This window comes from Pectinophora gossypiella, chromosome 2 (assembly GCF_024362695.1).
Source record: "Pectinophora gossypiella chromosome 2, ilPecGoss1.1, whole genome shotgun sequence".
NCBI classification, from domain to species: Eukaryota; Metazoa; Arthropoda; class Insecta; order Lepidoptera; family Gelechiidae; genus Pectinophora; species Pectinophora gossypiella.
Window position 1 is genome coordinate 7,871,103 of NC_065405.1, and position 72,089 is coordinate 7,943,191.

Consider the following 72,089-nt stretch of genomic DNA (forward strand, 5'->3'; position numbering starts at 1 on the left):
GATCTCATAAGAAAATAAATATTAAGAGACTAGGCGCAGGGGGTCTAAAAAGGCCACATTAAAGCAATTCATATAAAAAGCAATACTTATATTGCAATTTGACACTTCGCATATAAAAAGTTTGCAAATGCAATTTATTTGTATGTTCGTCTCTTTACTACAACACTTATTTACATCTTAAAAACAAAATAATATACAACTTGTCAAATAATAATAATAAAAACAGAAAACACCTAATCAAATAAACATTGTAGCAGGGGCCTCTGCTTAGTCAAGTCTGCAATGTAAAAAATGTCATTGACGTGTTGGTTTTTTAAATAAATTGCTTTAATATGACCTTTTTACCCCCAGTAGCTCCTAATATTGTCCCTATTCCACGCATAACAACAGTTAATATGCAGGATTCAACGTCATACTTATATAAATGCACTATTTTCTAGTCTCAATTAAAAAAAAATATATTTTGCTTTTTTTTTTACCGACTTCAAAAAAGGAGGAGGTTCTCAATTCGACCGTATATTTTTTTTTTTTTTTTTTTTTTTTTTATGTTTGTTCGGGCATATCTTCGTCGTATATGAACCGATTTTGATAATTCTTTTTTTGTTTGAAAGGAGATATACCCAAGGGGGTCCCATGTCAAGGAAGTCAGGATCTGATGATGGAAGACCAGAGAAATCGAGGGGAATTTTCAAAAATCGTAGGAGCGACTAGTGCGTTTGTAAAGTCATATTGATCGGATCAATCTTTAGGCTTCGGGAAAACTTCCCGACCTTCGAAAACTGGTCAGCATCAGGGAGATACCCTATGGCCTGGCAAAACTATACAACCTGGAGCAATTTTTCTTTCACGAAACGTATTTAAATCTTGATCAAATTCAATCGCCGGTGCAAAAAAACAAAATGGCGGAAAAAAAAGATGGCCGCCATACAAAATTTTGTCGATTTTGGAAGAAGCCCGTTTGGGTAAAATAATGTATGGGGCGCTTACTCAAAACGTCATGTAGAGTACGGAAATACTTTCTGGTCACCAAAAACTGCTCCGCATCAGAGAGATACTCTACGGCCTGGCAAAACTATCGCACGTGAACCAATATTTCTTTCAGAGCACTTATTTAAATCTTGGTCAAATTCCATAGCGCGTAAAAAAAAAACAAAATGGAAAAACAAGATGGCCGCCATACACAATTTTGTTTTTTCAGAAAATGTCTCGGGATATAAAATATATATCGGGGTTGTGATCGGATCGTCATGTTAAGTATGGAAATACTTCCCGATTTTCGAAAACTGCTCCGCATCAGGGTGACACCCTACGGCCTGGCGAAACTATCACACCTGAACCAATTTTTCTTTCACGAAACCTATTTAAATCTTGGTCGAATTTAATGGCCGGTGAAAAAAATACAAAATGGCGAAAAAACAAGATGGCCGCCATACAAAATTTTGTTTTTCCAGAAAATGTCTTGGGGGTAAAAATGATGTATAGGGGTGTGATCGGAACGTCATCTTTGAAAACTGCTCCCAATCAGGGAGACATCCTACGGTCTGGCAAACCTATTGCACCTGGATTTTGTTTGTTTCTACGACACCCATTTAAATCTTGGTCAAATTCTGTCGCCGGTGAAAAAAAACAAAATGGCTGAAAAACAAGATGGCCGCCATACGAAGAGGGACAGTTTCGAATAAACAGGACACGCGAGCTGCTTTAGCAGCGAGCGAACCACGCGAAATCTACTGTATCTATATGTATGCGTGAGTGTGTATGATAGCAGCTTCCACTGACAACCACATGTGTGTATGTACACATACACATGTGTGTGTGTGTGTGTGTGCGTGTGTGTGCGCGCGCGCGCGCGTGTGTGTGTGTGTGTGTGTGTGTGCGTGTGTCTGTGTGTGTGCGTGTATCTGTGTGTGTGCGTGTGTACGTGCGCGTGTGCTCGTGTGTGTGTGTAAACATGTTCATCAATAATAATTGTGATCACTACTAATAATATATTATATTATTATATATGAATATAAAACAGAAAATCTGTCTGTCTGCATCCTTGCTCGGTCTAACCATCACTTAAAATCGTAAAATAAAATAAAATTTTTAACAAAAAAAAAACCGACTTCAAACGCAAAACTAAAAAGCAATAAATAAATTTACTTCGCACAAAGTAATTAGTACGTATTTTCAATTAGTTAATTAATTTATAATTCTGAAGTCGGTGCCAAGTAAATGCTACAACAACCCTACTACAATATCAAATTACTATGTACACACAATATTGTTTAATACCTATATCAAAGCAATTACAAAACAATGTCAAACAAAAAATTACAAAACAATCAGTATTGAAAAATATATGAATCGGTACTTCGTTGTAGCATTTCCTTGGCACCGGCTTCAGAATTATAAATTAATTAACTAATTGAAAATACGTACTAATTACTTTGTGCGAAGTAAATTTATTTATTGCTTTTTAGTTTTGCGTTTGAAGTCGGTTTTTTTTTTATTTTATATATTTTTTTTACCTAATGTTACTAACATAGTTCTTAAGTTATTTACTAACAACTATGGATGTAAAAAAAAAGTTTTGAATTTGAATTTTGAATTTTAAAATCTGATTCACGTATACCACTACGCCGCATCTCACTGAATCCTTTAAAAATAAACAATTCAAAAGCAAACAGAAAAATATAAGAACTGTGTTTGTTTTCTTTATCAGTTTCGGTTGCCGCTCAACAAGTGTGCGGGCAAACAAAACCCGCGTGTTTCACTAGTATGTTTATGTTAATGACTGGCCGCGTAGATATAAACATTAACATGTTCAGATATAATGAAGTGTTGACGCATTCTGAGAAAGGGTTGGGAATGGTCCTTTCAACGTATTATGGAATTAATAAGGGCAAAACTCGGATTTATGTCATACTTATGCATTTGTCGTCTTCATTTTATTCCGATTTTACGAATGGCAGATACTTTTAACACGTTGTTGAGTTCCCGTAAATTTCTTCACATACAAACATATACAAACTCATTTCCGTAATCTTAAAGAGGTGAACAGGCTCATAATGAATAATTCATCATCTCCCTAGTATTATCCCGTTTTGCACAGGCTCCGCTTACCTAACCTGAATATTTGACAGTTCCTGTTTTTTACAGAAACGACTGCCTGTCTGACCTTTCAACCCGCGAACGGAAAACCAGCCCAATACAGATTAGATCACACACCTCCGAAAATGCATTTCATAATGAATAATTAATATGTATTTAGTTTGAGGAAAACTAACTAAATACATTTCCTAATATATTTAGCAGACTTAAGGGCTACTAAGAGCTTTGCACCTCTTTCTCTTGTGTCTGCTTAATAGTGGCTAGTTTACAGTCATAAAATAATAATTTTAAAAAGTACTTAACTTAATAAATTATAAATATTTAACGCTCCCAAACTAGGGCTTATAAAGTCACTTGTGTCACAAAGAATGTTTTCGCAATTTTTTGTCGCATTTAAACTTTAGAACAAAACAGGTCTAACACTTAATTATGCCAGATAATTCACACGTATCTACATTTCACATGTGTGGTTTACGTAAAGTGTTTTTATATGCTCAAGAGCAAATAAATACAAAAGGATTAGATATCCTGCGCATACTTACCGCATTGAATTCTACAAACTTTTTATCCTCTGATTACAGTGAAAAATCTACAGGTTCTTATATAAGATTATCTCCTTATTAATTAACTGATATTGAATGTCTTCTTTACTAAGTAATACACTTACGATGTATTTTACCGGAAGACCATTTGCCGAATGAAATGTGCAATCTTAAATAAAACCGACTCCAAATTACATTAAACCAAAATAAAGGTACTAACGGAATTGGATAAAACCGCCAGGGAGCGCACCGTAGCGGTCTTTAGCAAAACCAAAGAGACAATTTCTTTAAAAGCCCTTAATATCTTTTTAAGAGTTCTTATCGCGAAAGGGGTACTAAACAAGCCGCGTCGCGAACATTATTTAGAAAAAAAAGGAAGCCACAAGGAGTTTACTTGTTTCAAAAAGGCGGGTCGTTGTGGCATCTGATAACGCCAGATTTGCGGCCACTCCATTAACAAATTACCTCTTTAAAGCTACAAATGTATGGGTTACTTTATTTACCTACTTACACAAGATAATAGAGTTTTATTTTCATGTACGCGGTCGCGTGACGCGGAGATATTTAACCTAGGACCAGACAACTTTACGTCGTCAGTGCATGGTTTTAAAAGGCCAGACGAATTTAAAGGCACCTGAGCCCATAACGATTGAAGATAATCTGTTCTGACGGTAACGGATAAAGTTGAATACTAAACGACTGAATACAGTTTATATAAGTTGCCTGTATCGTTGCAATGAGCAATACTTAAAAGATAAACTAACTAACTAAATAAAATAATAATGATTATAATGTTATAATTGATTATGTGGTATCCAGGATTTGTCCCTGGTTGATGGCAATAGGCTCGCCCCCTATTACATAGGACTAAAACTTAGCTGGCGAGGAGTGCGTACTATACACCTCTAGTCCTCTACCCTATCGGGGACACTTCGGGGATATGTGTTATCTTATAATGTTTTATGTTCAACTAGCATTTATATTATTTCATTCTACTTCATCTCTCGCATGTGTTATGAGGGTAATGACATCACCATTAACCCTGGTGGTAGTCAGATTCACTAGTGCCACCAAAGGCCCATGACATGCTTTATGTAACGACTACATACCTACTAGCCGGGATCGCACCGGGATCCGAACCTCCGGATTGTGAGCCCAACGCTTAACCACTGGACCACAGATGCCGTTCGTTATCTATGTCTTTTAAAATATAAGACATACTTACTCCTGTGGGCTCCGAAATAAATATTTTGAATTTGAATTAATGTATTTATTAAAATACAATGCCGCTTAATATTTGGATCTTTCATGAACAAGGGAAAAATATATCTTAGAATAAAAAAAAAACATCTGCGGGTAACGTCTTTTTCTCAATAATAATATATATTATTATTTAATTTTCCGTCTGAGACCAGATTATTATTCATAATTTATGAGTACGAAGCGAAAACATGGCTGCATGAAGTAATTTACTGTCTTGTGATAAACATCTCTTAATTTCTAAGGATTTTGTGGTAAGTACAAATCCCTTTATATTGAGATAGAATTACGAAGATTAGCAAGTTACAAATTTCTAGTGCATTTTCGTTTAATATTTATTTATAAACCACTTTATCTAAACCTTTTAATATTTTCTAGTGAATTTCAAAATTATTTGCGACTACACCTACGAATATTTACAAGGTCGTATCATTGACCTTAACTTTAGGGTGGGTAGACACAGTTTAGTGTAGACTGAAAATTCGCATGGACATATGTGTAGTCAACACGCTCGTCTCGGCTTCACAAGAGCTATGGGTTTATGTTTTATGTTATTACCATCAACTCTTGGGTTATTCCTTAATAGTTGAACCTAACCTGAAGATTTGACAGGTCCGATTTTTTTGTCTGAACTTTCAACCTGAAGAACACCTAAACTAGCCCAATTGAGGTTAGGTCACTCACTTACCTATAGCTCCGAAACACATTTCTCGGGAATATGGATTTTCTCCTAATGTTTTTTCCGCGCTGAATACATTCATAACTTCGAAAACCATAGGTTTAGGCTCGTGCTGAATTTGAAGCTCATAATGAGAGTTAGGCGTTCTTCCAACTAGACGAAGGTGAGACAGGCTTATAGGTTATGGTTTATGGTTATGTATGACGTGTGTTGCAAAAATTGTAAACTCACTATCAAATAGGTAACTGGGGGGTTAAAATGGCCACATCGAAGCAATTCATCTAAGAAAGCAATATTGCTATTTGACAGTTGTTTGCATTGCGTGCTTAGTTTTATATGCGCAAATGTCAAATTGCAATATTGCTTTCTCGGATGAATTGCTTCGATATGGCCATTTTAATCCCTCTGATATAGATTTGATTTGTGATACTTACTTGTAAGTATGTCGATTATTTCGCCTACGCGTAACATTGTCTACTCAACAACAAACAAAATGTTTTAAAAAATCGTGTTTACTATGACCCTAAAACATGTTTGCGGTCGTAAATAAATGAGTAGTAAGTTTGCGAGCCGTGGTTGTGCAATATTCATATTTTTAAGCGAACATCCGTTTGGATTGGAGTGGCAGGCAGGCCGCGGGTTGCGGCCGGAAAGGAAGAGGTCTAAGTTTTACAAAACCACCTAATTTCGTATCTGAATGTTTAACGCTCAGGGGTCTGTAGTGTAGAATGAGTATTTTAATTGTTTTATTTTTTTGACGTGATTTATTGTAGATTGGCCGCTAAGTGGTGAGTCGAGACTGGCAACGGTTTCAGAAACAGGCTGATTTTTTCTTTGAATACTTATACTATAATTATTTATTTATTTTGTACTAAATATAGGTTATTATAATGTATACTTGATAAAAAAGAAACTGAACCTTTTATTCCAAATTTTAAATAGCGCGTAGTATTGCGAGCGGAAATGACGTGGTGTGACGTCACGGGTGGCGAGCGCGCAGGCGCAGGGTGGCCGGAAGCCGGAAGTTGTGGTGTTGCGGCTTACAATCTGGAGTTGGATGGCGGGAAACAGTGAATCAAGTGCAGCTTGGGATAGCTGGCAACTCGCTGGTGGAACCTCTCTGTATTATGTACGGCACAGTAAAAGATAAATGGAACGTTTTCATTTAATATTAGCTGCGCACAAACCTGATTCCGGTCGGAATTAATTGTGCGTGCATGCGTAAGTTATCTAAGTCCCGGTCTAGACGTTGTATTTATGACACCATTCGAAGGCATACGTCATTGTCTGGTTCAGGTGTACCAGAATGTAGCACTATTTTATATCTATTCCATGCTCATCTTTACCTTTCATATAAGTAAGTACTAAGTACTATATTGTAGGTTGTAATTTTTTAATCGACAAAAGTTTCTTTATTTAAAAGCCCATTTGCAATGGCTCACTTGAGTACCAGCAACGAAGGTTTGCTATGAAGTAGGATATGTATGACGAATTGTATTGACTGTGGTGAATACATTATATAATATAATCAGGATGAATTTTACTTCTGGTAATAGAGAATATTTACTTACCTACTTATTTTATGAGCAGGCGTCATTGCAAGCTACCGCCGTGCATATACCTAACATAAACCATTCAGTAAGCTAGGTAAGTCCGAACGAGGGTCTGTTGTCCGAAAAAAAAGATGTGCTTCGGAGGGCTCTTTAAGCAGTTGGTCCCGGCTATTAGCCGTAAAAAACACGTCCACCAACCCGCAGTGGAGTATGCTGCATTCCTACTCCGGTTCATCGAGGGGACGCCTGTGCCCAGCAGTGGGACGTATATAGGTTGTTTATGTTAAGCAAGGTAAGTAAGAGGCGTTGAAGAACCCAACTACAGGGCTGATTATAGTAGCTATCAAAACGGGATATCACCTTGTTTTTAGAGCTCAGTAGTGGGACGTATAAAGGTTATTTATGTTTACTATGTTCCTCATCTCACTAACTTAGCTTCAAGTTTGTTATTAACCATCTGTGAACTAAAATTTGATCTAAAACAAATATATTGAATTTGAATATTCAGATTGTAAGGCTAAGTGAATAAAGGCTACGTGTATTGAAGTGTCTTGTCTAAGTCATAATTACGTTATCCGTTTAATGTAAATAATTTAATTTTCATTTACAGAAATCCATTACAATGATTAAATCCAATTGTTATTCATATCTAAATTACGTGCCTTAATATATTAACGATGTAATTGTATTAAGAACAAATTATACTTTTTACTTATATCTTAAGAATGTGATGTACGAAGAGAAAGACTGCCTAGTGAGACATGTGTCGAAACTTCCTCTGCGAACTCGTTTCCAAAGAGAAAAGCTCTGTTCGCCTTGTCTATACAAGTACATACGATCTACAGATTTATTTCTTCATAATTTCATAATACATGATACATTAAAGGGTATTTATGTAATATTTAATGAGAGACTTTCCAGGGTACGTTCCTTAAAATCAATATAGATGGCGCTGTAGAGTTTGTTCTTCGTTTAAACTTCTAATTTCATGGATAACAGACATGTTTTTGGGTACCTACAAATGATGACCATTTTCATTACACCCAGGCACAATTACAACTTCCACCCATTATTATTCTGATCAAAATAAAGAGAAGCAATATAGGTAGCTACATAATTCTTTACATAATGTGATCCAAATATCAAGCAACAATTATTCAAATATGCTTCTGCCATTACATTGTATTTTGGAATTATTATGTACCCGGGTAATGCGAAAATATGAAATTATCACGTTTAAACTGAACAGAGTCATCTATATTGTTTTTGGTGAACGTAGCCTTGAAAGTCTCTCATTAAACAATATATTTTCGTCAGTCCTTTTTGGGAGAAAGTACCCGAACAAAAACAAATGAAAGTCATGTTTGTGTGTCTAAAATTGATTCTTATGAAATTAATCGCTACAAATTAGCTAAGGGCTTTTTACTCCCGTAAAAATATTTATATAATTTGAGTGCGATTCCTTGGTTACTTTATCCTAAATGAACCTGTTTCGTAGTAGAGTTTATTATGTACTTAACTTACACTGGAAGAATAAAGTATTTACGTCATAATTAATCAATGTAGTAAAACTCATAGCTAAGACAAGTAAAATAATTTCCACCCGAACAAAATGTCAGTACTTTGCTTGTTATTTTACAAGACGAGTAATTTCCAAGCTCTTGCAATAATTAACTTTATTATTAGAATTTCAAAGTAGCTTATCACGTGAAGTGTGTTTGGGTAAAGGATTCTGAAGTAAGTTGGTGTCGTGCGTAACAAACTCTATTATGAAAATTTACTTTTAATATTTAATTACATATATCCTTGTTTTACACATTTCCCTTTGTACCTATGAATTGATAAGCATAACATGACACAGCATCACGTCTGTATTCACAAAGGGGTAGGCAGGGGTAAGTAGTACACCCACTTCTCGACAGCCATGTTTAATTGTTTAAGTCCCAAGTAATAGGGGGCGAGCTTATTGCCCTTCATCATCAGCCTTACGACGCCCACTGCTGGGCATAGGCCTCCCCCATTGCCCTTAACCTATCATAAATCCCAGAGCAAGTTACCTATATCAATTAATAATTATTATTTAATCTATGTACTAATATTCTCCTTCTTCTTCTTTGCGAGTCGATGGCGATCGAAACTAAATTTTTGCTGACCAATAATTGGCCACGCTTACGGCATTGTCAGTGGCTTCGTACAGGTCTTTAATATTAACGCATATATTTTATGGAACACGATGTTCGTGCCTCACCCAGCAGGGTCCACATAATACCAGCGTCGTGGTCCACACCGCGACTTGTGCTGAGTTAGGCCCTTTCATCTCAGCGGGCCTAGCACCGTAAGAACACGATTCTTTCTCGCCGCGACAGAGATCGTCTGTCTCTTTCTGTGCAGTACTGTGAGAGAGTGACGGGTGACGTATGTCGAGGCGAGAAAGAGTCGCGCGCTTACGGCGCTAAGCCCGCAGGACGTCCACCACCACGTTATGATCATTCTTATGAACATTCTTTATGCTTTTTGTACCTAATTGTGTACCTAGTTGTGAATTTTTTTAAGTGACGATATTGTCTTGTCTTTGTGTGTGGCGTCCTTTTATAATAAACGTAGAATAAACCATTTCTATTCTATTATCTATGATCGAATCTTGAATTCAAACACATGGAGTCTAATTCAGTGGTTTTGAGCCCAAGCCGGGATTTGAACCCGTGACAATATGATGTAAGTCATGCGTTCTCCGCCAATAAAAATAGACCTGATGCTGTCCAGCCTCTAAGAGAACAGGTACAGGAAGAAGAGGATTTACTACATAGGTATTAATTTCCAATATTGTGTGAGGAGCTCGGTGGCGCAGCGGTAAACGCGCTCGGTCTGTGATTGTTGAAGTTAAGCAACTTTCGCAAAGGCCGGTCATAGGATGGGTAACAACAAAAAAACAAAAAAAAAATTCATCTCGAGCTCCTCCTTGCTTCGGAAGGCACGTTAAGCCATTGGTCCCGGCTGCATTAGCAGTCGTTAATAACCACCAATCCGCACTGGGCCCGCGTGGTGGTTTAAGGCCCGATCCATCCATCCATAGAGAAGGCCCGTGCCCCAGCAGTGGGGACGTTTATGAGCTGGTGATAATGATGATTGTGTGATATGAGGATATGTGAGGATATATGCATTCTTCCCATTCTCACCTACGGCGCTCAAACTTGGTCTTTGAGTGACATCCAAAAGTAAAACTCAAGGTTTGGCATAGAGGTATGGAACGCATCATTTGTGTTAAATTGATAGATCGGACCTGAAACACCACGCTGAGTTCCAAAACTAAAGTAGCAGACGTAGCAAAAAAGGCTGCCTGCTTGAAATGGGACTGGGCTGGATATGTTGCCCGAATGCCCGATGACCTCTGGACCAAAAAAACTACAGAGTGGGTTCCTACAAATGCTGCCAGACTTAGGGGAAGGCTACGAAAAAGATGGCGCGACGAGCTAAGCCGCTTTTCGAAACGGTGGCACGAACAAGCTGGGCACAGGGAGGAGTGAAAGAAGGGAAGAGAGGCCTTTGCCCTGCAGTGGGACATTGAGGGCTATTAATAATAATAATTGTGTGATAAGTAAATTGTCTTGTATGTGATACAATTAGTAATCCTACGCTCGAGGCCCGCGTCGCTCTGTAATTGAAATGTTAGAATTCATAATATTTTGTTTGCACTAAAACCTTATTCTTTCAACCTTATTTGATAGTTATGTAAAAGTTGAAGCCATCTAAAATAAAAATATAATATTCTGACAGTTTCATTTTGTCTCGAAATTTCCTCCGTTAAAAAAATCCTTTAATATAATAAAAAGTAAATAAATTATCGAAAATGTTTGTTCTATCAGTTACTAGGAATACTATCGCGAATAGCCTAAAGAGTAAACTTCATATGAGGAATAATATACGGCTACTCAGCAAGGAAATAGAAAATCCGTTTCAAACGCCAAATAAAAGCTCTCCCAATTTGGACCCAGCATCGGAGGTAACAACCAGCGAAGAAAACGAATTCAACTCTGTTGACTCCGATCAAAAATTTAATCCTGTGAAAAATTATATGTTTGACGATGTTCCTGAACCGTCTCCTCTGAATCGGGTTGACGAATTCGCGTCTCCCCTGGATAGATTTGAAGAATTCGCTCCTCGTCTATATAAACCTGACGAACTCCAATTTGAGACCGAACTGGAGAAGAATCAAATCCTCCTGTTTATGAACGAGTTCGGAAATAGACGTATGAACTTGTTCCCCGGTACACCCATGCCGGACTTAGATTCTGCCTTTGACGAATTTCATTATGAAGAAGAAGAACCCGAAACCGATGAATATGAGGAAGATGAAGAAATAATCCCCTTGGAAGAACCGTAGCGCGTAAAATCTATTAACATTATGTTAATTCTGTTACTTGATGTTTGTGAACAACAACATGTTTGTGACCTATTAATGGCATTTCATACTTTTAATTAAATGTAAAATAATAAGTACGTTAATTTTGAAATTTCAAAAAAAGCTATGCATTTAATTTTGATTCATATCGCTTGACGGGTAATGTAAAACGGGCTCTAAATTCTTATTCGGAAAACTGCCTAGTCTTTGGAACCAATAGTCCTAAGGGAAAATTTGTAGTATCTGTAGCAATCTTGTTTTAAAGGGAGAAGTTTGCAGTCAAAAGTCAAACACATTAAAGTTAAAAGCCTGACTTTACAATTTGAAGCTTATACCGGTGGGGTGCTCTTACCTAGATTCGAAGATGAAGTTAATGAGCTAACGAGCCTTTGTCGCGACACAATAGAAGGAAGTCATTTAGCAAGCTCACATAGATCCTCGTCTCTGGCAGTCCAGATGACGGCCCTTTCTAACGCCTCAATTAATAACTTTGGAAATTAGCAAGAACTGACTAATTATTCTGTCTTCATTTCCTTAAGTTAGTTGCTTCATAAGTAGCTCGCCGTCAACGGAATTGGATTTCAATTCGTTATTATGCAGCGAAAGTTCTTTGGGTAAAGGTCGGTGCACATCAATAGGGAGTTAGGCTACTGCTGAATCTTTATAGCGCAAATTCAAGAAAAAGAGCCAGAGAGAGTGTAACTACGTATGAATTTACTGGGTTAGCAACTTTCATCATCACGTAAACATGATTAATGTCAACCACGAACCTATTGATTCAAAATTCACTCGGGTACTCGGGTGATGGGGTCGAACTAACAATCAAAATAACAGATGATGGAAACTGGACGGAATCAAACGGGAAAAGTAAAAGATCCTTTTTTGGAGTTCGTTACTGTAACCTATTCTTGTTACGAACACTGAAATCATCAAATAAAGTCAAAAATGCGCTATATGGCATTAATCGGAAGCTTCACATCATGTTTCATATTTTGCACCTTATTAACAATCACTTTTGAAACTAGGTGTAGATAGGATGGATTGATAAATTGATGACAACTATAAAACGTTGTTACAGGAGATATCAGCACGACTGTGTTGTTCTAATGAAATTAAAAAAGGTATCTAATGAATATAACATCAAACAAATACTTTAACGAGGCCTTTAACCTATTACAAACGCATTGTTAACTTCTAGGATTTTTTTAAATTACTGAATAAAAACAACGACCACTTCAAAGGATGCATTTTCTTTGACATTTGTTTCATTGCTTGGTTCCTAGGTTTCTTGGCTTCATTAGGTAATATTGTATCTAAGGATTATTTAATAGCAGCTAGAGTTAGTTCGTGATTCGCTCCATTATACGAAACGAAACTCTGTAATAAACTGGAGTGTTTATTAAGTAGAAAAATGGGGTTATTCTCGCAAAATTCCGCGGTTCATATCTGCGTCCGTGATACATCTGCGTAAGAATAACGACAGAATGGAGGGCTGAATGAACAATCGGCTCAGTGTGTGTCGTTCGAGCCAGACGTCCGCTCGCCGCGTCGAGCGCTCCCGCGGGGCCGCAAACTTCTCACGCGACACAAAACTTCTAGAATACCTGTTCTACCAAGGACACATATTTTAATTAAATGAAAAAATGGCCGCCGTGTTTTGGTGATAACAATCGTCCAACTATTACTAAGGTAAACCTCTATTTTTTTTGTTTAATGATACAATAAACAGCCTGAAGTTTGATTTTCGTTAAACGCAAATCAAAAGTACCTATAATTATACTATGTTCAGTAGATACTTTTTGAGTTTATTTATGTTTTTAGTTTGTTTATGCACGGTATAAATCATTTTTTCCAATAAGTAGATCTAGTCGTTTTTGGTTTAGAATTTTACTTTATTGACGTGTGTATAAAAATGCGACCGAGTTTTAGTCAAAAACTGGCTTGTAATATCAGTCTTTAGTTTTTCATAGCCTTTCATAGCGTAATCTACACACACTGAAATATATTTCAAAACATTTTAAAATATATTTTGTATTTCTCTATTAACAATAAAATTTTACTTACTTATATTTAATTTACTTATGGTCGCTTTAACTTCATTAAGTGGAAGATACCAGGGACCCAACAGTTTAACACATTACGTTAAGTACTATAACTACGTAATATACACGAATAAACACCAATAAACAGTTTAAAAGAAGTAAAAATACAGGTTATTTTCTCTTTTCAAGAAAAAAGTAAAAAAAACTGTCCTACTTCATCTGCAATACAGGCCGCGTGAAGTACAAAATATACATGAACGCCAGAGGGGTTTTAAAATTTTTCTTCTAGCAACACTCGACGCAAAAATACAGATATCCAACTAAAGTTCCCAACTAAGTTTGCCTTGTTAGTTGATGTAAAGGAGTTATATAGCTATGCCCGTGTTCAACGTAGCGATGCAAATTATAAGAATCTATGCTCGCTCTCGTTGGCTTGTTTTGTTGGTTTTTTTCCGAGTATGAATGTACAAAGTCCATCGTTTAAACAATATTTACAATTGTGAACTTGTATATAATGTTTCGTTATCCAACTGTACCAACCTCATCAACACTGGTGTCAGGGTTATTATTGGACCTCCAAAGGCTCATGTAACGATTATTCATTTACGCCAGTAACTAGTCACCGGGACCAACAGCTTAACGTGCCTTCTGAAGCACGGATCATTTAACTTTCGGACAATCAGGTGATCAGCCTAACCAAACTAGGGATCACAAAGTATTTTTTTTTTTGATATTTCCCCACCGGAATGAAAGTCTGTAGTAGGCATAAGTGCGGCCAAGTAGTAAATTCTCTTCTTTCGTTCAGTCTACACATAGTCTACGTATTACCACCAATCCGCAGTGGATCAATGTTGTGGAATATGCTCCGTACACGCATTTGATGAAAGGAGACGTAGGTATGTAGGATTTTTATATCATGAAATATAAATAAAAAGCACTCAACCTCAATATAATAACTACTTTGCAAAATAAATGTTATTTCAGACTGAATATCATCGAATTCCAATTTCAGGTTTTCATTTGCGCAATTGAATATTCACGATAGCAGTTATTTCAAGTATTATGTTATTACATATTTTATAATACACTTCGGTTTAATGGATCTCTATTAGGCGAAACATTAGTTTGAATAGATATAAAAACTCAGCCATGAACTTTATTGTTGTGCTCGGCTCAACTGTCACTCGGGTAGCACGCAAGAGGTAGATACGTATAACATATTATCTATGTGCCGTCTCGCAATCGGGGGTACCGTTAACTTAGACTTAGGGTGGTATTAATAAACGAATCTCAGCTGACACTGCCCTCAAGATCATGCTCAAGTCTCTATTTTATATATGAGAACTGTCACAATGACATGATTTTGAGGACAGTCTCGAAGCTCTGTGAGATTCTTTAATTTATAATATTTCATGTCCAGCACAGCCTCCGTGATCTAGTGGTTAGAGCATTAGCCTCACGAGGTGGAGGTACGGGTTTGATTCCGATTAGGGTCATTCTCGAAATCACTTTATGAGACTGTCCTTTGTTTGTTAAGGACTTTGTAGGGTTGAATCACCTGATTGTCCGGAAAAGGAAGATGATTTCGTGCTTCGGAGGACACGTTAAACCCTTGGTACCGATTATTAGCCATTAAACCACCACCAACACGCAGGGGAGCATACCCCCTCTGGTTGATTGAGGAGAGACCTGTGCCCAGCAGTGGGACGAATATAAGCTGTTTATATTATGTATACGCTACTTTAGGAAATATTGATTATTTCGATTTTTTTCTTTTTATAAATACTTTTTCTCATTTCAAACTTACAAACGAGCGTAATAGACCAGCCATGTAGTACAAGAGTCGTGATAAGACCACATACCAGGCAACGTTGTTTGATAGCTCAACAAATATTTATTTCCTGAGAAGTTAGCGCCTCGACCTCGGTGATTATTGGGGAACATTCTTCACATAAATTTTATCAGATTTATGCCTTTGTACATTTTACTGTAGTCAGTAAAGGTAGTCAGGTAGTCAGTCTATGGCAGGCTTTGATCATGGCTGCTTCGCAACTTATTATTACAAGTTATTTTTGTTCCCAACCCTGAGCTGGGAAGTATACTAAGTATATTATATCGATAAAAACAAACGTGAACAGTCTTATACGTCCCACTGTTTAGACCTCTTCTCAAAAGATCGCGACTACAGTCCCAATTGGGCTAGTCACAGGTACATTAATCGCAAGATGAATTGTACCCACGCTTCACCAAGTTTTCTGTTAGCCCAGAAACAAAGCTTAGCTTACCTTGAAAAGTCACAATACACAGAACAACCTCCGTGGTTAGTGCATTGGGCTCACGATCCGGAGGTCCGGACATAGTCGAAATCACTCTGTGGACTGTCCTTTGTTTGGTAACGACATTGCAGGCTTGCGTCACTTGATTGTCCGAAACATAAGATGATTGAAAGATGGTTGGTCTAGGGCACCCACCTCCAGCAACCCGCAGTGGAGCAGCGTGGCAGAGTATGCGCCATACCCTCTCCGGTTGATTGAGGAGAGGCCTGTGCCCGGCAATAGGATATGTATAGGCTGTTTATGTACGTTATGTTACCTTGAAAAATCACAATACAGGCTTCTAAATACAGATCTAGTTCTACAAATCTAGTCGGTCGTAGGCCTGGTCGCAGTTTGCCGGGCCGGTATGAAATTTCCGACGGCAAAGTAACTAAGTTTCCAACAAGTTAGCCCGGGAAAGGACAGGTCTCTCCAAGACAATGGACATCAAATGCAATGGAAAATGTCGTTACCACCCTCTCGCACTAGGCTAAGGCAGGAAGTTAGGACTTGTGATACATTCAGAAGATGTCTATCTTTTAGAATAGATCGGTCAACAAACATTATATTGATTCTCGTAACGTACGTAGAAATATAAACAAAAACATACTTATATAATAAACAGTTAAAAAAGGATTCTTATTCATAGCTTCAAGTTATCAATGTATTCAGAATTTGATAGTCAAGTCTTGTTTGTTCACAGAAATACAATTAACTCACGCCTATTTCCCACCGGGGTAAGCAGAGACTATGGAATTCCATTTAAAAAGCATTAAAATATAAAAATAAAATAAAACATAAAATATTTTTTTTGAAACATACATACATAAACTCACGCCCGTAATCCCTAATGGGGTGGGCAGAGCCACAAGTAATCAAAGACAACTTGCAGCCACTGTTGATACGAATTCCAAAGATGGATATGATGAACCACATCAATGTCATCATTTTTAATGTGTTTTTTTGAAACACATTAAAAAATATAACAAAACAGCTAATTATTAAATAAAGACGAAAACGAAATGATTGAAATTGAATTTTTCTTTTTTTAGAACTTCTTACTTATCTCTTAATTTATTTTTATATAAACCCACGCAGACAGTGTCACGGGTGGAAAGCTGATTATAATTTATGTAGGCTTATTAGATTTAAATGAATGTTAAATGGTTCGTTCATTTTTGCAGCTTCACTGAAAATTTCACCGTAAATACACGAATTCTGTGTACAGAGTAAAGTTTCCAAATAATCCATACCAATATGTGGTTTAAGGGATTTACTATCTGTCTGGCTGTCAATTTCACATACTTAACACATTTGGGTAACATTTTTTTCAGATTGTAAGTAGGTACAAGTACCTACAAATGTAATTTGAGTTGCAATCTAAGTGCGTTTACAGAAGAGGGACGATGGTGTGGTGGTCCATACAAAATTCCACCCCCCATTTAGGGAAGTGGGGGTTAGAAAGAGACAAAAAGTACCCTGTCACTTTCCATCACTTCAACTACTCCGTTTTGACGTTAAAAACGGACAAACAAACAGACACATACACACACTTTCCCATTTATAATAATAGTATGGATTGTAGGTTTGTTTAAAAAATATTATGTAATTATCACGTATTTTGTTGTACTTGAAAACCTGTTGCCAACAGACACAACAGCAAAAGCAACAATTCTTCTCCAAAAAAAATATATAAATAGGTACCCAGTAACTGTTTAACCAAAGCAAGAACACGTCTTATCTCCGTAACTATATGACAACTACCACCTACGTCACAACTGAGCGGTTGCCATCGGCATGTTGACGCTCCATGTCGACGACGCAGTCGCCCCATGTCTACGACGCGGTCGCCCTGTGTCGACGACGTCGTCTACACCATCGTCGTTGGTCTGTAACCGCCCTAATACATGCATAGTCCTATCTGCCCGGGTTACCCTCTGTGGGATAGATAGTGTGTCAATCGCAAAACCTTTAGAGCAGGCGTTCATTGTTTTCTTGTACGAAAATAATGATTGTTGAATGATAAAGAAAGAAGTTTGGGTCGTATAAAACGAAAACTTTTTAGTGGGTATCTACGTAAATAACTACTTAGAAATGTAGATATTAGGATATTCTGACGGTTACACCACTAAGGGTAACACATATCCCTTACTTGCAGTACTCCCGAAACGGCTACAAGTCGCAATATGTCGGAGTATAGAGTGTTATGGCCGAGCGAGTATGTGCGAATTCTGTAGCATTATCGTTCAAGTGCGGAAAAGTAGTTACCGGTGCGCGATCGCATCCGTTCGCCACTCTGCCGACGCTTCCCTTATCGCTATTCTAAACATTAGAATCGATGTCATTGCTATGTCCATACGTGTCTTGGTAAAAAGGAGCTTTGGAGCTTATGACGAGTATCAGTATTTTATTTTAAATTCGTAATCGGGACATGACGCGTTCCTTGCAGACTGCAAATAGTTGTATTACTTATATGATAAGAAATCGTTCTTAGAATTCATGTTTAGATCATAAATGATTATCACATGCTCACCGGTGAAGGAAAACATCGTGAGATACCCAAGAAATGCGTTTCTGAGGTATGTGACCTAATCTGTACCTACTGGGCTGGTTTTACGTTCGCGGTTAGATAGTCAAACAGGCAGTCGCTTCTGTAAAAAACCGGACCTATCTAATCTTCATGCTAGGTAAGCGGACCCTGTGAAAAACGGGATAAATAGGGAAATGATTGGTTTATATAAGAATTTCAAAAAATGTAATTATAATATAAATTAGTATCTTGAATATAGAACAAAAGGGTTTTTTCACCTTAATAACTTTAATAAAAGAGAAAATGTTGAAAACTTATAAGTAATCGAACAACATTTGATTTAGATCTTGTCATAGTTAACAAAGGCCTGCCCGTGTAAACATAATAGAAAATACACTCTTCCTTTTCAAAAGAGGAAAGACCCCAGAAGGAAATAAATGTTAGAAAATTGACATATAAGTATGTCTATGCTTGACAGAACGAGCAGCGGTCGATATCCCGAGTAGTCATGCACTGACGATGACGCGATAAAAACGTGTAGATAAAGGTTCTCGTAACATGGAATCATTATTGTCAGATCAAATCGCGAAAATGTCTTGCGGAAGGGACCGAATAGCTTTCCAATGTGTTGTGTCACACATGCACTCACGCCTCCTAATAAAACACGTTGTAATAGAGGGGTGATACAGTTTCAATGTTTGTGTTGCTGTACTTAACATTATTTAGTTTGTTTATGGCGTATTACAATGCTCTTAAAATATTGTGTCAGTAATCATGTAATCTCTAAACTTATCCAGCTTATTTGAACCCATAGCTGGGCAAAGGCCTTCCTTTGATTTCTCCATTCTTCTCGAAGCATAGAAAATATAATAATATTAAACAAGTAAATTATTAAAAATGCTTAAAGCATAGTCATAAAAAAAACCTATAAGTAATCGAAGTTATCACACATGATAAAGTTCTGAATCCGAGGCTATCTCTCTAAATTCGTCTTGATCGCATTCTACTTGAAGAATGATTTATATTTTGAAGGTAACAAATATGCAACAAAAATATACCTATTACTTGAACATATTACTTTTTTAATCTATAGTATCTGTATTGGAAAGAGAGGAAGGGGAAGACCAAGAAGAGCTTACATGGAACAGATTAAAGAAAAGGTTAACGTCATGTCTTATAGGGAAGTCAAGGAATTGGCCTTTGATAGACTGGAATGGAAAATGCTACACCGACAAGAGCGTGGCTCTTAAATTGATGATGAGTATCTGTATTAAAAATACTCCAAAAGTAAAGGAAGCGCAGTTCCTGTACTTTTACGTACCTACCACATTATATTAAGTAGCTAGTAGATATTACGTGAACAACCACCTTAGCAAACCACAATCCTGTTGTTTACTACCTACTAACTGACATAATCCCAGTACAATAAATCTTCCCCATGCATATTGCTGTATGTAGCATCTACTGCTTGGGTACGATAAGTCTGATAGATACACTTAAGGTTTATCCAGACTGGTAGAACAAGATTTGAGATTCCAAATACTGTAAGTTTCAAATACAGCGGAGGGACTTTGTTTTACAGTAAATATAAGCAGAGTCCCCCTGCTGCGTCTGTTTTTTTGTTTGCGATGGACTCAATAAGTATTGAACGTATTTTCATACGGTTTACACCAATTAATATAGGAAATTAAGACGAAGGTTTTAGTATATAATTTATTTTAAAGTTTATATTTAAATTCGTATCTGCAGTCTTAGTTCAGATAGTTTTCTGGCATAAGAGCCTTCATCGTATCTTGTTCATCCGGTTAAGAAGCAAACGCCATCCGAAGCGAATCTACAATAACCTCAAATTACTAAAAAAAAAATGGATCTGGCAGTAATATTATCAAATTGCACGATTAACGCTGTTTCGTCACTCCTATTTGCATTTTTATTGCTTATTATGTAACAAAACAGAACATATGGCTTGACATGGCTTTAAGATGGTATCTCGTTGTGGAACATTTTATACTTATACTTAGGTAACTGTTTTCTTTTCATATTAATAAAATAAAAGCATAAAATATTAAATATTTACTTATTCCTACTGTCCTACTACGATTGGTACGACACTGCATAGCGCTTGTTGTTAATTATTATAAATACAATTTAACCTGCACAACTAAAATTAAAATACACTATATTAATATTATTAATAATTTATTATAAATTATTAGTTTATGTTTATTTACAATTTATAGTATAATTGTGTCTAAAACCCAAATACTTTTTCAGATTTTCATGAACGTCTCAAGGATAGCGTAAAATCAGCACATTATGCAGCCTTGTTGGTCAATATACTTACTTGCCATATTCATGTTAGGTCTAGATTCCAAGCTAGCCGGTAAGTGTGTACAAAATATAATTCTATATCACACCAAGTATGATTTTTTTAAACTATAACAGTCTAATATTACCTAATTCTTGCAGGTCAAGCGTTTCAACCAGAATTCGCCGAGCCTATAGCAAACTTGACAGTACCAATTGGTAGAGACGCAACTTTTAGATGTTTTGTCCAGAATCTAGGCGGATACAGGGTAAGTTTTAAATGTAGCGATTCACGCAGACTCACCCTGAGAAAAACTTGCTAGTTTAGTGGGTTTTGGTTTATGGTCTGTTTTCACATGTCGCTTATCGTAGACCGCTTAGTTATATATTTTACATTATTTACTGTGTCTTAGTATGCCTGACAAAATATGAAAACAAACAGAGCATCAATTCTTATGGACATTTACTAAAATGTGTATGTAACAAAACAAATACAAAATTTTGACCACATTTTTCAATTCACAGGTGGGCTGGGTGAAAGCTGATACTAAAGCGATCCAAGCAATTCATGTCCATGTAATTACCAATAACCACAGAGTTGGGGTATCTCATAATGGACAGACCGTATGGAATTTACACATTAGAAACGTTCAGGAAGAGGACCGGGGACAGTACATGTGTCAGATCAATACCGACCCGATGAAAAGTCAGGTAAGTCTCTATTCATAGACTGAAATAAGGGATGTCTGGAGTTTGCTAAGGATCCACTTTCGACCTGATTTATTTATCTCCATTAACTACTGGGGATCGGGTACAGATAATTGACGACTAGATTTCGCTAAGGTCCATTTTCGCTCCAATTCATCTATTAGAGCTCAAGATTGAGGACAATGTGTCAAATCCATACGAAATCAATGGATAGTTAGGTAAGTACGTATAGTCCACTCCAGCAGAGTCATGTACTATTTGTGGCTAATTCGCGTAAAAAATTATAAATCTAAGTACTGCCAAAAAGCAGAGCTCTATCAGTAAGTCACCTTTGATGGAAATAAATACTAGGTATGTATGTTGTCATTATGGATAATCTATTTATACTATTTGCTCGGGGAGATAAGAAAATAGTAGTGTAATTTTATAGGTAAATAAACATTTTCCTTTACATGACTTGCCATGCAAAGAAAGTAATGCCTAACTTATTATTTAATCCATATTCCAGTTCCCGGAAATATAGGAAAAGTACTGTCTACAATATAAATCATTTTCTACGCGGTATGCTGTGTAATACGTAACTGTGAATAGACGCCGGAGTAATTGCAAATATATACAAACTAATCTACACACAATACAGACTGTGTTATTATACAACAGATTTTTCATCCAACATACATGGTTGAAGTATTATTTTTTGTTTCGCGTAAGGATTCGCCCAGTAATTTGTTGCTGACTCTCTCATTATATATTTTACCTATAGCGAAGCAATTAGTACATTTACAATAATGGATCGCCAACGATATACCATCAAGGTCTTTACCAAATGAACCGCAATAAATTGTTTTCTATAAAGCAACTGCATACTAACACCAACAACAGAACGAGCAAACCAAACAATTCGTGACATGTATCAACTGAAGCTATCAACGAAAATTAAATTGCGATTACAGTAAACATTGGGCAGATAAAGTGAATTAAACTGCAACGGGGAAACGGGAGGGACGCAGCGGGTAATGATTCGTGCATGGTGCTCCTAAATTATTGCGCCGCGTTGTAATTTATACCCTGGCCTGATAACGGCATAAATCGCCACCGGCGACAGACCACCGTTTTCGACGGCCGTCCGCGCCCCATGACTCCACTTCACGAAATGCAACAAAAATTGAATCGCGTCACACTTTCAACGAACGCCAATTGGTCGTAATTGAATGTGTCGATATGAGACATGGTGTGGTCAAACTTATATACTTACAGTGAAAAGTGATGTTTATAAATAAAACATTCAATTCAAATACTAAGCTAGCTTAGGGCTTTTTAAGTCAAAACAGTAAAAAAGCTGTAGAGAGAAAAAAAATTGAGTCGTAATAATCCAAACGGACACGTAAATTATTATTTAAAAGTCACATTAATTCCTAAATATTTTAATGCCTTTTCCCAAACAGATGGGCTATCTTGACGTGGTGATCCCACCAGACTTCATAATGGAGGAGACGTCAGGAGACGTGATGGTGCCTGAAGGTGGCACAGCAAGGGTCGTCTGCAGGGCTCGTGGGATGCCTGTGCCAAGAGTCATGTGGCGGAGGGAAGACGGAGCTGATATCGTTATCAGAAATTCTAATGGCGATAAAAGTAAAGGTCAGCTAATATCAGCTAAACATCGACTTCTTGCGGATCAACTATATATTCCATTGATATTGTACCCTGACCTGAATATTAGGTATTTTAATTTGAGGCTTTCATTATTTTTCCTCATTATCATCAATATCATACTCTCCTTCTCCCTTTTATCTGAGTCCTTCTCTCGTATGGGTTGTGAGGTCCTCATCAACCCTGGTGTGAGAGTTATTACTGAGGCGCCAATGGCCCCTGACGTGGCTCATGTAACGACTACGTACTTACATTATAATGCAAAGTTCAGCAAAAGTTTTGCAATGAACTGCTGCTGATGGCATAGCACTATCTTTGGACTCTGATATTGATGGGCCATCAGTCAATCACCAGAGCATCATCGGTTATTGCAGGGTACAATACACGGGTTTGATTTTTTCTGAATTTTTTCATAAGTTTTTAATGAATTTAATGTATTGTTCGTAGTTGCCATGTATGAAGAGGAAGTACTGACTCTCACGAAGATATCACGGTCAGACATGGGCGCGTACCTCTGCATCGCCAGTAACGGAGTTCCCCCTTCTATAAGCAAGAGGATCTTGATTAAAGTTCATTGTAAGTAATATTTTGTATTTACTAGTTTATTTTTACTACTTTCTGAAGAAATTTCGGTTTCGGTTCGATTTTCCTGTTAATTCAATTGTTTTACTAAGTTTCAGTAATTGATATTCGGTTTTAAAGATACAGGTTGAATACTCAATATTATAATTGTGGAATTATAATGAATAATTTTACAACCTGATATTGTAAAATGATCTTCATAGACTATTTTTGTTAAAGTCGCCTATTTTTCTTTCATTACAGTTTGTTGGTTCAATATCTAGTGGTTCCACATACAAACGAGCAAAACATTGAGCTAAATCTTTTGGCATGCCTAGCAATAATACGGAGACTCGTACTACATAAAATACAACACCAAAACGTTTACCAAAGTGTATATTTGGTTAGCTAACGTGAACTAAATCAACGAATTCAAATTAGCAGACAAGAAGCCTCGCCGTTCTGTGTTTCTGGCGTTATTTGTAGAATCAATCACACAACCAGTTGTTTGCTCTCATACTTAGTTGGGATAGCGTCAAGTTATCACGCGTTTTTAGAAGGGTAACACCGGGGCACTATGAATAATGATAAGAGTGGCATATTTGACGTACTTATGGCTTTGATGTAAAGTATTTTTATAAAGGATTATCATGTGAATGAAAAATACACCAAATTTTAATATTTGAAATCGCAGTTAAAGTAAGTAAATCTATACTTATAATAAATCTGTAGAGAGGTCAATTCTGTACATTAAATATTTTTTCAAAATAACTATCAGGGGGTGATAAGTGATCGATACTGATGCCAAAAATGCAATCAGTAAAATTTTTGTCTGTCTGTCTGTCTGTCTGTCTGTCTGTCTGTCTGTCTGTATGTTCCTTATAGAAACAAAAACTACTGGACGGATTTTAATGAAACTTGGTACAATTATTCTTCACACTCCTGGACAGGTCATAGTATACTTTTCATCACGCTACAATCAATAGGAGCAGAGTAGTGAAGGGAAATCCTTTTGTATGAAAAATCTAAACCACTCAAGTTAGACGTTTGAAATTTGGCATGCAGGTACCTTAGATACCGTAGAGGTGCACTAAGAAAGGAATTCCCGAAATTCCTACGGGAACGGGAATTAGCGGGAAAATCCTTTTGTATGAAAAATCTAAACCACTTAAGTTAGACTTTTGAAATTTGGCATGCAGGTACCTTAGATAACGTAGAGGTGCACTAAGAAAGGAATTCCCGAAATTCCTACGGGAACGGGAATTAGCGGAAAAATATTTTTGTATGAAAAATCTAAACCATTCAAGTTAGATGTTTGAAATTTGTCATGCAGGTACCTTAGATACCGTAGAGGTGTACTAAGAAAGGAATTCCCGAAATTCCCACGGGAACGGGAATTAGCGGGAAAATCCTTTTGTATGAAAAATCTAAACCACTCAAGTTAGACGTTTGAAATTTGGCATGCAGGTACCATAGGTACCGTAGAGGTGCACTAAGAAAGGAATTCCCAAAATTCTCACGGGAACGGGAATTAGCGGGAAATACCTTTTGTATGAAAAATCTAAACCACTCAAGTTAGACATTTGAAATTTAGCATGCAGATACCTTAGGTACCGTGGAGGTGCACTAAGAAAGGAATTCCCGAAATTCTCACGAGAACGGGAATTAGCGGGAAAATCCTTTTGTATGAAAAATCTAAACCATTCAAGTTAGACGTTTGAAATTTGTCATGCAGGTACCTTAGGTACCGTGGAGGTGCACTAAGAAAGGAATTCCCGAAATTCCCACGGGAACGGGAATTAACGGGAAAATCCTTTTGTATGAAAAATCTAAACCATTCAAGTAAGATGTTTAAAATTTGGCAAGCAGGTACCTTAGACACCGTAGAGGTGTACTAAGAAAGGAATTCCCGAAATTCCCACGGGAACGGGAATTAGCGGGAAAATCCTTTTGTATGAAAAATCTAAACCACTCAAGTTAGACGTTTGAAATTTGGCATGCAGGTACTTTAGTAAACTTAAAGCTTAGTTGCAACAGGATATTACAAAATTCCCACGGGAACGGTAGTTAGCGGGAAAAAACATTTGTATGAAAAAATCAAATCTAAATAAAAGGAGAAACTGACTGACTCAGTGACTGACATATCAACGCATAGCCTGAACGGCTAAATGTAGGCATTTGAAATTTGGAAGGGACATAGCTTAGGTACCGTAGAGGTGCACTAAGAAAGGAATTCCCGGAATTCCCACGGGAACGGAAATTAGCGGGAAAATCCTTTTGTATGAAAAATCTAAACCGCTTAAGTTAGACGCTTGAAATTTGGCATGCAGGTACCTTAGTTAACTTAAGCCTTAGTTGCAACAGGATATTGCAAAATTCCCACGGAAACGGGAGTTAGCGGGAAAAAAACATTTGTATGAAAAAATCGAAACCGCGTAAGATAGATGTTTTCAATTCAATTCAATTAAATTATTTATTGCATTCCATGTAGTACAATGGGGTGTTACATAGGCATAGGAACTAAAACATGGACCCTGTAGGGCACAGCAACGTTGAAGGGAAGAGAGGAAGTGTGTATTAAAATTAAAACTCAATGAACAATCAATTAAAAAAAAATCAATTCAATCAATTGATTCAATCTAGCATGCATGCATACCTTAGTAAATATAAAGTTTATTTTTGGCTGTATTTTGAAAAATGGGAGTTATTGGGAAAAAAATTGTATGAAAAAATCTAAACTGCATAAGTTAGATGCTTGAAATTTGATATGCACTCCCGCACACACAAAGATCTCTCTCTTATATAACACGCCACGCGGACGAAGTCGCGGGCAAAAGCTAGTGTATAATATAACGCGATGAAAAACAATATAATCCCGCAGTAACCAACGATTTGTTTATGTGTAAGAACAAATTTATAGGAATACAAAGTTCAGTCTAACTAGATCAAAGTTCGTGTACACATTTCTTCCGCGGAATCTTTTCTTTTTTGTTGAGAACCAACTCATTTAGAAGGCGAAGTGGGTCTCGCCAAATTCGTGGTAATTGTTGTTTATCTCGGCAACTTTCAGAGGTTTCTTGTTATTAATGGTGTTATTTAATGTCAGTGAGTAGTAGCTTTTAATTATTTTCGGGACAGAAATTGTTTGTGTCTGCGCGTCAACCCAAACAAACGTTTTGCCGGTTTAATGTCAGACTAAAAAATTAGCAGGCCTTTAGGGGTTTTTTTATTTATATACACAACCGACAGAACTGAAAATATTATACTGGACTTTGTAGATATATAGTCAGGATTTAAAACGGTCACTTGATGGCATGGACGAACAAAACAATGTCCAGTCTAGGCAGTGAGAAATTAAATAAAACGTTCATCAACTCCCTCTTGTATAAAGTCGGTTAAAACAACAAACTCGTCCTGGATTATCTGTCCGCGTTAGCTATACGTAGTTATCCAGTGTCCCGAAACGCCAGCTAAAGCTCATTACAGCTTTTGGTTCACAAATATTTTCCTAATTTACGTATGTTTGGTTTGTTCAAACTAATGTAACAATTTGTAGGTAGCAGGTATAGCAACTCATGAAATTAGTTCGTAAGCTTTTAATTACAAATCATACAAAATGAATAGGCAAGTAGGTACTACTATGAATTACCTTATTGTGACTCTACTCATAGTGATATCACAGTAAATACCTACCTCTGTGATATCAGATACACGGTGGCTATACTGTGATAACCCACGCAGATAACGAAACCAATCACCACGAAATCAATGATGACAATATGTATGATAAAGAAGAATACTAAGGGCTATTATTTACTTACATAATAGTTTGGATGCAGTAACTGTTAGGTTGATATAACTGCAACAAAACTACAAACCGACTGTCGATAGAACTGTATGTCAACTGCAAACGAACTGCACGGTTTGTAATTTTGATGCAGTTATACCAACCGCACAAAAACTGTATCTGATCTGTAATTTTGCTGATGGCTGGTAGTTCAAATGCAGATCGTTTCTAATAGCCCTTAAATAATGATATTTTGGTGTGTGCAGTCCACCCAGTGATCCAAGTGCCGAACCAGCTGGTGGGAGCGCCGCTGGGCACCGACGTCACCCTCGAGTGCTATGTCGAGTCCTCGCCCAAGTCCATCAACTACTGGGTGAGAGATTCCAGTGAGTATGCTTCACCATTAACTATCTCTCTAGTTTCGTTTCGTTTCGATTGATTGGTCCGATTTTTACAGAACTGAGACTATCACACACTAAAACACACACAAACATAACATAAATAGCCTGTTACGTCCTACTGCTGGGCAATCGCCCCCTCTCAATCAAGTGGAGGGGGTATGGAACGTAACTCCACCACGCTCTATTCCACTCCACCGTGTGCAGGTGTTGTTTGTTTGGGGTTAAAAAACAAAATTACTGCAAAAATTACAAGGTTTTTTTATAGGTTCACTCTTACAGAAAAATATGACCCCACTCCCTAAGACATTCATATCTTAGATGTTGTACAATAATTCTGTCGCCTATACAGGGTGTTACTGACATCGTAACGAAAACTTTGAGGGATGATTCAGAGTTAAGATCAAGTGTAATTTTCCATCGCAAAAGAATAGAATTGAAAATAATTAAAAAAACTAAAAAGAAATCATGAATTTTGCGACGGAAAATTCCACTAGATATTAACTCAGAATCATGGTCTGAATCATCCCCCTCAGTTTTCGTTACGATGTCACTAACACCCTGTATAGCTGTTCTAATTTTGTCCAGCACTTTGGAGTGTCACTTAAGAGCTCGTGTCCATCGTTAAGTCACGCTAGTTCCAGTTCCCATGGGAGCCTCTAGCCAGTTGCCATGACAACGGGAGAATGAGCCCGAGCCTTAATCGCAACTGTAAAGCAATTTGGACTAGAATTACTTGAAACTGTACCTCGGCAATCACGGTATTTTCTGATTAAGAAATTTTATATTTATACATAGATCCTCAAAACGGAATATCGGATTAAAATTATAATATTTTTAGTGGGCAGTAAATTGGATTGTTGTTAACTCACTTTTGTTGTTGATTAAATATATCTACTTACCTACTTAGAATTTGGTGTTAAGTATGATCACTTCTATCAACATCAACACCACTGCGTCTTTTCGCTGGCATTTTTCTACCAATTTGAGATTTGACATTTGTATGTGCAGTTTATCCAACACAGACATTTAAATTCCAGTTCCCGTTTGTTACCATACCATTAAACGTAAGAAGGCGTAACCGCATAAATAATAGAGTCAAGACTCAAGACTTTCATTTCATGAATTTTTAGTTCAAATTTTCCAGTGAAACAAATTCTGGCGGCAGCGCTGTTTGAAATTGGCATAGTTTTTTGGCTCCGAGAACTGTGGGCGGAGAGCTTGCAAGTAATGAGATATTAAGTTTTAATTTACGAGTGCGTCGGGTTATTCTTAAGGAAAGTGACCTATTGTAGTGAAAGACAATGCGTGTTAGTTCCATCTGAGTGGACGTGGCGTGGCGTGGTGTGGCGCTAGGGAAGCCGACAATGCTTTTGTAATTTATATCCTTGAATGTACGATATTGCCGCCTCAGCTACTAACGAAAGGTGATTTTCCTTATATTTTTTCTAGTAATTGTAACTTTTATCTTATTGTTACTGCCGAAGAGATAAATATTTGATATCTTACCAAATTTATATGTACTTAAATTAAATGAGGTTATTACCTCATATTAGTCTTGGTCTTGGTAATGTGAAATGAATGTCTTCGAAATCTCAACAAAATTAATTGCTGTTTAACACGCTGTAAATTCGCTAACATTAATGATGTATTTTTTTACCCGACTGCAGCGAAGAAAAAATGAGGGTTGCGTGTTTGGCCGCTATGTATGTATGTGTGTATGCACGTCTGTTCTAAACTAACTTCTAAACCACCTGTCAGAATTTAACAAATGAAGTGTCACTAGAAACGTCTTTTTATTCGGTGGTTATAGGCGATGTGACGTCTCGCTAAATTCAATGTGGCGTCCTCTAGAAGACATAAACTCGAGATGAAAAAAAAATAATACTATTGTGTTGGGTAACAAATACAAGGGCTTAATTTGCACACTTTAAATACGAATATTTATCAGCTTTTAATTGCGGATTTGCTTGTATTTACTAGATCATTATGTTGAATTTATAATATAACTGCTTAGACATGTTCCAGATAGATTTTTTTCTAAATCTTGCAGACGTATCGGAAGCATGTTATCTTAATAAATGAATACCTAAAATAATACAAATTTAATAAAACTGAAAGTTTTAAAACAAAAATCCGATTACTGAAAAATCACAGCCTAAAAAGTATGAAACAAGAAAATATATATATGTCGGCGTTAGTTATGAATTAAGAAGAGAAATTGATCAAATCGGAAAATAAAATGAAGTTACATCACTTCCGTTATGAAGTTGCAACGCTCCGACGAAAGGTGGCGTACGGCCAGAGCTGCGTGAAGTCGAGGGAGTCACTACAGAGTCGTCGTGTCGAGCGGACGTGTACTGCCGTTCTAGTCTGGCAGTCTACCGCGAACCATCGTCTTGAGCGGACGTGTCGAATAATTACGATCGGAACGTGGAGTGCTATAGTCGCTCACCTATAGGGACGTCAAGAAAGTGTGATCGGAAAAGAGCGCCTAGCAAGTACGTTCACATGTCCCGATGATTCGGTCTGAATATAGGAACCATGGGTGGTGGAGGGCCCCTTCGCGCTAACGTCCTTATGCGCGCTAGGTAACGAGAGACTGTGTAACCGTTACGAATACCGTGACGTTGCCGTGAGTGTGTACCTTATGCTGTGACTTTATTTAATCGTGATACAAAAACTATGTGGAAGTAAATAAAATGATTGTGATACTGATGACGGCCATTATTGTCTTCTAACGCCCACCCTCCATTCTGATGATGATGTTACGACACCCCCCCCACTGTTACGACATATATTTTCTGAAATTCTTCCGAATAGTGAGTGATGTTTGAAAATAGCCGTGGTCGAATGCAAATCTGACCTAAGAGTTTGCTTACCACAGCATATTCCATAGGGTTTTTGTTTTTTTTAACAATTATGGTTGTTTGTGCAAACAATTGCTCGGTTTGAGACTCAAAGTCTAGACTGTTTGTATCAGTGCAAATCAAAATACCGACTAGTTTACTTACATGACGCTGTGCAAGTTTAGCGAGCAGTCCAAACATTCCGACACTGGTCGGCGTTTGATTCTCCAAGTTTCCACTCAAACAACCAGCCGCTCTGACTGTTTCCACAACAGTTCGCTTGCTATAACATCTCTTTCATAACAAACTAAGCAACAGATTTGATACAAATTAACACATAATAACGGGTTCTTACCGCGTTTACCGGGAGTTTCATATCCCTGCTTTAAACGCGGTAAGAACCCGTTATTATGTGTTTAATTATGATAATAACATATGATTTGATACAGTCATTGCATTAACACAAGTTTACGGAAATATAAGGGCGCTATTGGAGGACATAGTTGCTTATGTTGATTTATCATTATTAATATTCTTCTAACGGCCTCCATGGTCTAGTGGTTGAGCGTTGAGCTCACGATCCGGAGGTCCTGGATTCGAATCCCGGTGGGGATATATCACAAAAATCACTTTGTGATCCCTAGTTTGGTTAGGAGATTACAGTCTAATCACCTGATTGTCCGAAAGTAAGACGATCTGTGCTTCAGAAGGCACGTTAAGCCGTTTGTTCCGGTTACTCTTTACTGGTGTATGTACATAGTCGTTACATGAGTCATGTCAGTGGCCTTTGGCGGCTCAATAGTAACCCTGACACCAGATTTGATGAGGTTGGTAATCCACCTCATAACCCACACGATAGAAACATATTTTTCTCTTGTGTGGGTTGTTAGATCAATTACTGACCTTATCAATCCTGATTTCAAGGTTACCACTCACCCGCCAAAGGCCCCTGACTCTTGTAACGAGTAACCTAGAAAAAAATAAATTAAACAGTAACCAGGTTGGTTTGACACCTGCTTTATGCCCAAGTGCTTGCCATAAGATATCATGCCTCGACTACGGGAAGCATTGTTATAGAGCTTTACAGAACATATACTCAAGATTTCGCTACTCAGGCAGGTGTTGAAGAGAACCTATCTTGTTTCATCATAAAATACAACCTACGTTAATGAGTCGCCTTTATGCCTACAAATGAGGGCAATTAAAGCAAGCAGTTCTTACATCTGATGCTGGACGTTTGATTCACCAAGTTTCTGTTCAAACAACCGTCCGCTCTGACTCCATCGCTGCAACACTCCGTTTGTTAAACCAACTCCATGTTAATAAACAAGAATTATTACAATTGCAGTTTGAGTACAGTTGTGGCTGTACACCTACTTTGTTTTGAAATTCCTGTATGTGTCTTGTTAGTTACCATTGACGAAACATAATATTGATAGGTAAATGATTTAGCCTAGGTACACGTTAAATACTTTAAAATATATTTGGGAGCATAATGAACTCGCTCGGGGTCCAGATAATCCACGCAAGGTAACATTCGTCAGTTCACGTCATCCTCGAAGAGCTAATACTTATATCATGTAATGGGATATAAATTATGTCAAAGTTTGAAATGACATATCTGTCAAAGCATTCGTTTTAAAACAGTCTTCAATATTTGGTACGTAGTTACTTAAAGATAATTATGCGAACAATCTGGTTAGTCTTTTTATGTTGTCAAATTGCGCATGAACTATTCACTATTAAGTAAACCTACAAACTCAATGAAAGAAAATAATGGAAACGGCGGATAAATTGCAGCTTTAGTATTCTCCGCTGTTCAAAATACCATTTTCTAGCTCTAAACTCTAGAGAACGTACAACTCGTAAAATCAAAATTTATTTTTAGGTTGTTCATCTCCTCCTTCGCAGTTTATATCTTCCACCCTTTTACTACATAGGATTTTAGTATTGCTACACACATTTTCCCAATAAAAACTGAATAGATGCATAATATTATATTTTATTTGCTTAATTTGATAAAAAATGTATGATTTTTCGAAAGCGATGACATTCTTCATATAATAGTCGGAGACGCAAATGCTCATTCCACACCTTATGCGAATACAAAGTTGTACGAGCACGAAATGTTCGTTTATTCAACTGATGAATCCATATTTTATTCATATTGCCACGTATGAGGTGAGGTTTCCATCTTCCCCATGCGTCTCTGGGAATTTTCGCAGGAAATACCAAGAAAGTGAAATGTGCACATTACATAAATCGTTTTTAACTTTTGTTTCAGTTGCATACGACAGGTTCTATATTCAAACAGACATCTCCCTACGTTGCAGCTAAAAATAAATGTACATAAGTAATTTATGTGCCTATAACAATATTTCAGTTTTTTTTTCACATGAGTTATTGTAGATTTGTCGCAGATGGCATTAGCTACTTGGCAGGACAAATGGGAAATGGGAGGGCTCTCACCCGGTACAAAATTTAAAACAATATGTCTGAGGGGTGTCCAGTAGGGCCCGAACCTGGACTCAAGGCGTCGTCTGAGAGGATTACGAGTATATTTGAAATATAAATAATTAATAATAATAAAAACAGTTTATTTAGGTAAAATCTACGACACACATATACTTACAACATTAAAATATACACACATTAACATTAATATTAACATTAATCGATCCTAGTAGGACGGAAAACGTTGACCAGCCGGCGGGGTCGGTATCGGAGTCAAATATTGTAGTCGTTATATGAATTTTCTAGTTTGCAGTTCAATAACCGAATTCGTCACGCGAACCTCAGCTCGTAATCCCGACGTATAAAACCAAATGTGCTCCAATAACATTGAAAAGTAGAAACATTACCACCCGGGAATCATAATAAAACTCAGTTATATACCCACTGAAATATCCATTAATACCTATCCCCGAGTAGAACAAGGCGAAGTAAGTTTATATAATAAAATAATACATTTTTCCCTCTGTTCGCTGGTCTCATAACCAACGTATTATTGTACATGTCAAGAAAATCTGTGCGCATAACGTAGCGGCTCCAAATCATACTTACGTATTCACGAAGAATGACAATATCTTCAGCTTATGTTGCATTTGTTAAAAAAAAACATTAAATATCGAAATGACGTAACGGTACCATTGCTTACGCTTTATTTGCTAAATAAAAGAATAGACTAGCTGCATTTTTACTTTGCAGTTAGCGTCGAGTCCGAAGTAATTGCATTGTATTGGAATAAAGCAAGAAGTTAGCTGCAGTGATAAATCTGACGGTCTAGAACGAACAGCTGTTCCATCCAGTGCTAGTCAGAAAACGAGCTGTAATGAGCTGGATGGAGCGTTTCGAGCTGTTCCCCGCCCCGCGCACAGCCGTCGGCGGTTTCGGAAACTTCCACGCGGCAGTTGTCGCTTGAAATTTACGGGTTAATTTTCAATGGAACTGGGTTTTGAGTTCTAGGAATTTTTAAGTTCCACATATATTTTGCACATGTCAGGGAATGGTACAGACGTAGTGTAATTTAGTATGAGGCCTGTTAATCCTTTACGAACTAAAATTCACCCACTAATCTTTAGTTCGAGATAAAGATTTTTGGGGACAAAATGAATGAGTCGTTTTACGCTTTAGTGTAAAAGGTTAGAGCATCAAGAGATCTACTCAGTCAAGTGTAACGCATTATTTTAAGAGAACAATTTGGTCGGATAACGAATGAGGGCTTTTTTCGAGAATGTCTCAAGCGCACAGTGATCTTTGGAGTGCTAGTCGTAAAGAGCAACTTTTAGCTTAGATTACATGTGGAGTGGTCTAGTGTTACGTGGAATTATGCTTTAAACAGGCAAAGCGAGAGCTTTGTTTGTTGGGGTCCATTACGCTGGCAGTTTACAACGCTACTGAAAACCGCTGGGAGCACACTAACAGTCATAATAATTCCTGTCGAATGGCCGATACCGCGCGCCTTGTTACTCCTCCACATATCTCCCGGTTATCTAGCTCTGCGTCTATTGCGAAATACGAACCACTCAGGAAAGGATACTACGTCGGCGATTTCCTTTGTAATATCAATCTATAGCGATGAAGATTATTACTTATGTATATTCTATGTCATAAGTGGACGCGTCTGTGAAACAATTTGTTCCAAAATCACATTAAAATTTATCGCTAAGTATCCCTCTAAAAGCTCAATTTTATATTAATAACAAACAATGTCTTATCATAGACATGCATTCTTGTTATTTAGTTTGCTGGTGATAAACTACAAATCGAAACAAAAACAGCTTCAAAAGATATTGTGTTTTTGGTAAAACATGGAGCGTTAATTATTAAAACGCATTAAGGTCGCAGTTGTTTTGCAGCGATGTGAGCGAGTCGTGTATTGTGGCCGTCGATCACGGCCTTTGTTTGGTGGCAACTTGCTCGCAGTGACTCGCGCTTTCGCCCACTGCCGACACCAACCAAAGGGTGCACACCACCGGATCGTCATTTTCGTTTGTCATCAATCTATGTTAGCCCCTCTGACATGTAAGTGTTAATTAAGCAGGCCTCACTCGAGCGTAATTAAGAGTGTTACACTGTTATTTTAGACATTAATTGAGATGAAATTTCTTACTATAATGAAATATTCTCAGCTTTGAAGAACTAATTTCATCGAAGGCCATCTAGCACGTCGTAAACTCGCAATACACAGGAGAGTAAACAAACCGAAGTTTCGATCGAAATTAAGATTAGAAAAGGCGTTACTGGTGTTATCGCTTCCTTGTAAAGTTTCTTGTCAGCGCTTTAAATTAATGCGCTTTTAACCAAGTTCGAAAGTAAAAGCAGTTTAGCCTTGATGACAAAATTAAAGCTTGTCTACGTGCGCGAACTCTGAGAATGGACTGCGGGGGCGATATAGCCAGTCTGTTTTGTGAACAAGCGTTTCGGTAAGAAAGCTAGTCGCTTTATCATTCGCGAACAACAGACTGAAGCTTAAGGTAGCTCGGCGGCGAACGACGTTCTCGATGGAAGGATTGTTACACGGTACAAGGCGGGACACCAGGAAATGTCGACGCTTTGGCTTCTATTGAAAAATGTCGTTTATCCTGTAGGGATAAATATTGTGAGTCGGCTAAAATACTTTGTTATGTTGTCAGATGGTGGGGCGGTGAAATAAGATGCGTTTATTCTTATTTTTTCAACATAGAAATAGGAGAGAAGGTGGACACCCCAAAGAATATGCCATGCCATGGGCAGAACTACTCGAATTGTGCCGATAGCGATAATAATTAAGAAGTTCGTTTTACATTATCTTATTAACATGGTTTAACTTTCAACAGATGAGATGGTGATATCATCCAACAAGTACGAGGTGATCAACACAATGGTCAGCTCGTTCGAGAGCCGTATGGTGCTGACTGTACGTAGGCTGACGGCCGCCGACGTCGGGGGCTACCGTTGCGTCGCTAAGAACTCGCTTGGAGAAGTCGACAGCGTCATACGATTGTATGGTAAGTAACATATCGCTGAATTTAACTACTTTACATAATTAGCACATTCAAGAATAGTGTTTGATCATTTATAACAATATTTAAGATTTGAATGATATCAAAAGGTAAAAGGAACAAACAAAGGCAATAATCGGCAATAAGAACTGTTATCGATAACTTTTAAATGCTCAACATTTTAAAACTATTTTTTAAATTTACGCCTTAGGTATATGCAGGGTATTAGTGACATCGTAACGAAAACTTTGAGAAATGATTCAGACCATGATTATGAGTTGATATCAAGTAGAATTTTCCGTCGCAAAAGTATGGAACTGAAATTAATTTAAAAAACTCTAAAATAATAATGAATTTTCCGACAGAAAATTCCACTTGATATCTACTCAGAATCATGGTCTGAATCATCCCCCTCAGTATTTATTACGCTGTCACTAACATCCATACCTACTTGTATGGCTACCTATATTAACTTGTATGGTGTAAGTGACATCGTAACGAATAGGCACTAAGAGGGATGATTCAGCTGATTATTCAGAGTTATATCAAGTAGAATTTTCCATCGCAAAATTATAGAATTGAAAATAATAAAAAAATATATAAAATTTGCGACGGAAAATTCCACCTGATATTAACTCAGAATCATAGTTTGATTCACCCTCCTCAGTATTCGTTACGATATCACTAACACCCTGTTTATATTGAAACTTTAATTTGATTTTCCTACTCTCACAGAAATCCCAGGACCGACAGTCACCAACACAAGTCCTGCAAACAAAATAGAAGATTACAAATACTCCACGCCGATAGAGGGGCCTGACAACCAGTTTGGGTCCGCAGAGAGCTCTGACGACGAAGATGAACGGGAAACCACCGACCTCCCAGACCGAACGCAGAACTTACCAACCACACGAGAAAACATCTTCGACAGAAACAGATCCAACAGTATCATATCAACCAACTCTATAGATAAAGAAAAACTTACTAACAAAGTTCGAAAAATAATCAACAAATTCGAAATAGATGAACGTGAGTTCTCAGAGAGCAGTAGTAACAAATTGTATTCCGAAATAGAATATAGCCTAATGATAGTAGTTCTCGTCGTTGTACATAGTTTAATAGAAACGAACCTAACGTAGATAGGTACTACAGAGGTTACAATTGAGTTCTATGAAGCGAATGTTATTTAAAACATTATTACCCGTAGGTGTTTTGGTCAATTTCCTGAATATGCGAGCGTGTATCGCGACCGTCATCACATTATAATAATGCAGAACCTAGTGCTCGTAAATGTAATTAATAGAGCATGTGTAACGACCGGTAAATTGATATTGATGTGAGAGTTCCGATGACGTGGATAACCTAAAATCGTACCGACACACGACCCGCATACCCCACCTTCTGTTTACTTTGTTCACTTTATAACGCTTTAACCAAATAGATTTCGTTGCAAACAAATCTATACGTATGTTCGCAACTCACCATCATCATCCCATACCTATAAAGTTTATCACAGGAACCGTTTACCTAAACTGAACATCAGGTCCAGTTCTTACAGAAGCGACTGTCTATTGGACCTTCTAACCTTTCATACCTCCGAAAACACATTTTCTCGGGTTTGTGCATTTCATTTCGATGTTTACGCGTAAACAACCCGTTTAAATCTGTATAAGTACTTAGTATTCCAAAAAATATTTTTAGCAAACTTAAGTCCCGTTTTTACGACAGACAAATCATGTCGATCTTTCGCTGAAAATGTGTGTTGAAACTCCATTAAACCTGTTCAATTATGTGTGAACTACTCGCAAGTGCATTCGCATGTTATATCTGATATTTCATGCCGAACGGCAGTAATTATTACTATCTATATAGTTTCTGTTTCTCTTACAATTACTGATTCAATGTATGATATTCAATTCCATAGAATAATTTGTGATGTTGTATATGAGAACTATTTATAACTATAGGAATATTAGCGAACTGTAAATATTAATTATTATTATGATAGTTATTTTGTTATCTTATACGCCAACTTTGTTTAATAGGAATACCTTCTACAACAATAATTATATTATCTACTTGAATCCTCTGATCTATAAATCTACTTCTTCATGCGTAATTTCATTATGTGTTAATAAATATCTATATATCGATACACAGTATATTTCAACTTGTAAGTATATTTATATAAATAAATAATATTTGGAACTATCTTTGTTACTTATTTCAGCCTTCTCCTTCTCAGTATATTTACTGTAAATATAAAGTTACAAGACGAAATCGTATATTTCCAAATAAAGAATTTGTACGCTCGTGTAGACAAGCTACAAACTAGATAAGTCTTGCTACGAGTCCAGTGGCTATACACAGTATAAGAAAAATAAAACGGGCCGGGATAAACTTCTCGACAGTGAGAATCGGTGTGATGTAACAAATAAGTTGCGACTACAAGTCGAGTTCGAAAGGCAGCGGTTGTGGCTTCCAAGTTTGAACCAATGTGGCGGATTACTCGACATCTCAGTTCATCTTCATTATACGAGAACTTTACCATTTTCGCACCCCTGCTCACCCCCACACGGCTGTTTCGCTACCATGTATGCAAATGAAGGCGCTAAGTTCACAAACAAACATACAACTTACTTTTTGATTACACAGATTGTTAATTGTAGGTTTTCTTTGCGTTGGCTGCTCAAAGCTGTGTCTATATTTATAGGTTCTTTTGTATTTGTCAAATAGTAATAGAGTTTAAAAATTAGTTTAGAGTTTAGAGACTAATAGAGTTTTCTTCAAGAAATTTGCAAAAGTTTTTATTTTTCTACGAACCTGAAGACTTAATTGCTAATAAATATCTAGTTATATTACGTCTAGCGACCCAATTCTTAAAATTCTAGGAACTTGTGGTAATAATTTTGACTCCTATACTTTTGATCAACTTGAAATAGTTTGATTATTATATATACCTGATTTAGATTAGTCAGTGACACTCAAAAATGTGTAATATTAAGGTTTCTTTGTTCTAGCGCACTCCAGTATATTTAATTAAAATCCGTCCAAATTTTTGGTTGTAAATTTTGCGTTTGTGAGTTTTTTTAGGGAACTTTTCGACAGAGCATCCAGTTTTCTGTTTATTTATGAGCTTTGGCTAGCGGCCGACGGACGGACCGCTTGACCAACAATATTTTCACATTAATGTTTTGCTGTTTTTTGCAATACCCGATTTAGGAGAATAAATATACTCAACCCCTGATGTTCATTGTTCTGTAATCCCATGACGAGATAGTAGATATAACAACACGTAAACACAACAAACGTGTCAAGCTCTCAAAATCATCGTTTTGATGCTAAAACATCGGATATTATGGCCAAACAGGTATTCGTAATAGTTTATAAGCCAATATAAAGTTACCGGGAAAACATGTGAAATGTCACGGATATAGACAAAGCGACATTGTAGAGAAAACAACGCTCGAGACAGTGGCGGAGTAACGAGAAAATAATCAATCTTCCGAGTCCACTTGGAAGCAATCAACGGTCTGTTATTGCGTCCGTCCAATCCGATAAAGGAGCCGATATATCAAAGACGTCTGCGGTTCAATTACTAGCCAATGTGCTATCTCTTAGACGCAGAAAATCGAAAATGAAAATGGTGCAGGCCTACAACAGTAGGGGATGGAGGTGTCAGCGGCAGAGACACGATGTCGAGTGGACCCGGGCGACGCAGTATGCAGCACTTGATATTGTACATGTGAACAAAAATTAATCTACAATCTAACAACACGCGCGGGGCTGATCGATTAGCGGAAACATCCAGCTACATATTCCCCGTATATTTCCAGCAACCAATTTTTAAACAAAATGTGCCCTATAGGGGCAATCAGTGGCGTTAAAGTATCTAATGATACTTATTGATTCATATATTTTAATTAAAACAATACGGATATTGCAAAGGCTCTAAAATCACTTTATGTTTTAAATTTTGTATTATTTATACACAATGCATTTTGATCAGGAGTTTCGCAATAACAACAATGAAATCAATGATGCCAAGTTTGCTACTCATTTCTTTATATGGCAGGTGAATTTGTTTCAGTGTCAAAGTGTTATTTACTTCTTTCTTCACTTCTTTTTTACATAATATGTAACTTTTACAACATTAATTTAACCTTAGCTGTCGCAATAACAAATGAAGCACATACCTACTAAAAGCTTTCACACACGTAAACATAATATTTACATTGATCTAAAATTTTAAACATGATGTTCCTAAGATTTCGATAATGAACCTTCAAAATAATAATAGGAATAAACAATCATTTCTTCCAGATTTCAATCTAATTCATGATACCTATTATTATTTTATGTCTATAATTCCTTTAAAATGTCTTAACTTACTTAATGCTCCTTCCTATCTCTAAAGTGTCAGTTAGGAGGCTGAACGGGCCGCGTACCTAGCAACTTTCTTTGACAATATCAGGCTCGAGCAGCGAGCACATCTAATTTCGTAGGTGTCGTATGTCGGAACATATTAATGCAATTACGTGTTAAAAGCCCGCCGGGTGCCCGAGGCGTCACTTTCGAAGCACATACACATCCATTCGACACCAGCAGGACATTTTCCGAGTTACTGATAGATCATTTTTTGGAAAACACTTTGACTTATAAATAGCAGTAAAAAATTAAATGAAATATAAAAGTATTTTTACCCCACTTGCATTATATTCGTCTTTGTATAAATACTGTTTTATTTTCTATTTATAAATGGATACTCAATTATCTACCTATCTATACCTTCAAAGAACTCTTCAGCGTCAAGATTCTGTTAGATTTTATATGCCACAATCTCCGGCATACTTTTTATAATCATACGAACAGAAATAATGCAATATAAATGTAGTTGTTTGACTTAGAATGTTTCACGAGGGTGTAATAGGAGCTCTGTGTCATACTCATACTCTATAAAACGAGTTAATAAAGATTTATTCAAAAATTAAATCAGGAATATTCTCTCAGTCGCCTTCTAGATTAAACCTTCTAATAAGGTTGGCGCCTTCATGCAAATTGTTTTAGTGTACTTAACGGCCAATTTACGCAACTTCGCCCTCGTTTCGTATACGTAAAGAGAAATTGGGCAATTTATTTCTTGTCCCTTATTATTAAGGTTGATTAAAGGTCTATTTATTGATATTTACGCGATGATTTGTTTTGTGAATCAACGATTGATCTTTCACATTTGGTACATAGGCGTGATTTATAACTCATTTCGATTATTTATCGTAGTGATTGAAACAAACTATGAATGAACAGAGATATTTATTTCTAACATCACCAACTATTTGTCGTCATAATTATGAGCTTCTACTAGCACAATAGCGTAATGGACTGCCTATTTTCAACATCTGTTTGTTATCGAAATTAATTTATCACAAACATTCATCGTTAACTGTTTTGGTGTACATAAAAGATAAATAATTTCGGAGGGAGTGAAAAGAATGTTTAACGATTATATATTTTAATTGCGAGGAAATAATAGGTACTTTACTTATGCATTAACAGGTTAGGCAAGTAAGTAACAAGAAGGCATTTTTAAAAAGTATACCTACCTACTTGTTGCAGTACTTTTCGGGTGAGAGCCCTTAGCGCTCCCCAAGACCAAGTTGTCCGGCTAAACAGTGATATTCAAGGTGAGACAAAACGTTGCCAGCTCAGTCGAATATATGTGATATTTTGCGTTGCAAGTATATTATATTATGTATGCGTGAATAACTGGCTATTATTCTAAATCCTCGCCAATTTGTCACTGGGCATGTGAAGAGGGTTGCTTAGCGTACTAGAGAGGTGTCTATAATGTAGTTAATTTCGCAGGAGTTACTTTCACTTCTAAAAATAACAAATAAATATATGGTTGCTACTTAATAAATCTCTCTCTTTATTTATGAATCGCCTTCATTAATAAATAATAATACTTATTCTGAATAATAAAAATTTGAATTTGAATTCAAATAATAATTTCATAAAATAAAAATTCAATAGTTGTTAGCAATATGACTTATTCTATGTTAGTATCATTACATTATGCGAAAGCAATAAAGGTATACTACTTATACCTATAGAATGTAAGTACGTAACGCGCAGTGAAACTTCAAGTAAGATTGTTAAGGCGTTGTTGTATTATACAAACTTTGAATTGCAATATGGGTTACAACCTAGCCTAAGCGAAGTTCAGTTGTACAGGCTGCTCCAATTCAGCTGGATTGAACTAATGTGAGAAACGAAGCGAACTCAGTGCCGACCCAAACGGGCTCTGGCGTTTGCCTAAATCTGACAGCTGTACCCTAATTCGCTAAACAGCAAATGCCACACAGAGAAAATGTACAACTTCGCACCAAGTTTCGAGCCTAGACTAATTCAGTTTCTGCTTTAACATTCTTTTGGCCCAACAGAAACTTAATTGCGTGAACTTTCATTACGAGGCGGTCGTTAAGTTTGAAAATTATCATAAAAAATAATCGCGGTTAAATAAAGTTGTGTTAAATCGAAAAGTCAAAAAGCACTTCATTTCACTCGCCGTTGGATCTAATACGGTATGGATACTATTATCCATACCAAAAATATTAATATGTAAAATTTTGTCAACACAAGATCGTATCAATCTCAATGTAAAAGAGTTATCAGTTCACATGTAGAGCCAAGCTTCTAACTCTACACGCCCTAACTATATAAACTTCTTTTTTGACGTGACTTATTGTAGATTTGCCGCAGATGGCATTAACTACTTGGCCGGACAAATGGGGAGCGCTGAAGGCTCTCACCCGGTAACTATATAAACCGTAAGTTCACAAACTCTATACGTTAGGCAAAATATGGGGCTTGCCCGCTTCATTACTACATGAACTATAATTATAACAAAATGGCAATTAACAGTCAATAAAGTTACCTTAAGCCTATAATGACGGTAGCGAAATAGTTTTTTTTTTACCTTAAACGGCTAAGCCACATATTTTCCCTCGTTTCAAGAAAAGGTTGGTAGTGCCCTGCGCTTCGCTTTGCTCGTCTTGGCGGGATCCCCAGATCATGCTCGCTGCAAATGGTACATTACGCCTCGTGATACCGGTCAGTACCCACCTTAGCGCTATGTTCTCCTCCGTGACTGATACACATTCGCGTAAGCAACGCAATTTGTCCCTACTACCCGCTAACGTACGTACTTGGTATCTTCATACAAATTAGACGACGATCATACGGCGTCGTATATACACGTTGTGTCCACAACTTTAACGTTGAACCCTGAATTGTAGAAAAACGTCATAAAACATCAATATTTGACGTATATACTGTGTCATGAAACATCGCTGACTACCCTATGTACTACGTAACAACGTCGAAGTGTACGTTCCGCGTGTAAGTGAACTACCTTTTAATGTGTGAGTGACTTCTAACCAAAGTGTGAAAAACATGGTTGCAAAGTTCTGAGATTTTGATATGTGGTGGCGCTATGACTTTGTTTCAAATCTTTATTATGAAAATTTAACGTACTTGAACGTTCTGCGTTATAATTGTCATTTATTTCGACGTAATAATACGATGTTCCACATCACAGTCTGATTTTCAACGTCTCTGAACGTTGCTTACGTGAACGAGTCAATGCTCGGATTTGTAACGTTACATTATAGGCGAATGCTCACAGCTGAAGGAGTACCCATAAATTGGTTCGTGCATGATGCATTTATCGACATACTGTCATTTAGTAACGCTGGGTTTTTAATAACCGTCCGTTCCCTGTATACAGTTCCGCTTCCAATTATTCTGAATTCTGACTAGAAACTAGTGCGGTGTCAGTTTTGCTAACTGACGTGCAACTGTACCGTGGATGTGTCACAAACTCAGAAAACAATTTTCGTCTAAACCGTGTTGTAACTCAATCGGGAATAGTACGTGCCAAAAAGCCAAAGTGATACTCCACACCGAATGATGCCGGTGAAACAACCTTTTTATAATATTTTGAATATTATGTTAACACCATACATGAGCATTTGGGGTGCTTTAAATATTTTACATTGTTACCTAAGTAGATTGAAATTAAAAGTTAAAAATATAATGCATCAAACAAGCATAACGCCGTACGTTTATTTAACTAGGTCACTAAATACAATACATAAATAGCAAAAACAGCCTATATAATGTCTCATTCCATGACACAGCAATACACAGGATACATAAAAATATTGGCTTTTGTATAATGTAGGTACCACAATAAAATTGGACCATGCTTAAAATAACAGTACAAAGCTATTAAAATTACAAATAGAACATCGATAGTTTGGCGTATTAGTATAAAAAGTTTAATCAAACGTGTTACTATAACGCCGTTTCCAGTTTCATGCAGTGCGCCGACGATATATTTTACGTGGTGTGAAAATTGCGACCAATGTGCGACTTTAACGATTTATATGTGGGGCTCGAAGCCTCGCATATTGCTTATTGCGTCGACATTTACATCGCAGGAAAATCATACAGAATCATTATAAACATCATATTTAATACATCTTCTATCGTGTAGGGTGTGAGGTGGATTACCGACCTCATCAAACCTGGTGTCAGGGTTATTATTGAGCCACCAAAGGCCCCTTGCATGGCTTATGTGACGACTACGTACTTACATTAGTAAGTAGTTACCAGGACCAACGGGTTAACGTGCCTTCCAAAACACGGATTGTCGCACTTTCGGACAGTCGGGTGATCGGCCTGCAATATCCTAACCAAGCCAGCCGGGTATGCATGAAAACCGCGCCGCGCGCGGCGCGAAATATATCGAGCGCTTGGACCAATAAACGATACGAATGCTATCTACGTAGATAGACGTCAAAGGGCTATTGGTCTATTGACTCACTAACTGATTTTTGTGATATGTCCCCACCGGGATTGTGGGGACCTCCGGATTGTGGGCCTAACGCTCATTATCATACATTATCTTTATTTCATAACGTATTCTCATAAATGAAAAATCTGTGAATCATTTATAAGTTAATTCAAATATTACCAACACTCTGAAATGGCAATGATAACGGCACTGGTTTCAAGGTGCCACTTCAATAATAACAAATATTTTACCTACGTAGTATATATCTTATCTTATTTAGCCTATACGATCCCACTGCTGGGCAAAGGCCTCCCCTTGATTTTTCCACTCCTCTCGACTTTGCGCGATCTCCGGCCAATCCTTGCGATAAGCATTGAGGTCGTCACACCACGTAGTATATATAATTCGTTTAAAAAAATGTTTTGTTATCTTACGCTTCATTTTAAACTACGCAAATTCAACTTTAATATAATTAACGAATATCAGAATCTCCTTAGCGATATCCCGTTTTGCACGGGGTCCAAAAGAATTGACAGGTCCAGTTTTCACATAAGTGACTCCCTATCTGAGTTTCCAAACCTAAGGGAAAACCAGCTGAATTGCAAATTTGATTACATACCTCCAAAAACACATTTCTCGAATAGGTGTGAGCGTTTCCTCTTGATGTTTTCCGCTACCGCTGAGATCCATACTTAAAATAATATAAACTAAAACGACTAAAACCCGACTACGGAAAAATAACGCTCTAAAATGAATGAAATCAGAAAAATATAATATTTGTCGTAATAGAGTAATAAAAATATATTCTTCAGAATAGAGATGTCTTAGGACAAATTGGCATAAGACCACGGCTATAATAACATGAATATAATTTATTATTTAAATGAAATATTTCATCAAAGTGCTGATGTCAAATTAACAAGTGCAGTCACATTTTCACATTCCATAACACTCTATGCATAATATAAAATTGTTGACTTGATGGGCAATAACATTGGGGTTGAAAAGGTTAACAACTTGTTTTTCTCATTAATAAAGCTATTGAAGAGGAAAAATGGAAAATAACATGTTGCAATCATCTTCGTAAACACCTAATTTGATGGAATATTATGAGTTAACAAACTAATTAAAATCTATTTAAAGCTGGTTCTAAAACTTGTTATTAGGTGTATTAGAAGTAGGTATTATATTCTAAGGGCACGGCAGTGCATTCAACCAAGTCGATCAAAAGACTAAAAATGTGTCTCTTGCTTCTTTTTATTTTGTGAAATCCCGATAACACTGTTATGAATTAACCGTGTAACGTCCATTGATAAGTAGATCTCTTTAAAACTTATATTATTACATATCTAAACAGATTTGGAATATAAAATTCGACTACTCATGAAATATTAATTTTAGTCTCAATATGAATAAAGTGAGTATAATAGAATCGGGACCAATGCAATTGCTTTTGGAGTTCTAAAGGCTGACTGAAAATATAATGGTATTATTAACACTCCTGTCCAAACGAGGTCATTTTACTCTCATACCGCTAATCCTGCGATTTGACAGTCCGCACGTACATTATTAGCATGCGGGGAACAAATCCAATCTGCCAAACAGGCGGCACAACCGTAACAAGACACACGAACTTTGCGAGAGTTGTCACGTATATGCGAACGCGAAACTCTGCCGTGTATGAGATACTGTGCCAAGTTTAAAAAATATACCTCGAAGCCTTAACACAAGCCTGTAAGAATCACTATTGTTCGAGGTAACAGTAAATTTAGTGCGGCAGAATAACGCGCGATGTTTCTGTTCAACTATTTCTATTCTGCGCAGACATGAATCACTTACGCGAAGCAATGCACGCTCGATGCAGTTGTCGCATGTGCAATTTATTTACTCGCACTTAGTTGGCGTGTAAACTAAGTAAGCGTGAAATAGATAACCCGTTACTCAAGCTGCTACATATCGAGGTGCTCACCACGTTCAGGAGCAATAAAATGTTCTCATTTATTACGTGGGCGGTTTACTTATTAATACTTATTATTATATCAAGTAAGTATTCAAGTAGGAGCTGTGGTAGCCCAGTTGGAAGAACTGGGATACGCTGCGATGTCGCAGGTTTAAATCCCAGCACGGATTTAAAAACCAATGATCCGAATTCATGTTTGGATCATAAATAATCACGTGCTCAGCGGTGAAGGAAATCATCGTGAGGAAAACCACATTCCCGAGAAATACTTTTCGGAGGTACGTGACCGTATTGGGCTGATTTTCCCTTCGCGGGTAGGAAGGTCAGACAGGCAGTCGCTTTTGTAAAAAGCCGGACCTGTCAAATCTTCAGGTTAGATAAGTGGACCTTGTGAAATCGGGATAACGCTAGGAAGATAATATATCAAGTATGTATTCAGATATAGTTTGAACCCTTTTGATAGAAGCTAAACTTATGTCGATCTTAACTTTGCTACTTCAATTTGAATAATTCATTATAACTGATTATATTTTTTCCATAAAAATCAAATCAAAATTTTAGTCAAAAACTATTACATTTTCCTGAAAATATTTCAGCGCCATCTATGCATATTATATAGAACGACTTTCTAAGGGTAACTCGCAATATCCTATCCCTACGAATACACCGCCAGCTATGCAAAGGTAACAGTACTGTTTGGAGGGAGCTTTTTCCTGCAAATCTCAAAGAAAACCTTCCAACATTGTGTTTCTCGGAGAAAATGCTAGATGGCTCTGTAACCAAATAACAAGAGTTTTTAGTTTCAAAGCTCTGGGTTCGAATATAACTTCTGTTGGACTCAGCAAAAGAGAAATGTTGAATTTGAACGGAAGTAATTTCCTTTAAATTCCGTTAGATGATGCTTTTCTACTAACAAATTCTTGATGTCATCCATATAGACAAGCCTGTACGATCTATATTTAATATTATGTTATTAATATCAAAAATACTCATTAAAAATCATTTTACTCGATTACAAATAAAGAATTATGTGGCGTATAAACGCGAAGGGGCACTAAATATGTGAGCAATAGTAGTAGAATTAAAAACACATCATGTAATTTACAAACTTATTTATGACATACAATACGAGGACAATATAGTTGTCTATTCAATTCCTTTGGCACTGTTTAATTTTTTCCTCAATTTTTAAATAACTGTAAGATATAATAATAGAACCGAAGATAATAAAAAACGACAGCCTAAGACCTGTCAATGAACAGAGACACTCGATAAGATCCTAACAAGTAAAGTTCAAGATAAAGAAAAGTATTAAAATTCTAGATGCATTCGACCAAATGAACCAAGTTTTTACAGACGCTTGGATTTAAAAAAATATGGAGTTGCTTATTGATTTATTTTTGTCCATTCTCACAGTAGTAAAATAAATGAATGATGTATGTTTTAGACTTTAATGATAAAATGTGCACCATATTTTAGATAATTAGTAAGCTGATTTATGAAACACGGATTTTTCTACGATCGACGAACGGTGTGGTCATGTTACCAGCCCATCTCAATTATAATAATAATTAGTTCATGAAGATCTCCTATGTACCTACTTCTACGAGAGTCATTTATTAATTTATTTATACCGTATCAAATTGAGCTGCAGTGGTTTCCTCCTCGTTAATAACATGCCTGGAATGACAAACAAATAAGTCCTTTCCTAATGCATTTACTTACTTTGGTAATAAAAACAATTTCAATTCAATTCTGACCATTAGTGACCAATGTCTTTAGTAGCAATGTCTACTCTACGGTGTCTCTGTGATCGGTTGAAGGAAACGAGGCGTCTCGAGAACAAGAGCACCAGTGAACTTCTGATTAGGTTTGTTTTTGATTCCTATCCTGTACAAATATTACCGAGGTAAGTAAAAACAAACAATAACAGAACAGTATCAAATATGCATCGTATTGTATAAACTTTGGTTGAGTTTTAAGGTATAGAAGTACTCTTTTTTTTTTGAGAACAATGCCACAGTTTCATAGATGATGTAGATATATGTAACGGCCTCCGTGGTCCAGTGGTTGAGCGTTGGGCTCACGATCCGGAGGTCCTGGGTTAGACTCCCGGTGGGGACATATCACAAAAATTACTTTGTAGTCTCTAGTTTGGTTAGGACATTCCAGGCTGATCACCTGATTGTCCAGAAAGTAAGATGATCCGTGCTTCGGAAGGCACGTTAAGCTGTTGGTTCCGGTTACTACTTACTGATATAAGTAAGTACTCGTTACATGAGCCATGTCAGGGGCTTTTGGCGGCTCAATAATAACCCTGACGCCAGGGTTGATGAGGTTCGTATTCTACATCACAACCCACACGATAGAAGAAGATAGATGTACCAAACACTCAGGTCTCACAGAATACCAGCGTCGCGGCTCACGCCGCGGCATAAGCTGAGTAAGGACCTTTTATACGGGACACCATCCACTACACATGGTTAAGCCGACATGACGTCACATTTTAATTTAAGTATAAGTTTCTGTGTTCGTTTTCCATGTTTTTTTATAGAAAATATTTCGTGTGTGCGTTGACTTCTGATGTGATGTCATTATAATGTATATATATATGTAATCCGTGTCTGTGGTGTCCTAAATAATAAATGTTTCATTCTTTCTTTCTTTCTAAATACGTGGGTACTCACCTTTTTACCAGTCTGAGGCGAAGCAGAAAGGAGGGTTATGTGTTGGTCTTATGCTAATCTGTCTCAAGACTTTGCTTACCACGGCATGCGACCAAGACCACACCACGCCTATCTCCTAAACGTCATTATTCGAAAGAACGTCAGAGAAATACTTATACTTTTTTTCTTGTTTCATACTTTTTAGCGTGATTTTTCCATAATCGGGTTTCAGTTTTTATACTTAAACTTATATTTTTAATCCAAATTATTTTGTTAGCTGGCTCTTCAGTCTCTCTGACGGCTTCTTCATCTGACCACCTAAATAATCATACGGGTGCGGGTTGATAATTCATAATTATCCCACAGGCTACATCAAAAAGAAATGTTAATATAAAATTCAACAAAAATATAAAATTAAACTTACATGAAATATTCAAAAGGAAAAACTCGTACAATTTTAATGCATTTTTATGAAACGCAATACCGCATTAAATTGAGCTGCAGTGGTTTCCTCAAGTTAATAACATGGCTGGAATAGGACTCTGCAATTATTACATCCGAAACGCATTTAGTGTTGCACCTTGCAACGGGATAGTAGACAAGATTACCTCAATTCTATTAAAACTTTGTCGTACTTTTATAACACTGGTATTGGTCAGTGTAACGATAAACACGTTCTGCTGTTTCATAACAGCTTCCGAGAAAAAGTTTTAATTTTTAATGCAATAGGTTTCCAATACAAACACTCAACATATATCCCAACATTCTCAACCCAAGAGACTTTATATCATACTCTATATCAATCTATACAAAGCTTACACTACAGACGTATGTATTAGGATAAAAACGAATAAATAAGTTTTTAGAGTTTCATAAATTGCTATCATCAAGATACTGACCCCGATTCCTGCAGACACATATTAATTTTAACTTATACTTACCTGTCATTTTCTTATCCGCCGGAAAGGGACGGACGATTGACAACTGTTAATTTTAAAATGAAATAACCTGGGCAAATAAAATACGTATCTCGTTCATAAGCACCCCATTTGACGTGTGCTGTCAACTTAATTCCGTCGGGTTATTGGCCGGAAGGGTTTTTTTTTTAATTTCTGCCTAAAATTGACGTGTGTTCCATAAATTTTATGGCTGTCGATGACCCGTCCCTTTCCTTTTCGGCGGATAAGAAAATGACAGATATAACTTAAAATAAGATGGTGTGTACAGGAATCAGCACCAGTATATATTTTATTAAAATATTTTTAATCATTAATTTTAATTTTTGCTATTTAACGATCTCCTACTAACTTTTGAGTCACTGTCTCTGGCGCGTCCAGGAACTTGATGCTATTATCATAAATCATCCCTTCTACTTAACCTGATTTGTCTTTATTCTATTCTCAACAATCTTCGCTTTGCTACATTAGAGCAGTAGCTCCATAACCGGGCCCACTAAATTTTCTCGGAAATATCGATAAAACTCCCGAGGGTACATCTCTGTCTGGCTGACTTATGTTCGCAGTGTTAATTTCTCGTCCTCTGACAAATTCGCCCGAGGCGCGAATTGCGCACGCTCACACGTTTTAATGGCGCTTAAGTCGTCCCCTGCAAGCGCCAAAGGCATTCTTTTCACCGAATTAGTTCATAATAGCCGAGGTTTGTCGATGTTTTCACTGCACTACCTAGTTGCTGTGAGCATGGTACGGGAAAATGTAAGTAAATTAAAAGATTGGTAAATTATTTTGAGCTTCTCTTGACTGAGTTTTGTTTGTGTTTTGTAAACTGGTGTTTTTAGTGAACACGTACGTCAGTAATCAATAGGAGGTCAAGCATTAATACTCGTAATCATGAGATAGTTAGCAGGAGCCGTGGTAGCCCAGTTGGTTGTTTGGTGGTTGGTTAGGTTGGTAGAATGCATGTTTAGATCATAAATGACGTGATATCACGTGATCAGTGGTGAAGGAAAACATCGTAAAGAAACCAACATTCCCGAGAAATGCATTTTCGGATGTATGTGACCTAATCTGTATTGGGCTGGTTTTCAAGATAGTTACTGGAATGTAGTAAATAATTAATAAGTAATCGAGAGTCAGCTTGCATATGACTTTTTTTAGTCTCTCAATAAACGTGGGACTGTACGACCGTCCCGTAGGATCGCCTGCCCATCATCCCGGGACTTTCTAGTTACCTACGTCATTTAGGCAAAGTAAACGGGAATTACTGAGTAGGTAATTAAGTCCGTGTACATATTCCTATCTAACCAGAATGGAAGATACGAAACAAATGGAGAAATGCGTGTAGCTGTTGAAAATAACATGAATAGAGTTATGTCTGTGTTAATTAAAAAGCATAAGTAAGAAACGTCGAGGGAATGAATGAAACATTACTGACAAAGAAATATGAAAGTCTAATTTCATTTATTCAACATAATTAACTATATAATAATAATTCACCCCTTCAACTTACAGTCGTAACATGAGACATTTCAGGGATATTATAAAGGATAAATTGTAATAATAATAGTATTTTATGCAACAGTTGTATAAGAAGGGTCAAAAAATGCGAGTGGCGTGAGTTGCGATGTGAGCCTTGGCGAACATCGCAATAAGAGACGCCACGAGCATTTTTTGACCTAGTTATACAACGTTGCATACAATACTTTTTCTACGACGACGTAATTTTAAACGAAACACAAAATTTTTCCAATTTATTTTCCAACGCGCGGGAAAATGGCGGCAAATGTATACTTTTTTTTATAGTATATCTATGGCACCAAACAAAGTAAAGGTGCCAGTTTCCAGGTCAAAAAAAAAAAACAACAACAATGCTTTTTTGGCGACATTATAGTACAGTTACACTTTGTAAACAATGCTTTTATAGGCCATAGAGCGTACACTTTTTCAAAGAGTTTAATTATGTATGTACTTATATTAGACTTTTTGGTTATTTAAATGCCAGATTAAAGTAGAGGAGTAGAAAAATATAAAAATAATAACAAAACAGATATCGTAATGTTTTTAATAAAACCGTTTTGTGGGATAGAATAGAGCGGTCAGCGGTGAATTTCTCAATCTACTGCATTCGCGATAGCTTGATATCATTAACATATTCATACACTCCTTATGCAATTTTGCCGCCAACCCATAAAAGCCTTTGTTGTACTGTAAAATAAAATATTTAGTAAATGGTGGTCGCATGTGTAAAGATGCTCCATAGGATATCTATCGAGATAGTTTACATGGGTTTTTCCCGAAAACGTTCAGTCTTAGAAATTTTCTTGGAGGGTAGAATATAGGTCTTCATGATGAGAGGATAGAGGTGTTATTTGCGTGTGAAGTGGTTGAAGTTAGGCGGGTATTTTTGAGTAGCGGGCCGTTGCGTGTTGGTGCGGCGTAGGAACCGTAGAACTGAATAAGTAAATGCCCGGAATAAATCAAGTTAATTGCGCCGAAGCACCTCCTTGTATGAGCCAGCAGCCCTCAAATACGCTTCGATAGAGTAGTTCCGTTCGCTTCCGGCTCCTATCGGTCTTCTAGCTTCTTCTATCGACTTTTGAATAACCGTCATTCAAATGAAGGGATGTTTCCTTGGTGCGACATGGGGTCATTACGAGTTTGACATGTTTATTTTTAAAATAAAAATCTTATTTATTTTATAATATACCTCTATATACGTATATTTATAGGTATAACGTTATAACGTTGGTTTTGCAACAATCCGCGAACTATACACTAACATACAATAAAGTTTTTTTTAATAAAGAAAACCGTGATGGGAAAGTTTAAATTGGTTGCGTTCTAATAAAAAGCGGGATCAATATCGATCGTAGTAGTTTGGCAATGGCAAACTGCGCCGAAAATCCTAAACTTGCCGAGTTGAAAACTAATAATGTAACAACTAAACAGTGCGGGGCAAAAACTTGCGCTGAACTGGCAGCCTCGCATTCCTGCCACCGCCGGTATAACCTTCTGGCCTGAACAAGTACTGCTGATTTCTTAAGAATTGTATAAAAATAGAGCTATTGTAATATAAAGATAAGACTTGATACAGGTTTATATTCATTGTTAATTAACGAATTACTCCCTAGGGTTTCAGAAAATTATAACCAGTACTCAGTAAGTAACTAATTACGAATACTCACAATTTGAGTCAATTATTATTATGTCCTAAAATAGCAACACAGTCAACATTTTCGTCCGCCTCAAGATGTATCTAGAGCGCAAGGATGAAATAAGGAACGTAACGAAAGAATGGACTTCACATTTCGTCCAAATAAAAACTGCAAAACGCGCTTGCAAATAAAATTATGAGACGAATGAGAGCAAAACGTGAGTTGATTTTAATATATGTACGTATTCGCGAGGATCGCAATTCTGCCGGTTAAAAATGCTGGCATGCTCTTCCAAGCTTGAAATTACATGTAGATAAAAAGGAAACAAGAGTATTGTTACCCAACGGAATTTTATCAGTAGACAAGGCAACCCGATAGTTTTAACAGCTTTTTTTGTTTCACAATAGTATTATGCATAGTCTTAAAAATACCGTTCCGCTTTTTACAGGAGCTTTATTGCATTTTATTTTGACATGGTATGTATAATTATATTCTTTATTTATTGTTATGGGCTACAGGCTGATGCCTTCCCGCCATAAGGTTCATCATAATCCATCTTAGGCCTTCGCATTGCTGCAAGTAGTCATTGATTACTTATAACTATGACCACCTTATATTAGGGATTACGGGCGTGAATTTATGTATGTATTTATGTATGTGTATGTGTATATAGTAATCAAATTATTCTTCTTTTAAGTACCTATTGAGAACGGTTGGTTTTAATTAGTTAACTACAAATACAGATTGAAAATACTTATAAACAAAGCTTGTAATATAGATGATTTATGCATAAATACACGGATACCCTACACAGGGGTCCCAGAGGGAACCGAGTCCTCTTCACTGCCCTCCACTGGGGTAATGCCTGTTCGGCGCCTTGTCGTGGGGGTGGGCGCCTCTTACTTCAGTAGGCTGGAGTGAGATAGTGGCTGAGTTCGGATAAGGAATCAGACCTATGAACTATAATGTAGAACCCTTGTCCAGGGATACGGGTGTAGACCTCAAATGTTGCAGAGGCGGAGATGCGCGCTGTCGGTACGGCAATGCAGGACAGAAGAGGCAAGTCATAGGGACTATAACTTGGAACCTGACAGAGGGCAGCAGTAACTATTAGTACAATTCAGAGGCGGAGGACAAGAGTCCTACTCTGGGCGCCATCCTAGTCAGACAGAGTACCTACTGCGGGGCAGAAGACAAGAGGGAAACCACTGCCCTATTAATTTTCTCTAAAAATTAACATAAAGTCCTTCCCATGCAATTGGTGACCTGCATTTATATAAGTGATTTATATTTCAGCAAATGTAAAAAAACTTAAAAAGTACCTATAACTTTTGACACCACTAAACCGCCCCGCCAGTCATTGTGGTCTGGTCACCCCAGTCGATGTCCAAAATTTGGTTGTTACCCGGGAATTTTCACGTTATTTATTAGGGGAGTCCGCCGGGATGATCAATTAGCTCGATCATTTATTCTAATCGCCTGCGTCGACAACATGTTGACAGTTTTGGATTCCATACTTCGGTAACAGTGTGTTCAATCTCGACGCGCCACTTTGTCACGCCGCAGTGTCCATGCTTTTTTTAATTTTTTTATTAGATATATTATATTGCACGTTTCTGTTACGTATTTTCATTTAAATGCTTACACTAATAAAAAAGAATGTAAGTATTACTATAAGTAAATGTAACTGTAAGCACCTTAGAAAAGTTACGCTCGTTGAGTCTTTATTTTTGTAAGTACGCATAATTACGTAGGATAAGTAAATTTTATGACAATCATGAACTTGGTAACGATACCTACGCGTAGATATTTTACTCTCGTACGAGTTTGTAAGCTTTTAATTCTAGCATTTTTTATTTTATTTATAGATAACTTCGTTTCCTAGCGTGGAAACTATAACTCGACACTTCAGGACCCCGATACCGACCCCGCCGGCGTGGTCGACGATTTCCCTCATTCAGCGCTTATCGCTATCGACCCACTAGGGTCGATTAATTCTTTCAAATATTTTTCCTCTCAGACGACGCCCTGAGCCGAGGTTCGCGCCCAACTGGGCACCCTCAGGCCTGTTGTCTTAAACGTTGTACCGGGTGAGAGCCTTCAGCGCTCCCCATTTGTCCGGCCAAGTAGTTAATGCCATCTGCGGCAAATCTACAATAAGTCACGTCAAAAAAAAAAAAAAAAATCAAAGTGATGGAAAGCCTTTATTTGTAGGTAATTCATAAATGTTTTTTTTAGCCTAGACCCTTTTATCATAACTCGTATCGTTACCCTTATTTTTTTTACTTACTTTTTACTGAATTGGCAGAGGAAGACCTAGAAGGACGGACATTTATCAAATTAGGGATATCCTTCAAAAAGGTTTAATACAATATAAGTACTCTGATCCGGCGCGCGTGTTTGAAACACTTGATGAACGTGGAGGAAGCAAAAGATATGTCAAGTCAAGAGAAGACAAGAATTGCATAGTCTCTGCTTACTCCGGTAGGAAACAGGCGTAAATTTATATACGTATATAGTCATATGAAAATTGTTCACCTTCGTGTGACCAGCTGGCGGATGGCGTTTTTTTGCTATATTAAGTTAGCTATAATTTAATGCCATTTTCAAGAGGAAGACGATAACTACTTTTTTATGGAAAAGAGATAGGGCAAGTTGGTATGACGACAAATAACCAACTCGTAAGGTTGTTTGTGTAAAAGTAAAAAAAAAAATATAAGTTTAAAACTAAAACCCTACTACAGAAAAATCACGCTCTAAAAAGTGTGAAACAAGATAAGTAGACCAATCTCCTAATTTGTTAAGTTAGTATATCCAAAGACGAATTGCAGACAATCTTAATTGTTGGAAACATTATCGTAATTTAAAAAAACATATTCAGTATATGTACAAAATCAAGTGATATATAAATAAAAGTGGATGAAGTGATAACATGCTATGCGAGGATTACATTATGTTAGAGAGAGATCACCCGATTCTGGCCTTAGGTGTTGGTGTTGGCTATTAATCAATCTGAGTTGATCCCCAATCCAGTCGTAAATCCTACCATCGCCACCTTCTTCATTAGAGAAAATGTCACTCTCATTATCACGTTAAGTAACGTTTTTATTTTAGCTTTCATTGCTTAGAATGAAACCTGTTACAATTTTGATAAGTGAGCATTATTTATATTCTATACGTAATTTTTTATCATGTATCTTCTTATTCTATACTTATACTCACTTGATGTACTGTTCTGCTGGACTTCCCTATAGTTTGTGTGAATGTGTAGTAGTTTGCAAAATCCTGAACTTTGATATTCTAACAAAGTACGTCAATCAAAGTTGTTTAAATGATTGTATCTAAGTATCTTTCTACAGCAACACAGTCATTGGCAAGCAACTGTAAAAAAATCCATAAAAAATACATAAATAGCTTATATACGTCCCGTTGCTGGGCAAAAGCCTCCCCTCAATCAACCATAGAGGAGCTTACTCCACCACTCTGTTCCACTGCGGACACCTCCGCCAAACAAATCCATATAAAAGATAATTTGCCGCCAGTCAAACAGTGGACGTACATTAATTTATAGGGAAATGGCAAACAATCGCTTAATTAGCTGCTGCATGGCAACCACTAAATTAAGCTGCACGGCCCACTTCACGCTCCACACTTAGCGGGTAATTACGACAGACTGCTCTCCAATATACTCACTGTCTGTAACTGTGACGGGTGAAATATTTACAATAGCTTATCGGGAAAACAGCCATTTTTCTAAAAAGAAAGGCCTTGAAATTGTTACGAAAAACGTCGCGACATTAATTTCTTCTCAGTCATTTTCAAATGTAGTAGTATAATCTTTTCTCTTAGATTATAGGAATCAAACAGTTGATCAAAGGTAAACAAAAAACTGTCCGTTTACCGAATACCTTCCCTTCAAAGAATGTTATAAGGCGTATTTTTTCTTTTTCCTCTCCCTATATTGTAATCTGTTTAAACATTCAAGAATGAAGGTCGGGTTTAAAGATAACAACGCGATGGGCGCCACATCCTTACAATAAGATCACTCTTGAGCGACCCCTGTCTCCATTGTTTCCGAGGACTGTGGACAATGTCCGTTGTTACAGTTCGTTCACACGATATTATTTTGTTTTTTTTTTACATAACATAACAAACATATCATGAATACAAAACCAAAGAGAAATAGAAAGTGTACAATAGGCGGCCTTATTGCTAAGTAGCAGTTCCAGACAACCTTTAAGTATAGAGTATATTTAATATTATATATTATAGCGAGAGAGTGTAGTATAGGAATACTTGTAAAAATAAAATACAAAGATAGATACACTTACAAGTATATAAACTACATAATTATAATATGCATACGACTGTTATAATAAATAAATAAATATCAATACTACTACACTAACTAAACTACTACATATACCATGGAAGAAGTAGATAGATTATGAAGATGAAGAGGACATAGAGGTAAGGAAATGCGTCTTGACTTACTGGACTGCGTGACACGTTTTTAGACTAAATAATATATTGTACGAACGAACCAAAATACGCAGTTAGGTACTTTGTTGAATATACAAAGGTAATTGATGCACTATAGAACAAAAATGTACCTGTCTTGAAATTTACCAAAAAACAAGTTGTTGTTATATGGAGAAAATACGAATATAGCGTTTAACGTAAGTAAGTAATATTTTTACTAGTGCTACCCTGGAGCGAGTAGTAGAAATACTACACTAGTATAATATTAGGCGAAGGCTCCTGACCCTTAGCCAAGTTGCAAACCATTATGTTAATCGACAATACTTTTATTGGCTACAAACATAAGGCGACATATCAATCCCAAACATTTTCATGCTATTGTGGGCATTATTTCTGTACCTATTTTACTACGATGAATAATTTTAATTGAGTCTTAAAAAACTATTCTAAGATGTAGTTAAACTAACATGTGAATATGAAACGTATCGAGCAGAGTGAGTATCGAGCATGCTTCATTCAACAACAAATTAAAAGAAATATTGAATATAATTTGGTGTGAGCGAGCTGAAGCAACGGCCTTGAAGCGTTGAGGATAATGGCTCTCATAGTATCCGATATTTTCGGTGTACCTCTACATTTTTATTCAGCGTAGCTATTTATATCTGAATCAGGGACTTTGCAGGCTACGTTCCTCAAAAAGAATATAGATGGCGCTGTACAGGCTTAACTTGATTTTCTCATTGCTCGGGTACTTATATAATTACTTATGAAAAAATATTATGTAATGACAGAGGCATAAGTATATAAAAGTGATGATGATCTCTCCGACCGATTTCGGCCATGGCGACCCCTTCGACTCCTAGTCAAACGGAAGCGGTCAGGTACGCAGGATATATTAAGGTGCGCAGACGTTCGCGCAAAACGTAGGCGCACACACTCGTCTTACCCCTCCTTGCTTCAGTGGAACGGAAAACCGATACGACTGAAGGAGTGGTCAGATGATGTGTCTGGCCGACGATAACTATTTTCCCTCTACCGTCGCCCGTATAAAAGTAATTATTGCTTGATATTTGGATCAGATATGTTTATAATTATGTTGCTACCTCTACCTATTGCTTCTCTTTATTTGGATCGAAACGGCCTCCGTGGTCCAGTAGTTTGAGCGTTGGGCTCACGATACGGAGGTCCCGGGTTCAAATCCCGGTGGGGACACATCACGAAAATCACTTTGTGATCCCTAGTTCGGTTATAGGACATTATAGGCTGATCACCCGATTGTCCGAAAGAAAGATGATCCGTGCTTCGGAAGGCTTTTTAAGCCTTACGCTAAGACGTTAAGTTGGTAATCCACCTCACAACCCACACGATAGAAGAAGAAGAAGATTAATGGGTCGAAGATGTATTGTACCGGGGTATAATAACAAGGGTCGTCATTTTAGAGCCACAAACAAACATGCATATGTAAGGTTGCTTGGAAGAGATTGCTACTTAGCAATAAGGCCACCTATTGTACTCAATCTATTTCTCTTTTGTTTTCTATTTTGTATTTTCCTGTTTGTGCAATAAAGTATTTGTTATGTTATGTCTGTTATCCATGAAATTAGAATGTTAAACCAAGGCAACATTGTACAGAACCATCTATTTTTTTTGGGAACGTAGCCTGAAAAGCTACTCATTCAGAACTTAGAGTACACATAAGCATAAAAACATAAAGGCAAATGCTTTCCCTTAATCAATAATCTAACATTCATCAAGAGTAGTCAACAAGAATTTGAAATTAATAAAATATTAATTTTTAGAACAGAAACTTGTTAGATAGTGACTAGTTAACTTGAACATTAAATAATTAATTTAATTCGAAACTGTATTTAACTTTTACATTAATTTTAAAAGTTTACAACAAAGAGAGACCCAGATAGCAAGAGCGATTTTGTTTATAAATTTGGCCTGATTTCTCTATAGTCAGATAGCGTTCATTCGTAGAACTAAGTTTTCTAAAGAATATTTTTGATATTTATTAACAAATAATTTATCGACACTCTGTGGTCTAGTGGTTAGACGGTTAGGCTCACGATCTGGAGGTTCGGGTTCGATTCCCGATGGGGACATTGTCGAAATCACTTTGTGAGACTGTCCTTTGTTTGGTAAGGACTTTTCAGGCTTGAATCACCTGATTGTCCGGAAAAGTAAGGTCCCGGCTATTAACCGTAAAAACACCTTCACCAACTCGCATTGGAGCAGCGTGATGGAGTATGCTCCATACCCACTCCGGTTGATTGAGGTAGGCCTGTGCCCAGTATTGGGACGTATACAGGCTGTTTATATATGCATGTAAATAATTTATCCGTTTATTGTAAAATCAAACATCAGGCTCAGCATGCGACCACGTGCTGACAGACGTGGTTCAACCTTTACAGTTACGCTGAAGATCCTTTCAGGTCATGTAACATTGAAACAATGCATCTGAGTGTAAAATGATCAGGCATACATACATTATGGAAGCCCTATCCAATGATATTCCACACAATATGGTGCATAAAACATTTTTTTGTCTCTACTGCCATTTTATAATTTACAGTCGCCATTTTGAATATATGAAAACGAAATTTAGCTTATGACCATGGGGCGGTAAAAACTAATCGATTACACACCTCATTCATAAATATCCATCCAGCTGTTGGAATGATTCGGGGGTATAAATAAATTTACAAACATAACCTTGGCAGTTGGTTAAAAGGGGATGCTAAGCCCAATAGTAGCGTTTAATGCAGCTTGTTTTTTTTATAGCCAACAATTTCCCTATCTGGAAATAAAAATGTGAAATACCTACGAAATATACAACATTCCACCCGAATGGAACTCCCGGTTACCATATTTTGTCGCTTTCTTTATGATACTCACAATTTATTTATTCCTGATTTTATTATTAATGTCGCGATATAATTTTGTTTACTCAACGAGAGTGACATTGAAATGTGCTGAAACAAATCGAAATATCCCTGGTGATAACGTCATAAAAATGATTTTGACAAGGATTTCTTTTGTTTTCTGTTCAATAGCTAAATGTTTTTGTGCTGATAAAATTATTGTGAGATACTTCAGCAGTTAAGATAATAATAAATAATACTTTTATGTAAATTATAACGACAAAAGAGTTGTTTTTACTCCAGTATAGATTTGTTATTTGCGATCGTTATATTGAAAATGGAAATATATTTAGTGTATGTTATTTTCGTTTTAATGACCAAAGTAGAATTACTCGTAGGTGAAATCGTCCTACATTTACAATGTTGGTTACTATCTATGGTTGGAGATGACCTCCGGAACCCAATACTCAACCACTGGACCATGGAGGCCTTTTGGGCTGAATTTTATACATACATATTTGTTATCTACAATGAAAATAAATACTGCCAAACAAAAGATTACTACCGGTACAATTTGTTATAATAAATTGACTAATCAGTCAGTACGTCAGTTCTGGTTCCAGATTATTTATTTGCTCGTATCAGCGCAATCTACTCGGAACATCGATAAAAATTGTCGAAGCAAGCGGGGCAGGTTTGGTCCCACTAGAGTTGACTTAATCATAAGAACGAACCGCGAAAATCGCTCCGGCTAAAACGAGCCCCCTGGGAGGAGTCGGTGATCGGCCTCCTTTTGCTTTCTTTGTGATAGTGCTGCGCTGAGAATCATTGTTAAGTATCGATACCGATACTTACGGTTTTCTTTTGTTTACATCGGATGACATTAACTACTTAGTCGGATCTTGCGATTGCGAATCAAAAGAAAAAACGGAGCCCTTGCAAGGATTTTCTTCTTAGGATCACCCTGTCAAGATGTTTTTCTTAGGAGGCATTACACTGTATAGGGATCTCCCTAACTTTTCAACTATTTGTGATTTTTATTATTTATCTATCTAGTTTAGAGTATATTCTATTTTCGTTCCGAATAATGTATTATCATATATGTTGTCGTATTTTTTACTGATCGAGGCCAAAAAGACGTTGAAAAAATAACATTACATGTATAGGCCCCCCTTAATTTTTTACCTTCTATTTTTTATTACTTGATTTAACGTCAACTATATTCTGTACAAATTTCAACTAGTTCACAAATATGGTTCAAAAGATAAAAAAAAGATTGAACTTTGACACTCTCTGAAAGACGTACGGACAGACGCAAAAACGGTTCAGGGGTACTAATCGGAAGCCGTCTCTGTACAAAACCAGAAAAGTACTTTAAATCCAGTCTTCGTTGGAATAAAATAAACAAACATTTTTTATAACCGAAATATTTATTTGATGATTCTAATTTTAAATGATTATAAAAAACTAACGCTACAAAAGAAAAAAAAGAAAATCGGACCTGTCCCTGGCAAGTTAGAAGTGAAATCCTTACAATACAATACAAAAACTCTTTATTGCACTTGAATCACATTAAAAATACATCCCCCATCATTGACTTCACTATCATACATTATGTCTGTAAACCGAGAGACGCATACGGTACGTTTCAAGGACGGAAATTGCAAGTGCAAAGGACAATATATAATTCTCATGCAAATTAGTTTTCAAAAATATTCACAGAGAATAACGAGTAACGACGCTAGCAACTATCGATACTCCAATACTCAGATATCGCCTGAGAGACATCCCTACGCCTGAGCCGGGCTAGCTGCAAACTCGCCGGATTACAGAGGACTTACGCTCTTACGGCCGCCTGAAAAACTGCGCTGTTAAAGCGGTGCTGCATTTTTTATTTACTTAAAAACGTTTGCAGCAACCAAGGTTATAGTTTTAGCGCAAAACTACTTTAAACTTGCCGTTTTTGTGGTATAAAAGCAAGCGAATTGATTCACTATTCTCTTTGCCCGTTTAGAAAAAGTTTTCGTCGCTTATACTCAATATTAGGGATGGGATTTTATTAACATTTTCCCTTCTGGTTCGTGTCTTTGTTTGCTTTATTAAAATTACTACAAGTTGCACTTAATTGAAAACATAAAATTTTACACGAGATTTTCCTTTCTCAATAAATTATGCTTCATTCAAATCAGGTGTACGATTACTGCTGAACATAATGTAATTCATAGATGTCAGTCATCATTAGTATCTTGTTACATACGACTCAAAACAAATAGGTGTACACTTAATAATGATCGAATTCGTACAAAACAGCCTATCTACCAAATTGAGAACATGAAAGTTTTCGGCTCTATTGCTTAGTCTTAAAGTTGAGCTTGCTGTGTACACTTTCTTAAAATTTGATACAGTAAATAGCAGTCTTGAGGGTGTAAGGGTATTAACGCTGGCTTATGGCAGTGTATTAATTTTGAACCGTAGTAACTTTGGCGGTGACAGAACTAAGACACCGACACATAACTCACTTTGTAACGCAAATGAAACTAGCGCTTAATTTACTGTTATAATTTAGTGAATTCCTTTACAGTCCAGAACGTAGTATGTGGGCGCCGCAGCCGCAACCCTTAGCCCGCGCGGGCGGATATTATACATGCGGTGCTTATAATGTCTCCTGGATTATGCAACTTTGAACTACACCACTATTCATAACAGACATTCAACTCATGACCCAAATTACAACGAAACTTTTCAATTTCAATAAAAGTGTACACAGTAAAAGTTGTCTCAATTTATTTTTGCGGTTCAACTAGATATGAACAAGCAACAGCACGTGAAATTGCTAACAAAAAGGGGAAGAGAAAATCACACGGAGCGTAGTATCACGGGCCGACTCGGTTCGCGAACTACATTACACTTTACATAAAAACATCGTGTTGAACGACAACGGGGTATCAACTTTCCCAGCGAAGACATAAGCGAAATTGAATTACACATATTGAAAAAGAAATGTGTAGCTCCTTGGTAGGCGTGGTTTGGTGGAAGACTCCTCCTACCGGGTGAGACGCGCATGGGTGTGCGGCGAGTGTCGCGCGTCGCGGCGTCGCGCGGCCGGCGGCTGGCGGCGCCGCTCAGTGCGGGCCCGGGCGCGCGCCGAGTCTGTGTCGCTCCGCGTACCAACTTTACGAGCTTAGTTCAGCCCGCCCAACTTGCGCACCAAATATACACGGAACTTTCGAGTGTACTTTGCCTAAATTTAATATAACTTCACCGTATAAATTCAGAGTGAGATGATGGAAAGCACCGGACGTAAACAAATATTTTGGTATTAAAACCTTAAAGATTTAAAGTGAATAACTTGTTGAGTGTAGTGAAGAGGATGTAAATCAGATCTCTGACTGTGGATGTTTTATGGACAAAAATGAACAACGTTAGATGATTACTTAGGTAACAGATGTTTTTTGAGTACGTGCTTTACTATTTAATTTGCATAAGGCCTACCCCCATGTTAATAAGTAATTTTTAAAGATATTTTTTAATATTTGTTTCATTGCTGACCTTATTGATTTTTTATCTGCGGACTTGATATGCGAAAAATCTGCATAAGGATACTAATTATGCAAAATAAATTACTATTGTTACTTGTGGCTCTGGCGCTGCCCGCCCCACTAGGTATTACGGGCGTGAGTCTATGTGTGTATTACTTGTATATGTCGACTTGATCTGCAATTCAAAATAATATGAAGTTTAAACACCTAGCTAGACACCTGTTTGAACTTTTATTAATTTTCGCCTGCTTGTCTGAAAGTTGTTCGCTATAACTTTTGGAACCTAAGTACCAAACCTAAGATTGTGACGACATTTTTAGGGTTCCGAAATCAACCGGATACCCTTATCGTTTCGCCAAGTCCGTGTGCTCTTTTATCTGTCCATATGTTACTTTTGCTTATTCATTAATGCACCTAATCATCATTAAATCTATCTGGTACGTAAATAGATGTAGGCATATTGGTACTTCCAAAAACTGAAATAATAATTCTCATTACGAAAACACAATCAATCTCTCGCCAAACAACGAAAAGGGAACTATTTTTGAAATATTCGGAACTATTCATTAAATTAATTCACTAATTTATCGAATAATGTTTTGACCCCACATGGACCCATCACAGTCGTTATTAGAGAGAACCGAATAATAGAAAAAAAAACACTTTTTCGTGGTTCATTAAAATGTCCACAACCAAAATTTGCTGTATCCCGAATCCCGATACCATACTGTGGCCGTATTTTGCCGGTTTTTTGAAGGAGTTTATGACTGCGACGATGATTTAAGACCAGTATTAATGAGCCATGTCGGGGGTCTTTAGAGGCTCAATAACAACCCTGACACCAGGGTTGACGAGGTTGGTAATTCAGCTCACAAACCACACGATAGAAATATAAGATAAGCCTGAATCAAAGGAGCCTTTATAGTTTAAAACTACGAGAGTGGTATAGTTTTCTTTCAAGTGTTCACCGGCAGTAAGTTTTGTATTTAACCCTAGATAACTAAACATTCGTCCGCTCGACGACGCGCTATGCCGCGAAATTGAAGTTTACCTATTATTCCGCGTCCCCCGCCCCCGCCGCTTTTTCTAGCTTCCTGATTTGCAAAATAGTGCATCGCGTGACACGCTCGATGTCACACGACAATTAGGTCGAAAGTTACAGGAATTTCGTCGTCCGCTCGACGAAAGTTTAGTAATTACGTAAGTTTGGCAAAGGTTAGTTACGTTAAGTTACATGGCACGAATCGAAACATAACCATGGACAACTGGTTCACGTCTGTTCCCTTAGCTAACGAGCTGTTGATGGCACCTTATAATTTGACATTAGTGGGAACTCTAAGAAGTAATAAACGAGAAATTCCTGAAAAACTCAAAAATTCTAAGTCACGCGCAATTGGTACTTCGATGTTTTGTTACGATGGTGATAAGACATTAATTTCATACAAAGCCAAATCTAATAAAGTTGTTTTCATCTTGTCTACAATTCATGATCAACCTGACATCAATCAAGAAACAGGAAAACCAGAAATGATTCATTTCTACAACAGTACAAAGGGTGCAGTAGATACCGTGGACCAAATGTGCTCCAGCATTTCCACCAACAGAAAAACCCAAAGATGGCCTTTGTGCGTGTTTTATAACATGTTGAATCTATCGATTATCAATGCGTACGTTGTATACGTTTATAATAATGTTAGAAATAATAAAAAACCTATGTCTCGGCGTGACTTCGTTATAAAACTAGGAGACCAACTTATGGAGCCCTGGCTGCGGCAGCGGTTGCAGACGGTGACTTTGAGACGTGATATCAAGGTCATGATACAAGATATCTTAGGGGAGTCTTCTGATCTAGAAGCCCCTGTTCCTTCTGTGTCTAATGTGCGTAAAATCTGCTACCTATGTCCTTCCAAAGCCCGAAGAATGACAAAACACCGATGCATTAAATGCAAACAGGCTATTTGCGGGCCCCATAATATTGACATATGTAGTCGCTGTATTGAATAGTTTCACTAAGTAATTTTGTTCCTATTTAGTAGATAAGTAACACATAATTATTGTGATATTCAAAACTTAAGAGGTTTAATAAATAATAATAAAAAAAAAATGGTTTTTATTTCGTAGTCTGCTCGACGAATGTTTAGTTATTACGTAACCGTGAATATAGTTTAGTAGTCTAGGGTTAAATTAAAAAGTTGTTTTTATAATATTCCATGCGGACGAAGTCGCGTGAAGAACACAACTTGCTATAGACTTTCATAACTGGAAAATATGTCTGCTAAATAATTATTGTAATGTCTTAAACGATCTAGCTTCGGTGGTCTACCGATTAAAGCGTTGGGTTCACGTTCTGGGGTTCTGAGTTCGATTCCCGATGGGGAAATTGACGAAATCTCTTTATGAGACTGTCCTTTGTTTGGTAAGGATATTGCAGACTTGAATCTATTAGCTGTTAGCCGTAAAACAACCCTACATCAACCCAGAGTGTAGCAGCGTGGTGACGTATGTTCTATACCCCCTTCAGTTGAATGAAGTGAAAAGCCTGTTCCCAGCAGTGGGACGTATAATGCTGTTTATGTTTATTTTTGACGTTCTGGACAATTTTAACTTTTTGGTAACTTTCAAATGTTACTAATATTAAACTGATTGTTATTATTTATGACAGATCACCATAATTTATTGATAATTACTAAAACATCCTCGTAGTAAATTATTATCTCTATTATAATTCGTAGGATCCAGTACAAGCGCCATCTGTTAAAATCGATATAGTAACTTTGGAATCTCAATTGGTATGAAAAGTACACATTTTTACATTGTTTTAGGTTTACGCGGTTATTATCATAATTAAAACATATAATAACGGGTTCTTACCGCGTTTAAATCAGGGATAATCGCGGGGGGTGGGGGTTATTATGTGTTATAAGTACACATTTTTGTTATAGAAATTGGAACCTTCCTTATGATTTATAGTCACGAACATTACCATGTCATACTTTAGTACCATGACACATTAACATTAATTTATTTGACATTAAATGCAATAATGTACTCTGATCACATAGGTTAATACCTACATGATAATGCCCGTGAACGTACTTAATTTAATAAATAATAAAATAGGATTAATTTCATTATTAAAAGACTCGACGTGTGAAACTGATCGATAAAATTAAAAAGCTTTGTATTCCTAATATACACTAGCCTGCAAAAGTAACCTACTACACTTTTTTTCTAAACAGTAGTTACAGATTTAAAATAAAAACATTTCATAGATAATATTATCAGTTTTCTTTGTAACTGTGCATGTTCCCCGCATGCCATGCGCCGCATGCCACACAATGTGTGTAGAGCTTCATTTTCGTGGCGAGACAAGTGCTGCTGCACACGTGTTTCATCAACCATGGCGTGCGACGTACAGCGTGAGGGGCATATGCATCGCTATGTTTGTAATACCGTGGTTGGTTTAAAATCGAGTGAGTCCAGTCATCTCCACCCAAGTCTGTATTAGCGTGATAATATCTGCTACGCCGTAGCACTACGAACCGTAGCAGCTACGGTTTTAAACAAAGACGGGAAAACGCACACATTTTATATGATTTATTGCATTTGAGATGACAATCTCAATTTATTTATTTATTTTAATATATTTTTTATTTACTTTTTACTTTAGCCTAAAGACTTGAATACTATTATTTGATTGCATTTTAAGTTAAAATATTCAATTTAAGATATTTTGAATTCCAGTACAGTATTGTTGTAACGCTGAAAAAGGTACATACGAAATATGAATACATTATCAAAATGTAAAACCAAACGCACCCTTCGCCCTTAGTGACTCAGAATCAGAAATAAATTCTCCCAGCAGAACATGCCGGCTCGGCTATCATAACATTAATTTAGATAAAACACCCTTGTATAAAGAGTCAATAGATTTTTTAAGTTGCTCATTAACTTAAAAGCATCTTGAAAGCTTAACAAGAAGCTTCGTCAGTTTTATACAAAATGAGGACCAACATAATTTAATATTCTATTCATTTTCTGTATGAATTTCTGTATACAGACAAATTTTAAGAGCTTTGATAAAAAGGGCAGTATGCTGATTTATTACCTTATATGTCGAGGGATTAAACGAGGTGTACTTACTTTAAACGAAAATTGAATATCTGGATACGAAATGCAATGAAATTATTTTGTTAACTATCCACTTAATTACTTTAATTAATTTGAGAATATTATAAAGGAAAGCAAAATGTAATTGTATGTTCATATTTTGCAAAACCTGAATATGAGCTCACAATCAAAAGATAAATACAATTATACTTTATTACACCAAAACAATATTAAATATTTACAAAAGACTCTTAACTACGTACATGGCAAATGGTGACCTTATCACTTAAAGCGATTTCTTCCAGACAAAATTTAAAAATTGAAATTGAGAATTTGCCGGTACAAACTATAAGTACAACTTCCCAATAAATACATGCATAATAAAATATAAATACACAATATACGTTTATAAATATATACAAAAAATAAATATATACAGGATGTTAGTGACGTCGTAACGAAAACTTCGAGGGATGATTGAGACCATGATTCTGAAATGATATGAAGTGGAATTTTCCGTCGCAAAAGTATGAAACAGAAAATAATAAAAAGAAAAACAAAAATTTTCATGAATTTTCCGACGGAAAATTCCACTTGATATCAACTCAGAATCGTGGTCTGAATCATCCCCCTCAGTATTCGTTACGGTGTCACTAACACCCATACCTACTTGTATGTATGTACTTGTGCGGGGTGTAAGTGTCATCGTAACGAATACTGAGAGGGATGATTCATCTGATTATTCTGAGTTAATATCAAGTGGAATTTTCCATCGCAAAAGTATATAATTGAAAATATTTAAAAAAAAATATAAAAAAAAACATGAATTTTGCGACGGAAAATTCCACTTGATTTTAACTCAGAATCATGGTCTGAATCAACCCCCTCAGTATTCGTTACGATGTTACTAACACCCAGTATAATAGTACACTCAAAATCTTGTATTTTAAAAAACCTAATTCGTCAAGTATAAATTAAACAATTCAATAACTTGTAATTCTTAAAAACTAGATATTAATTACCTAATAATATGTATAAATTTATCGTTGATTAACGAATTTTGAATAAATTTGTTTTTTAACGATAAATCGTGTGTAGACGCCGACAAAACGTTGCGGATGTAATAAAAATCAATTACAAGGTAAGAGGCGATAAAAGTAATTTTATTCCAATGCTTATCTTAATAGTGTGAGAAGTTCACTTAAGTAGATTTGTAGGCACGAGTGAGGGCACGTTTCCTGAACAGTGAGTAATTTAAAGACGGCAACCGCTGATATCTGCGGGCGCATCCATTACCCTCCAACAACGGGGTAGAAGTGTGCCATAAATTATAAGGAGGAATACTTATTCGCTGATTTATATTGAGTTGTAAATTTCAGACGCCATACGTAGCAGTAGCCGCCTACTACAAACAGCGCAGGGCTTAATAGCCCACGTTCCCGATTTAAAACGTTTACAACAAAAAATAGATCTTAAACTCTTTAGCCGAGAATAGCTTAGTATTTGCTTTTTTCGGTTATACCTTACTGCTTTCTAAGTATCACATCAAATTCAAATTCAAAAATATCTTTATTCAGTAGGTAACATAGTTACACTTTGAATCGTCAATTTTACATAACGAACGTCTCATCCGCCTAAAACTACAACCTGTATAGCCGGGGAAAAGAAGCTGCAAGAAAAACCTCGGCACACGGCCCTAGACGTTCTTTAAAAAAAATAAAAATAAACATAAAATATTGGTATACAATTGAGTAACCCAGCTGCCTAACATCAGCTCTCAGACAGTCAATCCCACGCATTCACATCTTCCAAATAATCACTACAGTACATAACTGTAAAACATCTAAACAAAAAGTAAGTAGGTGTATATAAATACCTGCTTGATCAAAACAAAATAAAAGTAGGTTTCAGTTTCGTCACTCGATCTAAAATAAAGTTGGAGGCACTTTGGCAGCGTTTAAAACTTTAGCGGAAATATATTTGTGCACGCTCACTGAGTGTCCGTTGAAAATCAATAACGGCCAATATGTGCCTATCATTTTGACATCTAGAATTTCGTATGGGCTTATGGCAACAGCTATCCGTCGAAAATGGGGCTGGGTATAACGAGCACGAGTAACTTTTGCCGGATATTCCGGAAGTAACTTTTGCCTTCCCGAATATACCTAACATGACAGTTACAGCATGATCAAATGGAATTCAATTTGATAATTTTACGAATTTGACAGATATGTGAGTAATAAAGAACTATTTTCATGATATTCAAGTACCGCATTATCATATCAAGCAAGTGTACTTACTATATTTAACAATTTCAGTGGCATTGGATATTAAATTAATTATAACTATCAAAATAGTTATTTACAAATGAAACAAACAAGCTCTACGTCAAAAATAATAATTGTCGTCACTTACCTTACACAATTTTTTAAAGTGCGTCCTCCCAAATCCATAATTTGTAGTTATCTAGCAGGTAAATAAATGTTCATATTTTATGAGACGCTATCTGTCATATCAAACGCGTGCGGATTTGACAACACTCGCACGCGGCTGACAAGTTGAAAATATATTGGAGTCGTGGAGTCTATGACAATGGCTCCTGTAAAGTTTTTGTTGTCCGTTTATTTGTTTCGTTCGCGCGGCGATATACGCCGTGTTGTATGACAGGCCAGTTTTTGCGACATGCTACACCCGCTATTCATTAGCCTGGCTGTCCATGTCAGCATTAATTACAGAATGCCTCTGACCGAATAACATGGCGCAGGTCAACGCACATCCAGTGTTGTATTTACATAAAAAAACGCACCCTGCACTGGGTTTTGAGTTCCCATCAAACAAATGAAAGATCTATAAGGTCGCTCCTCTTCAATAAACTTCCCATAACAAACGTTCCACACAGCTTGTGCTGTGATTGCACGGATTTACACATTCGTTTTTAATTCAGTAATCAATTTCGCGCCTTTCACTCACAGACGGACACGGCGAACTAACTGAAAGCTTTTGTTTAAGTTTTTACATCCCGTCAAAACTCTGTGCTGTAGATGCAAATATGCACGTGTGCATTCTATTTGCTGAAGCTGAATGAACTAAACACTTATCCATGCGAGATCTAAAATACAAGCTTGAATATAAGGTATTTTTAGACTTAGATTTTTTCGCTCTTAGGTGGAACAGTAATCCAATTTCGTATAAGAAATATTTCTTTTTTTTTTCTCAAGAGTAAGGCATATCACAAGATCATTGTGAGATTGATTTAGGAAGTGTATTGAAATTGACACAATACTGTTCGACGTCAAATAAAGTTTTTTCTTTGTCTAGTTTTTTCTGAGAAATTATTA

The 72,089-nt window shown here is 36.8% G+C and overlaps 1 protein-coding gene across 1 annotated transcript; it reads left to right on the plus strand.

The window, feature by feature from the left end:
* Positions 1–13,056: 13,056 nt before the first annotated feature.
* Positions 13,057–38,242, plus strand: LOC126374590 (lachesin-like). Its single transcript, XM_050021281.1, has 9 exons — positions 13,057–13,218; positions 20,691–20,799; positions 20,886–20,992; positions 21,249–21,434; positions 22,877–23,069; positions 23,529–23,657; positions 27,696–27,815; positions 35,995–36,165; positions 36,895–38,242. Exons 2-9 carry the CDS (start codon positions 20,733–20,735, stop codon positions 37,296–37,298), a joined length of 1,377 nt encoding a protein of 458 aa, XP_049877238.1. The 5' UTR covers positions 13,057–13,218; positions 20,691–20,732; the 3' UTR covers positions 37,299–38,242.
* The last annotated feature ends 33,847 nt before the right edge of the window (positions 38,243–72,089 follow it).

Excerpts from the sequence above, each read along its gene's own strand:
- LOC126374590 (XM_050021281.1), top strand. The coding sequence starts at position 20,733 with ATGCAGCCTTGTTGGTCAATATACTTACTTGCCATATTCATGTTAGGT. Across the intron at positions 20,800-20,885 it reads TCTAGATTCCAAGCTAGCCG|GTCAAGCGTTTCAACCAGAA; the intron begins GTAAGTGTGTAC and ends TAATTCTTGCAG. Across the intron at positions 36,166-36,894 it reads CAGCGTCATACGATTGTATG|AAATCCCAGGACCGACAGTC; the intron begins GTAAGTAACATA and ends CTACTCTCACAG.